This window comes from Pinus tabuliformis, chromosome 6 (genome assembly GCF_031772625.1).
Source record: "Pinus tabuliformis cultivar Carrire ecotype Pingquan chromosome 6, CPIR1, whole genome shotgun sequence".
Taxonomy (NCBI): domain Eukaryota; kingdom Viridiplantae; phylum Streptophyta; class Pinopsida; order Pinales; family Pinaceae; genus Pinus; species Pinus tabuliformis.
Genome location: NC_142292.1, coordinates 2,044,232,627 through 2,044,304,715, shown reverse-complemented (window position 1 = coordinate 2,044,304,715; position 72,089 = coordinate 2,044,232,627).

Here is a 72,089-nt window from a genome sequence, read left to right as displayed (position 1 = left end):
TTTAGCTGGAAAAATGATTCGTTATGGTACAAAGATCGCTTATACCTTTGTAAGAACTCCCAACTCAAGAAAAGAGTCTTAGGGAATTACACACATCTCCCTTAGGAGGGAATTCAGGATTTTTAAAAACTTACCACAGGGTTAAGAAGGAATTTTTTTGCGATAGCCTTAAATCTCATATTCAAAAGTTTGTGGCGGAATGTTTGGTTTTCCAACAAAATAAAGTTGAGGCAATTAAGACCCCATGTCTATTACAACCTGTTGATGCAGCGAATGTTCGCTATGCCAACAAGGGAAACTAACCAGATTGCAGACCCCAATTAGATCTGCTTTCATTTGGAATGGCTAGTTCCAACGAGTTTTAAAGGATCCCATAAACTGTTATAGGTGTTGAAAGATTGCTTATTGGAGGAAGAATTCAATTAAATCAACAGAAGAAACAGCTAACCTATATGTATCAAATCCTATCTACACTAATTATAACTACTTATGCTAGTCCTAACTATTCTAATCTATCCTGCAGGAGCATTGTTGGCTTATTGGGGCCTGACCTAGGTTCAGAAGTGTTTTAGCCAAACAAATCCCGACACTACTGGCCCTTTCAGCAACATTCCGCGGAGCGCAGACTGAGGTCTCACCCGAGGTAGTATGGGAGGGTGATGGAACCAGGTTTCTGCACCCTAGGGATGTCTTGATGAGATCTAGAAGTTCGCAAATCGATCCTAAGCACTGTGTTACTTCCGCACAGCCATCTGTTCAGAGTAACTACCTTAGGCAAGCGCAAATACAATTTACCCTTTTCTGTGCTTAATATTATTATAGATCTTGAATTAATTTACAAACGCACAACACTTTCAGTTACCATTTAACATAAATAGACATGTGCGCAAACATAAACCATTAACAGATGCATAAACCAGAATATAGAAATAGATACACAATATTCCAAAACCAACTTATCTTTATTAATGCCTTTGTCAGTTACAATCCAATTCCTACCCTGCGCACACAACTGAAGGGGTCCGCTCACACAGCTGCAGACTCTACTAGGCCTCCACGCACACAGCTGTGAAGCCTCTATCTCCTATTACAACCCAAAACTTGGACTTACAGACTCAGATCTAATACTGCATTCAGACTCCCATATTACTTCTTACATCACCAAAAGCTACTTTTTACACTTAGAGCCTCACTCTTATTTATACATTCCCATGGTCCGCGGACCATGGGTAGGCTGACACATTCTAGATTAATTTACAATATTTTAGGGCGGACTACCCTTAGACTTGACCCATTACACTTCGCGCTCTGCGCACTTCGTGGAGCCTTTACAATACCAATACCCAAAATTGTGGGCTTTAAGCCCCAAAACCGTTACGCGGGGGATCCGCTGCCCAACAGGCCCCCAACACAATCATCGTGACTCGTCTCGAGTCACTCATCGGTGTGGCAAGATGCGCTGCCAAGGCTTCATGATCCACCATCCATGTGAGTGACACACTATGCTCTGTTGCTCCATCCTTGCCTCCTGCAACACTTCTTCAAGCTCCTGCTCCATTTTCCCTACTAATTCGCGTAAACGATGATGCTCATTCTGCTCTGCTTGATTTACACAAAGCGTCCGCTCATAGGATTTTAGCTCTAGCTGAGATGCCAAAGCCGTGAACTCTTTGTGCAAGGGTAGCAATCTTGCGATCTCTTGTCTAATATACTCAATGTCTATTGAAACTTGTGTTGCATTTTTGCAAGAGATATGTTGCTATCCGCAAGGTCCCAATCTTCAAGTTTCATTGCAGGCACGTGGCCCAGGGATGGAATTATGTCTTTTATCCCAAGATTCACCATCTCGCCCTTATCTTTCATAGATCTCTTTCCAAACCACAGGTTTCGCAGTGATATCCGGACCGGTCCTGCTATCTATCTAGAAATCTGTTGTATATCTCCCACCATTGGTGTTGGGCTTGGCACGGTGACCTCGGTTGTTGGCATTACGTTATCCCGAAGGTCCTGCATCTTTTTTGGCAATGTTGCAACCACTGGGTTTATTCTCAAAGAATCAAAGTTGGACGGGTCCATATCTATCGCATAGCTTGATAACTTAAGTCTCAAGGTGCCATGGTTTGTTCGGTGGATGACCAGCTGGGATTTATAGGCTGGCTGATATTCAAATTTGACCGTTCCCTCCTTTTCTGGCTCATTAATGCGATACTAATGGGAGATCGTTTCAAATCCAGTTTTGACTCCATGTCTTAAATGCCTGTCGTCCGCTCCTCATTGTCTCAAATTGACCATCTTATCATGAACAGTGACCTCACCGGTCACTTTCCCACCTTTCTATGCAGCAGCGCAGCCCTTTATGCACAACCACGATTCCTGCGATAAACCCTCCCTACGTGGAACCCTGTTTCCGCGCAGCTTTCCTGCAGACTTGTTTATAGTCCCACGCTTTCTTTCAACTGATTAGAGCACTGAGACTGTACTTCAGTCAGTTAGTCAGGCAGCTGGCCCACTCTAGAGCTTTAGGCGACTGCCATTTACTCTTCCTGGGAAGGGCTCTCCATTAAGCTTGCCGAGATGGACTGCGCCTCCATCTGTGACCTCTTTGACTACATATGGTCCCAACCAATGCATTTGGAGTTTTCCAGGGAATTTCTTGAACTTGTTGTCATACAGCAATACTAAATCATTTACATTGAACGTGCGCAACTTGATATGGCGATCGTGCCAAGATTTTCTCACGTTGTTTCCGTACCTGTTGATGGAATCCCGCCAGAAACCGTTCCTCCTCAAGTTCTTCCAGTTGCGTGAGCCTCTCTTCCAAGGCTCCATGGTCTACCATGCCTGTCATCGCTACTATCCGCAAACTGGGTACAATGTATTCCATTGGCATGACGGCTTTCATGTTGTAGACTAACCTGAAAGGTGTCTGACCCGTCAATTTCTTGCATGTGGTTCGGTATGCCCATAGCACAGCAGGTATGTGCAAATCCCAATCGTTTCGCTGCACGTTACATACTTTGGTCAATGCAGTCTCTAAAATCTTGTTGAAAGCTTCAACTATCCCATTCGCTTGTGGATGGTAGGCGTACTTTGCTGATGATATACCTGGAATTCCTCAGTGAGTGCACTGATAGTTTCATTTAGGAAGTGTGTTCTACGGTCGCTCATTAGAATTTTCGGGCATCCAAACCGTGTCAACACATTATTGAACAAAAATTTCGCAGCTGTAGCGGTCGTGCAGTCCTTAACTAGTTGTGCTTCCATCCATTGAGTCAAGTATTCTATCATGGTGATGATATAGTGCTCACCCTCTTCCCTTGAGGTGTGATGGGCCCCACAAAGTCGATCGCCCATTTTTCGAATTGTTGCAGCATCATCTGTGGATTGAGCGACATTTCATCCCTCCGCGATGGTTTCCTAGTCCATTGACATACGTCACAGGCCTGACCGTACACTTTTGAGTCTTGATATAGGGATGGCCACCATAGCCCGACGCGAAGAATCTTTTAAGTTGTTGCTTGTCCCACATAATGTCCTCCTGCAGCCCCCCCATGTGCTTCTACAAGGATCTGTCCTCGTTCAAATTCAGGTACATATTTTCATAATATTTCATCGTTTCCCATTTTGTAGAGGTTCCCTGCAATAACAATAAAATCTGCCATGCGTACCACCAATACTTTCTTCTGTTGAACTGAATATCCCTATGGCGCGGTCCCTGTGGTTAAGAAGTGGATTATATCCTCGAAATGGCCATCCGTGACGCGCACTGCATAGAGTTGTGCATCAGGTAGTCCTTCCTCCAAATTTGTTGGCTCCTCACCTTTCTCAATTCGCAATGGATGATCTGGGCCTGCGTTTAGGCGTCCCAGCTTCACGATGACCTCAAAGTCATATTCTTGAAACAGTAACAACCATCTACAAATGCGCCCCCCCAACACAGGCTTGTTCACCAGGTATTTTAACGCAGAATGGTTGGTATACATCTTGAAGTGTCCACCGAGTAGATAGTGGCGGTATTTCTGGAGCACGTATACCAACGCCAACCCCTCGCGCTCAGTAGTAGAGTAGTTCTTTTTGGCTTTATACAATCATTGACTTGAGAATGTAATCGGGTGATCAATGCCTTCCGCTCCTTCCTGCATGAGTACAGCACCCAGCGCGATACACGACGCATCAACATGTACATGAAATTCGATGTCCCATTTTGGGAAAACCAAAATGGGAGTGGATGCCATCTTTTCCTTAAGAATATCCAAACTGTTCTTACAATGATCATTCCAACAATATGTAGCGTCCTTTTTCAACAACTGTTCCATTGGTGTAGTGATTTGTGCATAGCCCTTAATAAACTTTCGATAGTAGCCAGTGTGCCCCAATGTGGTGCGGAGTTTTTTGACACTTCGCGGCACTTGCAAATTGAGTATGACAGCAATCTTCACAAGGTCCACCATCAGGCCTTGTCTGCAGACCACATGGCCGAGAAAATTTCCAAAGGGGACGAGGAAGGTGCACTTTTTAAGATTCAGCACAATCTGGTGTCGTCGGCAAGTATCCAGCATCAATCGTAAGCTCGTTATATGTTTCTTGACTAGCCCAAATATAGTCCAATCGTCAAAATAAACCTCCAAAAACTTATGGATGAATTCCTTGAATGCGGCCACCACTACACACAAAAATATCATTGGCGCATTCTTCAACCCAAAGTGCATAACCGTGTACTGAAAACAACCCCATTCAATCGCAAAGGTTGTCTTGCTCCTATCTTCTGGTGTGATCTTGATCTGATGGTACCTTGAGAACCCATCTGTGAATGAGTACGCTTCCTATCCGCCAACATTCTCCAAAAATTCATCTGTAAATGGTGTCGGGAATGGATCGTGAACACAGGCATCATTAGGTTTTCTGAGGTCCACGTAGATTCAAATTTCGCACTTCTGTTTTTTCTCCTGCACTATCATAGGACTCACCCAGTCGGACTCTTCCACTAGCTCAATAATTCCTGCTGCAAGCATTTTGTCCAATTCTTCACGGACCTTTTCCTTATACTTCGGATTCAAACGATAAGGACGCTACTTAACTACCTTCGCGTCTAGTTTCAAAGTTATCTTCATCATCCCTAGGTCGTCGAGGATCGCCTTTAACTTCATTATTTTGGTTGGAAATAAGTCTTGATATTCGTGAAGTAACTTGATGACCTTATCCACCGTGGCATCATCCCAATAGTCCCCAAGCGTTGCGTACTTCATCTTCTCATCTGTACCAATATTCACTTGTTTCATTTTCAGTGGTGCAGTGATGTTGGGGTCCTCGAACTTCGTGACTCCCTTCTGTTTCCAGAATATTAATATTTTGGGGGTCATCATCATCATCCTCCACTTGCATGTTGTAACATTCTAGGGCATGGCTTAACTGAGGTGACCATACTAGTTGAACTATTTCCCGTGGTTCCTGTGGTATTTTGAAAATGGCGGCTTTCACAACTTGCAGCACATCGTCAACAATGTCCACCCATAGGTCTTCAAATGAGAACGTTAACAAAAATCCCTCGCACAAGATATCCCATTCGCTCGTACCATGTCAGAGTTTTGTCTCGGTATACCAGTTTCTTGGGATGACATCCAGGGTATGATAAAATAAGTGTACCCATTCAGGCTAGGGCTCTTCAACATAGGCTTTGCTCCATTTTGTGAGGTGCATGCATGGGTCATCGCGTCCATCATTTTTCTCTGTTATCCATAGTTCTGGCTTCCCAAACCTTATGCAGTCACGCCAGTTTTCAAAGTTTCCTTCATGTGTTCCCCACCAATGCGCAGGTGTCGCATGCAGCGCCCACTTTAATGCATCGAACCTCTGGTACTCTGGCACTGCACTCTCAAATTTGTTCAAGAATTCATCTACCTCTGTCAATCCATCATATGTTGGTAGATCTCGAGCCTGGGCGGTTATGCAACGTAGTGATTTGGTCATCATATTACAATTTAGCGTCGTTACTTCACTCAACAAGTTGTGCCAGTGTTCATCTTCTTCATCTAAATCTGAAGGGCAGGACTTTGCACGTTCCCACGAGACCCTTCCACCTATGGTCGGATTTAACCAATCCTAGTTTCACATGGTTATCATGTAGATACAATCTAGCTCCTTATCGCCTCCATCGTCGTGCACGGGTTCAGTGTAGCGCTCTCCTTTAGCTGGATCCAGCAACACTACTACATGTAGGGATTTTTTCTCAAATATCATCTTCTGCTTTTTTAGGTTGATGACTCCATTCATATCCGTGGCCCAGTCTATTCCTAGCAACGCGAGGTAAGGATTATTGTCATCTACGATCTCTATTACCTCGAAGTACGTCTACGTGCTCGCACCTTCGATATCCACTGTTACACCTTGCAATCTCTCCATGGGCAAGATCTTTTGTTGGTTCTCAAAAGATCCTTTGACCACCTTATTGTCACGTAGCAGCTTCATGCATGTCTCTAAAAAGGTAGTTAGCATAGAAGGATCTAGTCCTGTCTCTGGGTGATCCTTACTACCTGAAGTAGAGGCCTCTACGAAGCTCTTCTTAGCTTCCATAAACGTTTCCTTGGCACGTTCCAAGTCAAACTCAGGTTCCTTTGTAGGAGCCTTGCATACCCAGGTATCTTCTTCAGGCTGCTTCCCCTTATCTTCCCCTGTGGTCGCGCCACTTCTGAGCATCATGTTCACGTTGGGGTCTTCTTCGCGTGGTTCAGACCTCATCATTTGGATATTTTGCATCGGAGTAGGCTGTAGCACCCCTTTTTCGCGCATTTGTGCGATCAGCGTCAGACAATCTACCATTTCATGATCAAACTGCTCACAGTACGGGCAAGATATTCTCGTTGGGTTGGTACAATCACGAGCGTAGTGCCCAGGCCCTCCACAATTGTAACAGATTAGCTGTCCACAGCCCCTTTCGGGCCCCTTTCCCCCTCGCCCTTGAAATCCACCCCACGCTATTGTTGTAGCTGGATAGAGGCCTCACGTTTCTATCTACATTTGATAAGCTGGGGTCCTATCCATCATTAGCTCATAGCTCCGACATGTCTGCTCATCGTGACCCACTGATCTACCGAAATTACAGTACAATTGTTGTGGACTCTGGGTATATTTCTGCAACAGGTGATAGTTGTATGTTGCGTGCTTTCCTCCCACCTGACAAATCGTGCACTAGAGCATGGGTGTCGCAATCGGCCCTGCCTGTGCCTCCGATCTCAACGGCATCGGTCCCCCTCCCGCCAAATAGTTCGCGAATACAGGACAGTGATCCTTGTTGTGACCCTGGCCTTTACATTTTATACACCACACTTCTTCGGGCGCCCTATCCTTCTTCAAACTTTGCATCTCCAAGGATAGGTTTTGTAGTTGCGCGTGGATTTTTTGGACTCCCAACCTCGGATCCTGTATCAGCATTTCGTGCAACCTCATCACCATTTCCAATGCCTCTGCCTGGGTTGCGAGCTTCTGTTGTGACAGTTTCGTCCTTAGGTGTGGTGTCAAAGACACCACAAACCACACCCGGCGCTGCGCATTTGTCAATGTCATATTAGCCTCGCGGATTGTACTTTCAGCCTTTGATCTAGATCCCAGGGGGTTTCTCCTGGAAGCATCACGATCTCCTTGAATCCAATGATCGACTGTGTCTCTGATTTCGGCCAGCTAAATTCTTTGTTCAATGCAATCTGGATCTCTGCTATTCCAGCATTCAAATGATCATTCGAGTGCTTGATATACCATGTCAGCACGTGATCCTGCAACACACTTACAAATGTGGCCTTCTTAATGTTATCATCTGTAACCCCATGTGCTTCCCACACTGCTCTTTCTACAAACCAAAACTGATCTGGATCTTCGTTCCCTACTCCTTTGAATACAGGCAACTTGATCACGCTCTCCATGCAAAACTGTTGGTTTGGTGGAGGTGGTGTGGGTGAAGTTGGAGGTGAAGAAAGTGACGGGACTGGTGGCATTAGTGGGGATGATAATTGTGGAATATGCTGCCTGATCAAACAAACCGCACTCCTCGAAGAAACCCAAGCGTGCTCTTCCTCGCTTGCTCGCAGGGGTGAAATTGAAGGATTGTTTCCTAACCCTTCGATACCTTTATAGACCTTTCTACTCCGTGTCGTTCCACTCATTAATCTATTCACATCACCCGTTTTTCACATAACAGCATCTTAATCCAAGTATTCAAAGATTTGATGTACTTACCTCGCGGTCCCTTGAGAAACGTCTTTCTACTTTGCTGTAGCTGACAGTCATGTCTATCTCAAATTCAGTGATAAACCCACCTATTATCCTGTCCAGCCAATGGTCTACGGCCCATGTCATCTTATCTTCAAATGCCTCTAGCCTGTGCACCAACTCTGGAGTCCACACAATCAGTTGATCAAGCTTGCACCTTCCCTAGCTGTCTGCTAGCCTCGCGATCCAATCATACAGCGCTGAAGAGAAGGTTGCGAAGAAGATCTCATGGATTTCTATATATATGTAGTGATCCAACCACCTCTTCTTAGATATCTGTGGGATTTTGGTTTCTTGTAATCTCGACACTACTGGCCCTTTCAACAACAGTCCATGGAGCACAGTCTGAGGTCTCACCCGAGGTAGTATGGTAAGGTGTTGGAACCAGGTTTCCGCACCCTAGGGATGTCTTGATGAGATCTGGAAGTTCGCAAATCGATCCTACACGATGTGTTACTTCCGTGCATCCGTCTATTTAGAGTAACTACCTTAGACAAGCGCAAATGCAATTTACCCTTTTATGTGCTTAATATTATTATAGATCTTGAATTAACTTACAAAGGCACAATACTTTCAGTTACCATTTAACATAAACAAACATGCGTGCAAACATAAACAGTGAACATATGCTTAAACCAGAATATAGAAACAGATACGCAATATTCCAAAACCAACTTATCTTTATTAATGCCTTTTTCAGTTACAATCCACTTCCTACCCTAAGCACACAGTCGCGGGGGTCCACGCACATAGCTGCAGACTCTACTAGGCCTCTGCGCACACAATTGCAGAGCCTCCATCTAATACCGCATTCAGACTCCCATATTACTTCTTACATCACGAAAAGCTACTTTTTACACTTAGAGCCTCGCTCTTATTTATACATTCACATGGTCTATAGACCATGGGTAGGCCGACACATTCTAGATTAATTTACAATATTTTAGGGGGGACTACCCTTAGACTTGACCCATTACACTTCGCACTCTGTGCGCTTCGCGGAGCCTTTACAATACCAATACCCAAAATTGCGAGCTTTAAGCCCCAAAATCATTACGTGGGGGATCCGCTGCCCAACAAGCATAACAAAAGGAGATTAAACATCATATATGGATTCCAAGTCCAAATGAATCAATTACTGGTTCACAAATGAACAAGGCTATATTAAATCTTAATTGAAATCTAATCACTCATACAAGAATACACATTCCTTTCCATACAAAGAAAGCTTGCAATTGATGTTTAACAAGGTTTCGAATCAGCAACCACTCATGAATTAATCCATGGTAACAAATTATATTTGAATAACCAAGACTAGTCACAAACTGTCTATTATCAATATGCACAAAACAAAACACATTTATATTTATGCCAGCAACAACATCCTGATTCTAAACACATGAAAGAAGAGGAAAATGAATCTGAAAAGGCTCCTTCTTGACCCAAACAGTCTTCTTTATTAGCACAATAAATCAAAAGTTGTTTTGCCCAAAAAAAAATCCTCCCCTCATCTCCAGAGGTAATACTTATGCAGAAGGAACTGACCCTCGGTCTTCCCCCAACGTTTCACCTCCCTTCTCTTTTCAATATATAAATCAGAATATACATACGTAAAATAGTCGGTGTAACCATTGACATGTCGAGGTTACATTTGTTGGAGCGTTCTACTTCCTGGGGGGGAATGAATGGATGCTGATGGAAAGGAGAATGACTGTGTGTCATCTCTTCATGATGAAACCCGGGACAACTTCACTTTCAGAATACATAGGCAATGCATGGAAAACCCGACCGAGAATGCCTAAGGCCGGATCTTTAAATAGAACACACTCGCATATATGAACTCTTCGGATCCGCTCATGCGTCTTTTAATCCTCGCCTGCAGAGATAATTAACATTAGCTTTATGATTATGAAACATATGATAGAAACGCCTAAGAACAAATCTTGCCCTCATTAAAACTTTATAAAATGATAAGGCGTATTGAAATCAAAAGGAGTGAGTGTGAAAGAATCAGCCCCTGGTTCAGCCAAGGTTGTGATGCGATCGAGTCGCAATCACACATCACAGTGGGCAATCACATGCAACATCACCCCTATCGGATTTTCCTTTGAAAACCTGGACCACAACATTTTATCGGAATACATGGGAAAACCCGCAACCGAACCATAAGGCCGGACTTCAAATCCTATACACCCAGATCTATAGTTATCGTTGGGTCCGCCATATGGTATCACACCTTATGTATAAGCGTTGGACTCTGCCAATTGCGATTTGCGATTGGGGAAGCGGACCCGAAAATATATGCGTTGCGGTTAATAGTTCCGGTGGGTCCGCCATATGGGATTTTCCTTTAAAAACCCGGACCATAACATTTTATCGGAATACACGGGGAAACACGGGAAAACCCGCAGTTGGACCATAAGGCTGGACTTCAAATATTATGCACCCGGATCTATAGTTATCATCAGGTCCGTTAATCGCAACGCATCTTACATATAAGCCTCGGGCTCTGGCAATTGCGATATGCGATAGGCCGGACCTGAAAATATATATGTTTCATATAATAGTTCTGGTGGGTCTGGTATATCGCGGTGCGCCTTATATATAAACCTTGGGTTTCGCCAATTGTGATATGCGATTGGGGAAGCGGACCCGAAAATATATGTATTATGCTTGATAATCTTGGCGAGTCCGCCATTCGCGGAATGTTGAAGCTTGGGCTTTGGGTCTTAGCAAAGTCGATTGCGATTTGCGATTGGAGGCCTGATCGCATCGCATTTATTCATGAGAGTTAGGCCTTGCCCTTTGAACAATGCAACCTGCAATATACAATAAAGGTATGCAACGAGGATGTGTGGAGATGTTAAGTCATGTGTGCTTTGCAAAGCATTTCTATTATAAAAGAGTTATAATAGGAATAAAGATGTGATGGAAGGTTTTGAGGGGTAAAGATTGGGGGTGGTTATATGTGCGGGCATAAGGCAACATGAAGGTTTATGAGGATTGAAAGAGTCCCGATGAAGGATATGAATGAAGGGCTAGACTGGGTTATAAATGAATCATGTTGCAGAGATTTATTCAAGGGGGGTCTTGACCATTAAGAATTGAAGATTTGACTCGACACAGAGTTAAAATCCCTGAGATAAAAACAGATCATTCGGAGAAGTGAAAGATCAAACTTCTAGGGGACCCATTCAGATTTGCTACCAGAGCATGTTTTAATAGGGTGGTGGTTGTGGCCACAAAAAATGGCGAACCGCTGGGTGAACCAGTTATCTCTGTTTCCAAATAAACCTTGGATCAATATAACATCAGGGTGTTAAGATAAACTTGAAATGCACACTGTATAGATGGACAGGCGTGGGTTCCACTTCAACATTAATTGCTTCAGGTAGGATAAAGACAAATAGCTTCTACTTACTGATAGGGTTTTGACAGGCATTCTCCAATGGTAGTATTATGGGATTTATTGACCCTCCTTTAACTATTTTCTGCTTTCAAAAATGCTTTATGGGCCATCATTGGTCTGTCAATACCTGTTTAGGTGTGTACCTCAGCTCTTTATCGCTCATCAAACTTGATGTAGATATGTTTATCTACACTTTATGTAAGAATTTCAGTGCTATATTTTCGTATGATTGAATGGGGCGCAATCATGGATCATGCCATATTTTTAAACCACTTAAACAAGGTTGGGCTTGTTGTGTCAACCAGTACTCTAAGCCCAGCAACAATCCTACTCCAACCGGCTTCCCAAGCAACATGTCCTTCCAGATTGGCACAAGGACTCGACATTTAATTTTCTTTTAAATAAATCCTTCCAGTTTCAGGCACAAGGACTAGAGCACAATTGGATTTGCCACAAGGTATATGACAGTGAGCTTAGCCCATGAAAGGAGGTTTACTTGTAGATGACAGGTATTGGAAAACTTAGTGTGGTGGACGGGACCAATGGAGAATAACTACAAACCTTACAGGCAAGTGTAGGCTAGGTCTAAGTTGGATTTTAAAATTGCAGCGTTCTGCCATGCCAGTCCAACTGTGGTTACACATTTTTTCATTTTATAAAGATGCCCCTACATGCTCCAGGTATCCGGGTTATCAAAATATCTTACCTAGTTCCCAACAAATGCTAATGAGTGGCTTCGATTTGAATTCTACCGCTGATTTTCCAGTTCTCATAGGCTCATTGAAAGTTTGTTTGATTTGCAAGGTAACAATGAATTTAGGATCGACAGACTCATCAGCAGGTTAATGAGGGAGGTAAAAGTTGAAGGTGGAGAATGAGGGAAATCTGAAGAGAGTTATAAAAGGTGAAAATGAGACCGGAGGACTGAAATCAGTTGGCTGAAAAGGACTAAAATTCAAAACATAAGGAAAATAAACTTTGCGAAAAAAACAAGAACGGAAGGGACGAAAATATAACTAAGCTAACAGCAAAATAAAATGAATTCTAACCTACTCAGGAGGTAACCACCATGTGGTGGCTACTGGAAGTATCTCTTAAGATGTTGGCCATTAACAGGTATTTTTTCAGTTTCTCCCTGTAAATTTTTCAATCTGTAAGTTCCCTGACCAATTTTTTCCTCAACTTGGAACGAGCCCAGCCATAAGTGTTGGAATTTTGTGTGTTTACCTTTTGGCTCATTCAGCTTGTCCCATTTCAGGACTAGCTCTCCTAATTGGTAATCTTTATCTCCTACCATATGGCGATCAAACCATCTCTTCACAATCATTTGGTGATTTCTAAATTTATTTTTGGCTTTATCTCTCAATTCCTCCAACCTCACCAGTTGGTTGATCCTTTTTTGAAGTAAGGCTGAAGGGGTCCCTCTTGAAGCTTGGGAGAGCTTTAAAGAGGGAAGGATAACATTTTGAGGCAGGATGGCTTCATGTGCATAGACGAGGAAGTATGGGGAGTTTCCTAATGCTACTTTTGGGGTGACCCTATTGGCCCAAAGGGCGTTTGTTAGAGCATTGTGCCAGTTCCTATGGTTGTCGGCGACAGATTTATGGATTATGCGGATGAGGTTTTTATTTGAGGACTCTACAACTCCATTTCCCTGGGGGTAATAGTTTGATGCATACCTTATGTGAATTGATTTATCAATAGAAAATTCAGTCAATTTCAGTGATGAAAAGTAAGAAGCATTGTCAAATATGAGAGCGTTAGGGATGCCAAACCTGCTGATAATAAATTTCTTCAAAAATGATATTACCTCGTCTTCGTTTACCTTCCGAAGCAGGATGGCTTCGATCCATCTGGTGAAGTAGTTGGTCACCATGAGTATATACTTATGATGTTGTGAAGAGTTTGAAGTGATCTCGCCTATGACATCTAGGCCCCATTGCTGGAACGGGCGATAAATCATAACGGACCTGAGAGGAACGATTGGCTTTCTTTCTCGTCCGGCTGCAGTTTGACATACCTTGCATTTCCGAGTGTAGGCATGCGAGTCTCTGAACACTGTGGGCCAATAATATCCAGCTCTTAATATTTTGTGAGCAATGGTCTCTCAGCCATAGTGACCACCTGCTGGGATGTCGTGCATTTCTTTCAAGATATGATCGGCATCATCCTTTTCCAAACACATCAGCCAGATTCCATCATAATTTTTTTTGTATAATGTGTCATTGGCCAAGTGATATTGATTAGATTTCAATCTAAGCGCTCTCCTTCATGATGCATCCATGTGTTCAGGGCATGATCCTCGTGTTATATAAAAGCGTATGTCGTAATACCACGACTCAGGATCCAAAATGACTTCTGACATTTCGCTCTCACACATTAGCGTCTCATTAATCCATAGGGGCTCCTCCCTGAATTCTACTTGTGCATTTTACATGCTCTGTGCTTCTGGTTCTTTGGACGCCCCTTCTTTATCCGCCAAGGCTTCTACTACTAGCCTACACAATCCCTGCCCTCGAACTATCTTCACCAGCTTAATCTCGAGGTCGAATTCTTGAAGTGCGGTTATCCAATTCCCGCTCTGTCCACCCATTTCTTTCTGCACGAAGAAGGCTCTTACAGCAGGGTGGGGATCAATTACTTTAGTCCTAGTCTTTAATAAATAAGGGTGAAAATGTTTTAATGCTTTAAAAACTGCGAAACCTTGTTTCTCCATGTCTAGGTAGTTCAGTTCTGCTCCCTGAAGATTAGAGCTCATATAAGAAATAGGGACTTCATTGCCATCATCATTTTTTTGGGTGAGGATTGCGGCATATGAAACATCAGAAGAGAAAGTGTACAAGAAGAATTCCTTGTCAAAATTGGGGCTGACCAATGCAGGAGCTTCTGCAATGGCCTCCTTAATCCGCTGAAACGATTTCTTAGATTCATCGCTCCACCTATACACAACGTCTTTCTTCATAATTAGTTGCATGGGACACACTATTTCTGTGAAACCTGAGACAAATTTCCTAACGAAATTAATCTTCCCGAAGAAAGATTGCATTGCCCTTTTATTTGCAGGGGGTTGTATTCTCATGATGGTCTCTATTCTTTTGGGATCAATAACAATCCCTTCTTTAGAGAGGATGTGACCCAGTAGTTTCCCTTCTGTAACTACGAAAATGCTCTTCTTGGGATTCAACAATATTCCATAGCTTCGGCATCTTTTGAAAAATTGTTTCAGGTGATAGATATGATCCCTTTTGTTATATGAATACATAGTAATGTCATCCATGTACACTACTATTGATCTGTTAATCAATCCTCAGAAAGCTATGTCCATAGCTCTCTGGAATGTGGCGCCCGGATTAATAAGTCCAAAAGGCATTTTACGATATGCATAAGTGCCCCATTTTGTGTTGAAGGTTGTCTTGAGTTGATCTCCATTCGCCACCAACACTTGATTATATCCCGAAAAACCATCCAATAGGGACAACATTTCAGACCTAGAAACTGTTGAGGGCCCTGAAATCGGGTCAACAACAAGGGGGATACCCACCCGGTCGGGAACCTGGTTGGCGGCTCCATGCCCGTTTGGTGTAGCGGGTCCGACTGGGGATAATGGGACCAGCTTCCCGTTCTAAGGGGGTGTGTGTGTGTAGAGTTCGGTGATGTGTGTGTGTGTAAGATTTGATAATGAAAATATGGAATTATTTCTAAGCTAATCTAGTTCTAAACTCTGAGACTAAACTTTATACTACTTTAATCTATCAAGAACAACACATCTAATCTACGCTAACCCGGGATAGAACTTTTTCCATTATGCGATCTAGAAAGATTTCACACAATAACTGGTAATGAAGATTATTCAGCTATTATGAGAATATAAATCAATTAAGATGAACCATCCTGCATAAAAAGTTAAACAAAACGGTTGTGAACAACATATCGCATAATCATTTATTCATGTATTAAGCATAAATCAATGACTCCACCGTACAGAAGTGCCAAATGGTAGTCCATTCATTCATACGTTAACATATAAACAACATCAGCTGTATATTACTCTAAGAATGCAAGCAGAAACTCGTCAAGAGATAAAAGTACCATTTATGACTGACTTTATACTCACAGACCTGAAGCAATAATGATCTATTTCTACTTACTTCTAATGCCTACTAAGAGTACAGAAGTGCAACATCAGTAGCAGGTATTAAAATGCAAACATAAATAAATCTTGATCCGTCCATTCATCAAAAACCCCCTCCGAGGGTGCAGAAGTGCATGTTCTGAGGACAAGTTTTTTGACAAATTTCCGGACCCTTCTCCAATGCAACGAGAAGGGTTAAATACTACTAACCGGCTAATTTTAATTACACAAAGTTAGGGAACGGCTTCAAATGACCGCCCTTTTACTAAAACAAATTTATTTCTAAAAACTGAATCTAATTTCTAACCATTTTTGTATCTGCTCCTTAGTGCTGTAAGCGATGCGCTGTTCGCCGTGAAAGAGTCGGTTGCTTGTCCTTTCCTTTTGTTCAAGCTTGAAAATTAGAAATAACAAGAGTTGGCACCTCTTTCTGGCAAACTAGAAGATATTTTTGAAAGTGTTCTTCTGGAGGAGTGTCTTCACGGCGTGTATACTTAGTACAACTCAGATTTCTTTCAAACTGATTGTGCTGTTGCTATTTCGGTTTCCGGCCGTGCGAATGACTCAATGAGTTGGGGATTTTGTTGCCTGAACGATTTTCTCAATTGAAACTTGTTTCCATTCTTTGTTCCATGCTTTTCTGAGACGTCTTTCCCCTTAAGCGTTTTTCTTTTTGCTTTACCCAATTTGGGACTCAGGATCTTTCATAAACGCTTTGCTTTTGTGCGCCTTTGACTCTAAGTCCTGGATAGCCTATTTCCATCAGCATTTGTTGAGCGATACTCTGGGATCCGCGGTCCTGCTGTATGCGGTATCCATCTGCGACGTCATCTCCTCTCTGTTCTTCTAGTTCTGGCGCTTTTCCTTAGATGTTTCCTGCATATAGATTTATATCAGTTGCTGACTTATAGTTCACGTAAATGAAAAGAGACAGAAGAAAAGATTGACATGAAAGCAATTAAGTTCTAATGAATGCATAATCATGTCACCCATTATGATTTGACTCTTCGAAAACGCAACATAATCATCTTTGGATACACAGGCGTACAATCATTAATTTCTCGTAAGGTGCGCGCCTAACTTTAGGCTCCCAGATCATGCCGAGGAATGCCTGTGACGATTGGCTTCTGCGATTTGCATCGCAGCATCGAAGATTGCGAGGTAAATAGGTGGCATCGCAGCGATTGATAGTCTCATTTGTCGCACACCATAGATCGCAGGTCGCAGCTTTGCATGGTCGCAGATCGCATATCGCAATATCGCAAGGTCGCAAGGTTTTTCGCTTTGTCACTTTGTGCTGCTTATGCGACATTGCGATGTGCGACGTCGCATATCGGCCGTCGGCTGTTCTTTAGGTTTTCCCCTTTTGAGCGCCTTTAATGCACGCGATGCGATGAGTTCTCGCGTCGCTCTTCCTTGGTGTGTTTATGCGCTTTGGGAAAGCGCTCCTTTTTCCTTTGCGACGCGATATAGCTCTTAGGGAGTTGATACAAAAGATTTTTCAAACAAAAATATTTTTTGGATTTTTTGGTTAAGGGTCCCCCTTTGCTTGATGTTATTACTAATATCAAACAAAGAGGGGGGTTGTTGGTGACCACAACAATGGCGATTCACTGTGAAGAACCAGTTATCTCTGCATTTCTATTGACCGTTCACTTCCGAAACAGCAAAAATTTTTATATGTCTAAATTTTGTTATGGACAGATAGAGTAGATTGCCCCTCACCTTGTCGACGATATTTTGTCTCAACCCTTTTTATATCCCGATTTCTTGCTTCCTCAGGTTTTTTCTTGCATTCGCATCAGACATTACTTGGTCTTGATAAAAGATAAAATAAGGTCTTCTCTATGTAATGGCTTAAAAGTATGCTCATTTGTCGTAGGTAGAGCCTCTGCTGCCCGCAAGCGTCCATAGCCTCGACAGGGTTACCATGTTATCCAGCAATGATCCTTTTTCCTTTTTGAGGTTACTCGCAACATTCCAGAGAAAAATCTTTTTTAACACACTTTTCCTTTTTTAATTCTCTAAAGAACAATGTCTTGGTTTGGTGGCCAAATTATGACACAGTCATTCACCTGATTTACACTTTTGTTGAACAAGTCGGCTCATGATGAGACCTCTTGTCTTTTGATTGCAACAATCTTAAGTCGTTGCCCTGTTTTGATAGACATTATTGGCAAAGTCAGCAAGTTATAATATCTGTGATCATGATAAGCCGGCTCATGATGAGACCTCTTATTCTTTGAGATATAGTGTTTTGCTTGGATTGTTTCTCTGGATGTTGTAGTTTCCTTTTAGCAGGGAGGAAGTCATTGTTTTTCCTTAAGAAAGCTCTCGACGACAATAATAGAGTTTTTGAAAACAACAGCTTTGCAGAGAATGCTTATTTTATTATTGATGATACCCTTCATGGTGGTGATACAAAACAATTCTTTTACCAGAGGTTGCTTTTGTCAAAGTTTTTTAGAGGTCGAAACGAGTATCGTAATCAAAGTGAAGTTAACTCTATTTTTCAATAATAAAATTCAGCTTTTCAAAAATTTTGCTATTTGTACAAGCGAAATCAAAATCTGATAGAGAATTGGCATGCTCTTTCATGAATCCTTTTTAAATGATCATTTACAACGGGTTTTATTCAAAAAAAAAGAGAAAAACAAAACAAAATAAAAACTAAAAACTAAATCTATCCTACAAAAATTAGAAGATTTCTCTTCTATGGAAAATACAATTTAAGAATCAGTCCGTTGACAGGTAAAGAATCTCTCCTACCTGCCAGATCCTGCAACACGAATGTAGACGGGCCTACGAATTCTACAATCTGAAAAGGGCCAAGCCACAGCTTCTGAAATTTCATATGTTTGCCCTTTTCTTCATGAGCCTTATCCCATTTCAAAACTAAATCACCCATCTGAAAGTTTTTTCTGGTTATGATGGCTGAGTCAAAAGAAGATTTTATTAGCGCTTGGTGATGAGCATGGGTTTTCCTAGCTTGTTCTCTTTGTTCTTCTAGTTTGATTATTTCCATTTGTCTTAATTGTAAAGAGGAAGTAGATACTTCATCGATATATTGCACTAAAGACAAAGAGGGAATGACTAGGTGAGTCGGAAGAACCACTTCTCTCCCATAAACTAAATTAAAGGGAGAAGTGTCGATTGAAGCTTTCTTTGTGATTCTATCAGCCCATAAAGCATTTACCAGCGCTTTGTGCCAATTCCTTTGGTTTTGGTCGACTGTTCTTTTGATAATTCTGATTAGGTTCTTGTTTGTTGATTCAGCCAATCCATTACCTTGCAGATAGTAGTTGGCAGAATATTTCAGTTTGAAACCTCCTTTAAGCGCAAACTCAGTCATAGTATTTCCAGAAAAATATGAAGCGTTATCAAACATTATTGATGTTGGCAATCCAAACCTAGTGATGATAAATTGATCTATGAATTCAATAATATTTTCAGAATGAACTGCCTTGAGAGGAACTGCTTCTACCCATTTGGTAAAATAATCAGTTGCCGTAAGGATATACTTATGCTGCTTAGAAGAGTGAGGAACGATCTCACCTATTATGTCCAAGCCGCATTGACTGAATGGTTGGTCGATGATGACTGGTTGTAGCGGCATGGCAGGTTTCCTTTGTTTTCCTGCAGCAGTCTGGCAGACTTGGCATCTCCTCATGTGATTGTATGAGTCTTTGAACAGCGTGGGCCAATAATATCCTGCACGCAAGATATTATGTGCAGTCGCATCTCCGGCATAGTGTCCGCCCGCTGGTCCATCATGGAGTTCCTGCAAAACCTTTTCGGCTTTAGTTTTCTCAAGACACCTAAGAAGCACAGAATCGTAATTCCTTTTAAACAAGACATCATTTATGAGTTGGTATTGTTTAGCTTTTAATCTCAGAGCTCTTTTCTTGGTATGATCCAGACATGATGGAGCATACCCGTTCTTAAGAAAATAAATGGTGTCAGCATATGATGATTCTGCATCGTTTAGGCTTACCTCGTACGCTTGTACCTCTTCAGATGAGTTCTCCAGGATTTGTGATGCTCCGGCTAACATCTTGCAGAAGCCTTGACCTCTTACGATGTTTGCTGGTTTGATCTCAAGATCATATTCTTGTAAAGCGGTAATCCAATTAGCTCTCTTTTCGCCCACGTCTTTCTGCACCAAAAGGTTTCTTACCGCCGGAAACGGTACTACAACTTTAGTGTGGGCTTTCAGCAAGAAAGGTTTGAAATATTTGATCGCTTTGAAAACAGTGTATGCTTGTTTCTCTACGTCTGAGTAATTAATTTCAGCACCTTGTAAGTTCGAGCTAAAGAATGCGATTGGAGCTTCCGCTTTCTCTTGATTTACTTGGGTCAAAATCGCGGCATAGGATTTCTCTGAGGAAAAAGTGTATAAGGTAAAAGATTCCGAAAAATTTGGGGTGGCCAAAGATGGAGCATTGATGATAGCTTGTTTGATTAAGTTGAACGCTTCGTGCTCATCTAGACCCCATTTGAAATTTGAATTCTTTTTTATCATATTTTGTAAGGGAGAAATAATACGTGAAAAATCCGGGACAAATCTTTTGACAAAATTGATCTGTCCAAGGAAGGATTGCATGGCTTTCTTGTTATGGGGTATGGATATTTCGGAAATTTCCTTGATTCTGTCGGGTTCTATATGAATACCAGATTTCGACACTATGAATTCGAGCAATTTTCCTTCGCTTAACGCAAAGAAAGATTTCTTTGGGTTATGCGAAATCCCATACCTCAAGCATCTTTGAAAGATTTGCTTCAAATCTTTGAGGTGGTTGTTTCGTTTTTTGGAGTACACTGTTATATCATCCAAGTAAATCACTACTGATTTATTGACTAACCCTTTAAACGCGATGTCCATGGCTCTCTGAAAGGTAGCTCCGGCATTGATCAGACCAAATGGCATCTTCCGATATGCATAGGTGCCCCATTTGGTTCGGAACGTAGTCTTTAACTGATCATCGGGATGCACCAGTACTTGATTGTATCTTGAAAATCCATCCAGGAATGACATTAATTTTGAGCCTGCTACCGCCTGTAATATTTGCTCCATAGGTGGGAGGGGAAAGTTATCTTTCTGACAGGCTTTGTTGAGATTTCGGAAATCAATACAGATTCTAATGTCTCCGTTTTTCTTCCTAACGGGCACCATATTGGATACCCATTTAGAATGCCTTACGGGGAAAATTATTCTGGCTCTCAACAACTTATTAAGCTCAGTTTTTATCTGATTTTCTAGGTTAGGGTGTATTTTTCTGAGCTTCTGCTGGACAGGTTTTTCATTGTCAATCATAGGGATAACATGTTGAATGATAGAAGTGTTGTATGTTTTTAGCTCATCATAATTCCAGGCAAAAACGTTTTTGTATTATCTCAGAAGACGGATATATGCTGATTTCTCTTCAGGGGCTAGGCTGTGACCTAGGTTAACGTTTTGTGGCTTCTGATCGGTCCCTAGGTTTACTAATTCATAGTTCAGGGTAGAACTGCAAAGTTTAGCATTGGCGGACCTTTTAAACCGACTTTTCAAATCATATAAATCTTCTAACTTGACCACCGATTTCGGTATAGAATTGTCGGAGCCATTTTGTTGTATTTGATGATCATGATGGTCTTCGTCGATTATCTGATTTGAGTAGGATCCTTCAGAAGTAAGGAAATTTACGATGTCAGGATCGTCGTTGAACACTCTCCAATTGGTGATATTGTCAGGGATGGATGGTCTAAAGATTAATTCTATTGAAAACCTATCAGGACTAAAATCTTCAGAAGGGATAAGTCTAGAGGCTACGTTAGCTAACAGGTCTGCGCTTGCATTTTGAATTCTTGGAATTGACGAGATGTTGAATGCTACGAAATGTGCAGTGAGATCTTGAAATAATGATTGATAATGCTTTAAATGACTTGATAGGAAATGTATGGTGTTACGTACATGTTTTACGACGATCTCCGAATCTCCAAAGACTTGAAGATACTTAACGTTCAATCCGATTGCTTTGTATAGGCCTTGAACCAAGGCTTCGTACTCCACTGTGTTGTTCGTGCAATCGAACTCAAGTCTGCATGTGAGCATAGTCTTATTCCCATCTGGGTTAATCAGAACGCATCCTGCTCCCGCCCCCTCATTGGATTTTGATCCGTCAAAATATAATTTCCAAAATAAAGATGTATTTACAGAATTATCTAAAAAACTAAAACATTTTGAGTCATCAGTTTGGGAGAAATTTTCAACTTGGGATAAAACTGAATTCTCTAAGTATGGTGAAATATGAGCATTGAAATTACCTAGGAAAGAATCTATCGCGTAATTGCCTACAATGTTGCTATTGTACGTTATGGCCTCATTTTCTCCTTCCAGTTCTGTCACTATGTATTTTTGGTGCAATTCTCGTTCAACCTTTATCTGATTTGGTTTACCATTGTATGGTAACCACATGTGCGACCAATCGGTTGAAAAATATCCGTGGAGTGTTTCCGACCAATCCCTGCTAAGAATCAAACCATAGAATTCAGGGATATCAGCTACTAGAATGTTGATAACCTGACACACTTTTGGGTTAGACGACAATCTTATGGTCACCTGATTGAGTTCACCAACCACTTCGACTTGGGATCGATCAAGTTGAACTACACGTACTGCGGATTTTTGAGGTTGCACATTCAATTTGGCACATATTGATTTGGGTAAAATGTTCGTTGAAGCACCAGAATCGACCAAGCAATTGTGCACGTTTTTGTTGAAGATTTCATATGTGAGAAGAAAAGGAGGAGTATGAGATCTTGATCTTCCTCCAATCAAGGCGATGTCATTTGGATCAATTTTATTGATCGTGTTGGTTGGAGGCCTTCCCAGATTGTGGGAAGCTACAGCTGTAGGTAAAGATGTAGTAGGCACAGCATGTAATTCTTTCATCATTATTTTCTGCTGGCGTTTCAATTTACTCAATTCATACAGAGTGATATTAGCCCTAGTCTTCTTCATGTCATCAATGATGTTATACTCCATTTCATCCGACACTATTAGTGTTCTTGATGGAGGCGTTTGATCAGATTGGACTGGGCTAATCTTGGTCGCTTTAGCAGTTGTCTTTTTTGTTGCGACCTTTTCTTTTGTTGCAGGGCTTGCGCCCTTTTGTTTTGGGGTAGTTAGGGGAGGATCAAGTTGATTTCTGCTTCTCGTGCTAACAGGAAATGCTTCTTGATCCTCTTCTTGTGGGAGGATGAAGTCCCACATTCCTTGTAGTTCTACGACCTCTTCCTCGTCGGTCTGCCCTTCAGTGGTATTCTCTTCTTCTTCGTCTTCTTCAGATTCAACGTTTGAGACAACACTAGGTGGTCTTACCTCCATGGGAGGGTTTCTTTTAAAAGTCCTAAAGGGCTTTTTCGAAGAAGTCTCTGCTACTTGTTTCTTAATATCAATCATCTCATTTGACATGGCTTTCAACACTTTTTGTAATCCTTCCAAATCGAAAGGATCTTTCGTTTGCTTCTTCTTGGTGTCTTCTTTGAAAGAGATCTTCTTAGATTTGCGTTCTTCTATAGTGGATCTCTTTTCTAGGGCTACCACGCATTTTTCCACTGCTAACGCTTCTGTAAAGTTGTCAACTAAGGTGGTCTTGTTTGCCCTATCTACGAAGATAGCCAAGTTTGGAGGTAAAGCCGTGATGTACCATTCACATCTTACTTCCTCGCTGGGTTGTGAGGCAGCGGGGATTTTGTTGAGGATCTTATTGAACCTTAAGTTAAAATCTTTAATGGGTTCTCTAGCCTCAGCCTTAAGATTAGATAGGTCATTGATCAATGTTGCCGTGGATCTGTCATCACCAAACTTGGTGAGGAACTGACTTTGAAAAATGTCCCAGCTTGTGATGGATCTGGAAGGTAACGAAAAGTACCATGACCCGGTTGTTCCTTGCATTGTATAAGGGAAAAGCCGGACAACAGCGTCTTCGTTAGTGACTCCGTTGAGATTAACGGAAAGCATGAAATTATTGATATGTTCCTCGGCTAGCATTCCTGCTTCCGGATTGAATTTAGGCAGCCATTTCTCAGGATGGGCCGGTATAGGGCTCAGGGGTGGAGGCATTAAAACCGCCCCAGGATTGTTCCATGGAGACTGGGCCATCGTTGCGCTCCTAGTTAATGGAAGTGCAGAAGATGATCCCTGATGCTGAGAAGATGAAGATATTAAGATCTTTGATGTTTGAAGAGGAAGGTTTGTAGAAGATGGGTGAGTGAGTTGGAATGAAAGAGTGGGTGGTTGACTTCGCGGTGAGGGAGTTGATATGGACGAAGTGGATGAAGGAGTCTGACTGTCAGACTCTGGTGGTGTTTTCCTTGCTCTTTTCCTGGTGGGGAGAGGGAGTTCACTTGGTTGTATGCCAAATTTTTCACTCTTTGATCTGGTAAGGGGATGAGCAGGGTTGTACTGCGAAGTCACGCTGCTTTTAGATTTATCAGACTTCTGGTTAAAAATAGAGAATCCCTGGAGTTTACGAATCAAAGTTCGAATTTCAGGGGGTTCAATGATAGATTGGTCTGATATATTCGAATATGTAGCAGCGGTAGATACTCGAGCGACTTCAAATTCCGGGCTTAACCGTGTTGGAGAAGTCAAGGGAGTTGATGAGGGTGTATTACTCTCAGAATGGTATTCTGATATTTCTTTATGTGCCATTCATAGTTCGTCCCCTCCTTCTAGCGCCAAATATGTTGAGGGCCCTGAAATCGGGTCAACAACAAGGGGGATACCCACCCGGTCGCGAACCTGGTTGGCGGCTCCGTGCCCGTTTGGTGTAGCGGGTCCGACTGGGGATAACGGGACCAGCTTCCCGTTCTAAGGGGGTGTGTGTGTGTAGAGTTCGGTGATGTGTGTGTGTGTAAGATTAGATAATGAAAATATGGAATTATTTCTAAGCTAATCTAGTTCTAAACTCTGAGACTAGACTTTATACTACTTTAATCTATCAAGAACAACACATCTAATCTACGCTAACCCGGGATAGAACTTTTTCCATTATGCGATCTAGAAAGATTTCACACAATAACTGGTAATGAAGATTATTCAGCTATTATGAGAATATAAATCAATTAAGATGAACCATCCTGCATAAAAAGTTAAACAAAACGGTTGTGAACAGCATATCGCATAATCAGTTATTCATGTATTAAGCATAAATCAATGACTCCACCGTACAAAAGTGCCAAATGGTAGTCCATTCATTCATACGTTAACATATAAACAACATCAGCTGTATATTACTCTAAGAATGCAAGCAGAAACTCGTCAAGAGATAAAAGTACCATTTATGACTGACTTTATACTCACAGACCTAAAGAAATAATGATCTATTTCTACTTACTTCTAATGCCTACTAAGAGTACAGAAGTGCAACATCAGTAGCAGGTATTAAAATGCAAACATAAATAAATCTTGATCCGTCCATTCATCAAAAACCCCCTCCGAGGGTGCAGAAGTGCATGTTCTGAGGACAAGTTTTTTGACAAATTTCCGGACCCTTCTCCAATGCAACGAGAAGGGTTAAATACTACTAACCAGCTAATTTTAATTACACAAAGTTAGGGAACGGCTTCAAATGACCGCCCTTTTACTAAAACAAATTTATTTCTAAAAACTGAATCTAATTTCTAACCATTTCTGTATCTGCTCCTTAGTGCTGTAAGCGATGCGCTGTTCGCCGTGAAAGAGTCGGCTGCTTGTCCTTTCCTTTTTTTCAAGCTTGAAAATTAGAAATAACAAGAGCTAGCACCTCTTTCTGGCAAACTAGAAGATATTTTTGAAAGTGTTCTTCTGGAGGAGTGTCTTCACGGCGTGTATACTTAGTACAACTCAGATTTCTTTCAAACTGATTGTGATGTTGCTATTTCGGTTTCTGGCCGTGCGAATGACTCAATGAGCTGGGGATTTTGTTGCCTGAACGATTTTCTCAATTGAAACTTGTTTCCATTCTTTGTTCTAGGCTTTTCTGAGACGTCTTTCCCCTTAAGCGTTTTTCTTTTTGCTTTACCCAATTTGGGACTCAGGATCTTTCATAAACGCTTTGCTTTTGTGCGCCTTTGACTCTGAGTCCTGGATAGCCTATTTCCATCAGCATTTGTTGAGCGATACTCTGGGATCCGCGGTCCTGCTGTATGCGGTATCCATCTGCGACGTCATCTCCTCTCTGTTCTTCTAGTTCTGGCGCTTTTCCTTAGATGTTTCCTGCATATATATTTATATCAGTTGCTGACTTATAGTTCACGTAAATGAAAAGAGACAGAAGAAAAGATTGACATGAAAGCAATTAATTTCTAATGAATGCATAATCATGTCACCCATTATGACTTGACTCTTCGAAAAATGCAACATAATCATCTTTGGATACACAGGCGTACAATCATTAATTTCCCGTAAGGTGCGCGCCTAACTTTAGGCTCCCAAATCATGCCGAGGAATGCCTGCGACGATTGGCTTCTGCGATTTGCATCGCAGCATCGAAGATTGCGAGGTAAATAGGTGGCATCGCAGCGATTGATAGTCTCATTTGTCGCACACCATAGATCGCAGGTCGCAGTCTTTGCATGGTCGCAGATCGCATATCGCAATATCGCAAGGTCGCAAGGTTTTTCGCTTTGTCACTTTGTGCTGCTTATGCGACATTGCGATGTGCGACGTCGCATATCGGCCGTCGGCTGTTCTTTAGGTTTTCCCCTTTTGAGCGCCTTTAATGCATGCGATGCGATGAGTTCTCGCTTCGCTCTTCCTTGGTGTGTTTATACGCTTTGGGAAAGCGCTCCTTTTTCCTTTGCAACGCGATATAGCTCTTAGGGATTTGATACAAAAGATTTTTCAAACAAAAATATTTTTTGGATTTTTTGGTTAAGGGTCCCCCTTTGCTTGATGTTATTACTAATATCAAACAAAGAGGGGGGTTGTTGGTGACCACAACAGAAACACACTGAAGAATGTGTTCCATAGAAGGGACAGGATAGTTATCTTTCTACGATGCTTTGTTCAGGTTTCTGAAATCAATACATAACCTGATGTCTCTATTTTTCTTTCTTACTAGCACAATATTGGCTACCCAACGGGTGTGCCTAATAGGAAAAATGATTTTGGTGTCCAGGATTTTGTTTAATTCTTTCTTCACCAACGATTCTAGGCTTGGATGTATCTTGCGAAGCTTTTGTTGGTATGGCCTAACATCCTTCTCCAACGGAATCACATGTTGCATAACACTAGTATCAAAGGTTTTTAAGTCGCCATATGTCCATGTAAAGACATCCTTGTACTCTTTAGACAGCTTAACAAATGCAACCCTTTCTTGTGGAGAGCATACTAAGCCCAAATTAACAATTTTTGGGTCTTATTTGGTTCCAAGGTTGACCGATTCACACTTCATGGATGAGCTATGCATTTTGCAGTTAGTAGGCTTCTTGAATTTATCATGCAGGTCATACAAGTGCTCCATCTTGACAACTGACTTGGGAATTATATTGGAATGATCTTTTTCCTCATCTTCCCTCTCATTCATAAGCTTGTCATGCTCTTTTTCATCAATGACTGCATTTTTGAATGTCTTCTCGCAGTGCAGGAACTCAAGGATTTGCTCGTCATCTTCGAACACCTACCAATTTGAGATGTTATCAGGCACGGATGGTCTGAAAATCAATTCAACATAATATTTATTCTTGTTTAATCTAAGATCAGGCAAAAGTTTTGAAGCCATACTAGCCATCATATCGGCATCTTAGTTCTGCCCTCGAGGTATGTATGTGATATTAAAAGAATCAAAATTGTCAATTAAGCTCCATACCTCATGTTGGTATCTTACCAGGTGTGGCGAATTGCAATGTATCATTTTCCTTACCTAGTCGACAATTATCTGTGATTCACCAAAAACTTCAAGATTTTTCACCTTCATATCAATGGCTTTCTATAGGCCCTACAGCAAGCCTTTGTATTCTGCCATGTTGTTGGTGCACGCGAACTCCAACCGGCTGGCCATCAGATGTTGGTTCCCTTGCGGGTCAATGAGAATGCTCCCAGCACCTGCACCTTCAAGGAAGTTAGAGCCATCAAAATTGAGTGTCCAAAATATAGAATCTAATGTTACATCAATTGAAATGCTTTCTACGAAATTAGTCCTATCATCTACTATAATACAGGATAACTCACCAGTTGGATTGCAAGGGAGAGCTTCCAACTATGTGTTTGTCACTGTTTCTTCAACTGTCTCTGCATGGAATTCTCTGAAACAAGTTTCGATGGCACAAACGTCGAAACTATAATTCCAAAGGATAGAGTTGGTAAACATTACAGGTTCATTGGGGCCATTTAGTTCTGTCACCACATACTTCATGTATCTTTCTCGATCAACCCTCAGCATATCACCTTTTCCCTTCTGAGGTAGCAAGAGATGGGACCAATCAGTTGAGAAATATCCATTGAGTTTTGCTGACCAGTCCCTACTAAGTAGCATTCCATAAGCCTCGGGTATGTCGACTACCACTATGTCAATGACTTGTGTGTACTGTGGTTTGGTAGCCATCCGAACCAACACATCTTTCAATTCCCCAATTACTTTCACATTCGTTCTGTCCAATTGCATAATTCGAGTTCCAGTTTTCTCGGGTATCGTGCAAAGTCTTTTAGCAACAGCGTAAGGCATAACAGTGGATGAGGCACCAGAATCTACCAAGCAATTGTGTACGTTCATGTTGAAGATCTCAAATGTGATAAGGAAAGGTGGAGTCATGGATTTTGATTTCCTTCCTATCATGGCTGCACTGACATCTTGGGGCATTCGATTTATTTTTGACAAAGTGGCTTCCATGGCTGGTGGCGTTTGGGATGTACTGGAGGTACTAACGGGTCTAGACACCGAAGTTTTGGTTTGACTACTTGGATTGGTGGGAGATTTGCAATTCCATTCATTCATAGCTTTCAAAAGAAAATCTCTTTGCTGCATTAACTTTAACAAATCGAAGTATGTGATATTAGCTCGGGATTTCTTAAGATCATCCACAATATTGTAATCAATGTTATAAACAGGGTATGGAAGAGTAAACATGCCTATTTTTCCATTCTTAGGTGGGAGTTTACCATTTTGAGTCACCTTCATTACAGTCGGAGATGTATTATCTTTCTATGGATAATTCACAACTAGAGTACTCTTGGAATCACCACTAGGTCTACCCTTCTCAACAGGAACTTTAGGAGCGGATGCCTTCAAAGGGTGAACATCTTTCTTTGTCTAGTCTACAGGCTTCATCACGCTCGCAAGTGGCCCCTTACTTCGTGTGTGGATTTCATTAGTGTAGATTTCTACCATACTCTCTCCTTTGTCGTCACCATTCTAATTTGTATAGAAATCCCACAGTACATTGATTTGAGATTCTTCGTCCAAGGGCTCTTCTAATTGGTATTCTTCCTCATTTCCTTTTTTCGGCTCCAGCTCCACTATCGATTCTTCGTTGTTAAGGATCGATCCGATAAGAGCCAGCTCTTCCATATTTAAATTCCCTTCATTGGGTGGAGCAGGAAATGCAAGTTGACCATGACCACCTTCTTTCTTCTTACGATAGAAAGGTTTGAAAGATTTTTTGTTGTTATAATCTCCTCCATTCCCACTTGTACTCTCTCCAGAATTCCTTTTCATATCGATGACTGTGTTTGTCAATTTCTTAATGATCCGATGCAAACCTTCCACATATGTGGTGTCCCTTTCTTTGACCTCAACCACTTTGTTATCACTCCCATTATTCTTCTTGGATGACTGAGAGGCTTTCTTTTCTTTGGTTGTATGATGACATGCTGTGAGACTGGTCATTTCATTCTCGACTTTTACTGCTTCATCGATAGCACCCTGTAAAGTTTGTGCATTACTCCTTTTGACCCACATCGCAATAGGGACAGGGAGAGTAGTGACGTAGAATTCCATGAGCGCCTCCTTAGTAGGTCTAGCGTTAGTCGGGATTCTGCTGAAAAAAGTGTTGAACTGGATGTTAAAATCCTTGACCTTTTCTTTGGCTTCCATTTTCAAACGGGATAGTTCTAAAACTAAGGCCGCAGGTGTTTTGTCATCACCAAACTTGTCTAAAAAGGCCTCTTGAAAGGCGACCCATGAGGTGATCGATCCTATTCTCAAGCTAAAGTACCATGTGGAGGTCGCACCAATCAGAGTAAAAGGGAATAAGCGACATACTACATCTTCATCAGCTACCCCCAACATGTGCACGGCCAGGAAGAAAGAGTGAATATGGTTATCAGCAGTGTCTCCCCACTCAGGGTCGAATTTAGGCAACACTCTTTCTGCATTCTTGGGTAAGGGATGTTGCTGCCCAGGTACCGCTACGGCATCCTAAGCGAGCCAGGGAGGGAGTTCTCTTGAAGGAGGTGGGGGTTGGTTCCCACCCGGTAGAAGTTGATTCCCACCTAGAAGAGGAACGTTAGCCATATTATGGATAGGGAGGTTCTGGTTGAAGGTTTCTTCGAGGCATTCTTTATTGGGATTTCCCAAATTGGGCTAGGGATTAACTTCAGAGAGTGGATCCTTAGGAATTTCTTCCCAAGGAGTGTCTATACTTTGCAAGGAATCTAGCACAATATCTTCAAGAGAAGGGGCTGCATATGTCTCTTCGTTTATGGGGCAGATCCTTGGCTTTCTTTTAATTGTCAGAGGTAAAGAGTGAAAGAAGGGGAGCTGAGAGAGGGAATGAGCGTAAGCCCAAGTAAGTACTCTAACTAGTTGTTCCTGAGTGACAAGATACTCCCACAGTCTCTCTTCCAAACATGGGACTTAGAGGGATCTCTGCTTCTTCGAAATGAGGCTCTTCCAAATGAGTGGAATGATCTTTTTTACCTTTACGATCCATACATTAATCTTTTCAAATCCATGCATGACATTTATAGATGAAATCATGAAAAGTTGTGGACGGTGGTTCAGGCCCTCCTTATAGCGCCAATTTGTTGACACGGCGAATGTTCGCTATGCCAACAAGGGGAACTAACCCGAATGCAGACCTCAATTAGATTTGCTTTCGTTTGGAATGGCTAGTTCCGACGGGTTTTAAAGGATCCCGTAAACTGTTATAGGTGTTGAAAGATTGCTTCTTGGAGGAAGACTTCAATTAAATCAACAAAAGAAACAGCTAACCTATATGTATCAAATCCTATCTACACTAATTCTAACTACTTATGCTAGTCCTAACTATTCTAATCTATCCTGCAGGAGCATAACAAAAGGAGATTAAACATCATATATGGATTCCAAGTCCAAATGAATCAATTACTAGTTCACAGATGAACAAGGCTATATTAAATCTTAATTGCAATCTAATCACTCATACAGGAATACACATTCCTTTCCATACAAATAAAGCTTGCAACTGATGTTTAACAAGGTTTCGAATCAGCAACCACTCATGAATTAACCATGGTAACAAATTATATTTGAATAACCAAGACTAGTCACAAACTGTTTGTTATCAATATGCACAAAACAAAACACATTTATATTTATGCCAGCAACAACATCCTGATTCTAAACACATGAAAGAAGAGGAAAATGAATCTGAAAAAGGCTCCTTCTTGACCCAAATAGTCTTCTTTATTAGCACAATAAATCAAAAGTTGTTCTACCCAAAAAAAGTCCTCCCCTCATCTCTGGAGGTAATACTTATGCAGAAGGAACTGACCCTCGGTCTTCCCCTAACTTTTCACCTCCCTTCTCTTTTCAATATACAAATCAAAATATACAGACGTAGAACAGTCGGTGTAACCGCTGACACGTCAAGGTTACATTTGCTGGAGCGTTCTACTTCCTGGGGGGAATGAACGGATGTTGATGGAAAGGAGAATGACTGTGTGTCATCTCTTCATGATGAAACCCGGGACAACTTCACTTTCGGAATACACAGGCAACGCATGGAAAACCCGACCGAGAACGCCTAAGGCCGAATCTTTAAATAGAACACACCCACATATATGAACTCTTCGGATCCGCTCATGCGTCTTTTAATCCTCGCCTACAGAGATAATTAACATTAGCTTTATGATTATGAAACATATGATAGAAACGCCTAAGAACAAATCTTTCCCTCATTAAAACTTTATAAAATGATAAGGCGTATTGAAATCAAAAGGAGCGAGTGTGAAAGAATCGGCCCCTGGTTCAGCCAAGGTTGTGATGTCATCGAGTCGCAATTGCACATTGCAGCAGCAATCACATGCAACATCACCCCTATCGGATTTTCCTTTAAAAACTCGGACCACAACATTTTATCGGAATACACAGGAAAACCTGCAGCCGAACCATAAGGTCGGACTTCGAATCCTGTACACCAGGATCTATAGTTATCATCAGGTCCGCCATATGGTATCGCACCTTATGTATAAGCGTTGGACTCTGCTGATTGCGATTTGCGATTGGGGAAGCAGACCCAAAAATATATGCGTTGCGGTTAATAGTTCCAGCGGGTCCGCCATATGGGATTTTCCTTTAAAAACCCGGACCATAACATTTTATCAGAATACACGGGGAAACACGGGAAAACCCATAGTTGGACCATAAGGCCGGACTTCAAATATTATGCACCCAGGTCTATAGTTATCGTCGGGTCCGCTAATCGCATCACGCCTTATGTATAAGCCTCGGGCTTCGCCAATTGCGATATGCGATAAGCTGGACCCAAAAATATATATGTTGCATTTAATAGTTCTGGCAGGTCCGGTATATCGCAGTGTGCCTCATATATAAACCTTGGGTTCCGTCGATTGCGATACGTGATTGGGGAAGCGGACCCAAAAATATATGTATTATGCTTGATAATCCTGGCGGGTCCGCCATTCATGGAACGTTGAAGCTTGGGCTTTGGGTCTTAGCAAAGTGCGATTGCGATTTGCGATTGGAGGCCTGATTGCATCACATTTATTCATGAGAGATAGGCCTTTCCCTTTGATCAATGCGACCTGCGATATACAATAAAGGTAAGCAATGAGGATGTGAGGAGATGTTAAGTCATGCATGCTTTGCAAATAATTTCTATTATAAAAGAGTTATAATAGGAATAAAGATGCGATGGAAGGTTTTGAGGGGTAAAGAGTGGGGGTGGTTATATGTGTGGGCATAGGGCACCATGAAAGTTTATGAGGATTGAAAGAGTCCCGATGAAGGATATGAATGAAGGGCTAGACTGGGTTATAAATGAATCATGCTGCAGAGATTTATTCAAGGGGGGTCTTGACCATTAAGAATTGAAGATTTGAATTGGCTCAGAGTTAAAATCCCTGAAATAAAATCAGATCATTCAGAGAAGTGAAAGATCAAACTTCTAGGGGACCCATTCAGATTTGCTACCACAGCATGTTTTAATAGGGTGGTGGTTGTGGCGACAACACAGCGTTTATCCATTCCAAGTCAACGTTGGGAGGAGGTTTCAATGTATTTTATCACAGGTTTACCCAAGTCCGAAGGAAAGAGTATCATCATGGTGGTAGTTGATAGACTTACCAAGTATGCACACTTTTGTGCATTATCTCATCCATTTAAAGCCAGTACAGTTGCTACTGCATTTATGGAAACAATTCAAAAGCTACATGGAAACCCAAAGATTATTGTAAGTGACAGAGATCCTATTTTCACTGGAAATTTTTGGACAAAATTATTTTCTTGTCTGGGTACTTAGTTAGCTCATATCTCATCTTATCATCCTCAATCTGATGGGAAAACTGAGATAGTGAACAAATGTTTGGAAGGATATCTCTGTTGCTTTGTATCTGATAAACAGACACAATGGGTCAAATGGTTGCCTCTCGTTGAATGGTGGTATAACACTTCCTTCCATACTACAGCAAAAATGACCCCATTTATGGTGTGTTGGGCCTTAGTTTTGGTCTTATTTTTGCTCTAAGAAACTTACTAATCCATCTATTTTCCATCCATTTTCCCTTCATTCATCCTATTTTTATGTATATTTGATATCCATTCAGGTATTTAATTTTAATTTTTCAATTTCTAAAGCTTTTATGAAAGTTTGGTTTTTAGTGCAAAATTCGCAGATTCAGAAATTCCCGTAATAGCTCTATGGTTGATGTGGTTGCAGGACACTTGGGTACGAATTGAATGCATGGATGGACAGCTTGGGAACTAGGACTAAGCCAGCTATGCTTAGTTTGAACAGAACAAGCTTTATTAGGCCCATTTGGTGCTAGTCAATCATGACTAATCATTCAGAAATCCCATAGAAATAGGGCAGTTTTGAGATTCTATGGGATTGGTCATATTTCTTGGGATGGGAGTAATGAATTCGACTTAGATAGGTGGATGAGAGTAGATGGGTTTGTTTGAGTGAATATAGATCAGTTTGTTTCATGAGACTTCTTATTTAAGAGCCAAAACTTTGATGGCTTATGTATTGACTTATTATACTTTTATGCTGTGACACTTTTGGATTGAAGAGTTAATTTGAAGACTTGTGCTATTATTATTTTGCTGTTCAATGCTATGGATGTGTGACTGAATTTGAGCTTCTGATATCACTTCTCAAGTGTGCAAGGCAAGGGTGGAGGGCCCCCATTCCAAGCTAAGTACACTTCCTTGTTAACTAGTTTTATTTCTTGTAATCTGGTTATTGTAGAACTGGTTTTTCAAAGCTTTATTTCAGATTGCTTTATGGTTCATGCATGGTGATTGATTTCATTAGTTCTTAGATTATTCATCACTTTATTAAGTTGGAAAAACAAGTGTTCAAGTTGAGCATCCCTTCTACTAAAATGATGAATTAAAACTAGTTTCCTTTGATTGCATGCAAGTAGTTTCTTATTGTGATTTTGGTATTGAGATGAATGAATTATAATGAAATACCTTATGTGTCTCTTAAGTTAAGAGCTTCTTTCATTAATAATTTATCCATCTTAAGTTCTTGGTTTTAACCTCTGATTCATTAAGTGGTAATTGAGGCAAAAGTGGACTTCTTGAGTCAAGAACCATTTCAATATTTTTCCTCTTTTTAAACTAATTGAATTAGAATTGTAGGATGTATCGCTTTAAGCTTTTGAATAACTTATCTTTCAAGGTTTGATTACATTTGATCTTCACATATAGTGAACTTGCCTCAAAGCATAAACAACCCGGATTGATAAGAAATAATTGTGTTAATTTTGGTAAACGAATTAGCTCAACATTTTGGCGCCGTTGCCGGGGAGGCAAATATCGGCATAGTCAATAGAAGGATAAATTTCAAAACAAACAAAAACATTAGTTACATCCCTTTTTAGTTATGTTTCTTTATGCCTAGATATAGAGATCCTCAAGGTAGATTTATTAAAAACCCCCCACAAATAGAGATAGGATCATCAAACACCTCAGTTACTGGTAATCCAATAATTGAGGAATTGGCAGAAAAACAAAGAACTGGACAAAGATTAACTTTGATTGAGAGGAAAACTTTGTTAGCTTGGGAAGCAAAACAAAAACAATCTTCAATTTCTGGAAAACAAAAAGAAATTATCAAAGGAAAACAACCTATCTTTCCATACATAAATCCACCTATCTTTCAACAACCTGAATCTCCACTCAAAATCGAAACAAATCAACCAATGGCAGAAGAGGGACATGGATCTGTTATTTTCACTCCTGAACAACGAGCTGAATATGAAAGACAGCAAAGAGAATGGAGAAGAAAGAGAGAGGAGGAGGCAAAACAAGAAAATGATAGAAAGATAGAAAATGATCGGAAAAGACAAGAAGATGGTAATGATCAAGAGGCTACATTTGGCTTTCCAATAGTAGACACAAGTGCAATATTAGGAGAAGAAGTGAAAATGAAAAATTTTCCACTTTATGTATTGCCAAATTTTTATGGAATGTCCATGGAAGATCCTGATGCTTTTATGTTTGAATTTGATATTCTATGTATAACATATGGATACACTGATGACATTCATAAACTTCGTCTTTTCCCTGCAACATTAAAAGCAACAGCTTTAAAATGGTTCATGGGTTTAGGAGAACAAACAATAGCTTCTTGGGATGATATGAGATCGGTCTTCCTTAAGAAATATCAAGCTTATTGTAGATCTAAAGATTCAAAGGAAGATGTTTTCAGAATGACACAACAAGAAGATGAAAGTTTAGAAGAATATTTGGAAAGATTTGCATATAATCTACAAAAATCTAAACAACACTCTCTAAATCAAGAAACCATTCGAACAATCTTTCTCAAGGGTGTAAGGGATGAATACCTTGACATTTTGAATGTGATGGGTAAAGGAGACATTTCAAACCTACCATTCAAAGAAATTGTTGAGTTATGTCAAAAATATTCTAGAGGAAGATCAAAAACAGGAAAGAGAGAAGTAAGTTCAAAAGTAGCAAAGTCAGCTGCAGGAGGGATAACAAGAGCTGAAATAGGAAGCTTATTGGAAAACTTCAAAACAGACCTCTTAAGTACATTAGGGACACAAGTAGATGTTCTAAAGGCAAACAAGAAGAAAGAAGAACAAGAACAAGCTCTAGCAATCTTTTGTTCCAAATGTAGAAAGAAACATCCATTGAGAGAATGTCCTTTGGATAGTATTCAGGTTTGTGGTCTTTGTACAGAAAATCATTCCACAGAAAGTTGTCTAAGATTGAAAGAATTACAAATGAACTCAATGGAAGAAGTGCCAGGAATAGAAGGTTTTTATTATGTAGCACCATGAAGACCATGGCAACCTAGGATGCCTCAACAAAATCAACAACAATTCCCTCAACAAAATTACCTCTATCCACCTCAAAATCCTTGGACCCCTCCAATGCCATGGCAAGCTTGGCCTCCACAACAACCTGCACAAGGTTGGAGAGGATATGGTTATGGAAACCAGCCACCTAAACAGTATCAACAACAATACCAGCAACAATACCAACAGCCATTTGCATATCCAAAATCCATGCCATTTCCACAGGAGAATCCACCACCGTTGTTGACCCAACCACAATAGTTACAGCTACCCACAAATCAACCCAGACCAACTCAATTACCAGCCCAACCAATGGCAAATCCGAATAATAAGGTGGACAAATCTGTATACATTGTAGAGGAAGCAGCATGTTTTCCCACATATTCGATTCTTCCTCTTAATGATGTCCATCTAAGGTCTGGAAAAGTGCTTAAAAAGGATTCTCCTCCAATCATAGAAGAACCAACTGAACAGGGAGAATCACCTGAAACATCACAAACTGAGATACAAATTTAAAGGAAAAACCATTACAACTCAAACACCACCTTATCCTGAAAGGTTAGTGGAACAACAAAAAGAAATAACCCTTCCTGAATTTGATATTTTAGATGAGTTAAAAAATGCTTATGTAAAAATTCCTTTGTTGAAGGCAATTAAAGAAATACCAATATATGCTAAAACAATAAAGGAATTGTGCATTAAGAAATCAGGGAAAAAGAAGAAGGATCCTACTACAATCCAAGTCATTGGTAAACTAGCAAGCCTCATGTCTACACAAACCATTGTAGAGAAATATATTGATCCTGGTATCCCTATGGTTACTATATCAATAAATAATTTCTCAGTACCAAACACATTAATAGACTTGGGAGCAGCTATAAATGTAATGACAATGGAGACAATGAAAACTCTGCATTTAAACAACATTAGATCAACTTCTACAATTTTAGAACTAGCAGACAGATCTAAAGTTGTTCCGGAAGGAATATTAGAAGATATCATAGTCTCTTTGGATTCATGGGAGTATCCTGTTGACTTCCTTATCTTGCAACCAAAAACAAATTTGGGAGGACATCCTCTAATCTTAGGCAGACCATGGTTAGCTACCGCTGATGCCTTTATAGGATGCAGATCAGGAAGCATGATTATTTCACATGGAGATGAAAGGAAACACATTGCTCTTTATTCACCTGCACAATCAACTTCTTTAGAATCAGTACTTGAAACTCAAGAAAAACAGCAAACTAAATCAGTTTTAAGTATAAATCAATTCTTTGACTTTAGAGAAGAAGAAGAGAATGAAGACTTAATGGATCTTTTCATTTCAGAACCAAGTATTTCAGAGCAGCTTAGAGAAGTCCAATATGAAGCTGCAAGTAACCTTTTGAATCAATGCTTTCAGGAAACTTGTACTGTTCAAACTTTGCGGAATTCTTTTATAGACATATTTCCTGTAAACATAATCTCCAATCCAACAATAAAAACAATTGAGGTATATCCTGGAAAACATTTAAACATTGGAAACCAGTTGCAATCAGCACAAGAGCAAGAGGTAATTGCATTATTACAGAAATATTCAAAAGCTTTTGCCTGGGATTATACTGACATGCAAGGAATCCATCCCAGCACATGTATCCACCACATCTATATAGATGATCAACTCAAACTTGTAAGGCAACCTCAAAGACGAATGAATCCCATGATGAAAGAAATAGTAAAAGAGGAACTGCAAAAATTGTTAAATGTTGGATTCATCTATCTTATTCCAGATAGTCAATGGGTTTCTCCATTGGTTATAGTACCAAAGAAAAATGGAAAGTGGAGGGTATGTGTGGACTATCGGGAACTAAACAAAGCTACATTAAAAGATCATTTTCCTCTACCATTCATTGACCAGGTGTTAGACTTATTAGCTGGAAAGAAATTTTTCTCCTTCTTGGAGGGGTTTAGCGGATACAACCAGATTAGAATAGCAACAGAAGACCAAGACAAGACAACATTCACTTGCCCATGGGGAACCTATGCATATAATGTTTTTCCATTTGGTTTATGCAATGCACCTGCAACTTTTCAACGGGCAGTGCTTGCAATATTTGCTGATCTAATTCACGAATGTGTAGAGGTTTATATGGATGACTTCACAGTTTATAGAAACACATATAATGATTGCCTAAATAACCTTGAGAAAGTCTTGAAACGATGCATTAAAACAAATTTGTCATTGAGCAATGAGAAATGCTATATGATGTTGACAGAAGGAATAGTTCTGGGACACCATATTTCCGCTTCAGAAATTAAGGTGGATCCAGCAAAAATCCAAGTTCTAGTTAACTTAATGCCTCCTACAACACAAAAAGAGGTAAGAAGTTTCTTAGGCTATGCAGGCTATTATAGGTTATTCATTGAAAACTTCAGTAAAATAGCCCAACCTCTGTTCAAACTATTAGCAAAAGATATTGAATTTCACTGGACAAATGACTGTCAAAATGCATTTCAAATTCTGAAAGAAAAATTATCAGTTGCACCCATTCTCCGTGGGCCAAACTGGTCTTTGCCATTTCATATTTCAACTGATGCATCTGATACCGCGATAGGTGCCTCTCTTGGGCAGAAAGAGAACTTGTTCAATTATGCAATATACTTTATAAGCAAGAATCTAACACCTGCAGAATTGAACTACACAGTCACAGAGAAAGAAATGTTAGCCGTTATACATGCAGTAAACAAATTCAGGCACTATATAACAGGATATCAAGTTTTCATTCATACAGATCATTCAGCAACCAAATACTTGATGAATAAACCCATCACCAATGGAAGAATAACAAGATGGTTACTGTTATTGCAAGAATTTAATATCACAATACAAGACCGGATAGGCAAGGAAAATCAAGTGACTGACTTTCTATCTCGCATACATTCACCCAACGATCCAAATTTGGTTGTAGACAACTTTCCACACGAACACTTGTTTGCCATAACAGTAAAAACACCATGGTTTGCAGACATTGCAAATTATTTATCTTCCGGAAAGTTTCCAACTCAATTCTCTAAAAAGCAAAAACGAAAAATTGTTAGATAAAGTTCTAGGTATAGTTGGGTAAATGGTGATTTATATTATACTGGTTCAGATCTGATGATTAGAAAATGTGTGCGAGAAGATGAAATATTAGACATTCTGAGAGCATGTCATGATGAACCATGTGGTGGTCATTTTGCAGACAAACGAACAGCATATAAGGTGCTGCAATTGGGCTATTACTGGCCATCCATCTTCAGAGACTCTAAGGCATATGTCAAGCAATGTGACAGTTGCCAAAGAACAGGGAGACCAATCACATCAGATGAGATGCCGCTCAAGCCACAGGTCCTCATAGAACCATTTGAGCAATGGGCACTTGACTTTGTTGGACCTATTAATCCACCATCAAATGGAAAGAGGTACATCCTAGTATGTACAGATTATGTAACCAAATGGGCGGAGGCCAAAGCAGTGAACAGAGCAACAGAAGATACAGTGGTCACCTTTCTCTTTGAAGAAATCTTTGTAAGATACAGAGTACCTAGACAAATTGTAACAGATCAAGGGGCACAGTTTACATCAAAGCTGGTACGAGATCTAACAGAGAAATACAAGATCAAACACAGGAAGTCTACACCATATCACCCTCAAGCAAATGGGCAGGTTGAATCAACAAATAAAGTCCTAGAAAATATCATGACTAAAACAGTACAGCTGAACAGAAGAGATTGGTCTGAAAAATTAAAAGATGCACTATGGGCCTACAGAATCACATGGAAGAATACAACTGGTTTTAGTCCATACCAGTTGGTATATGGAAAAGAGGCCTTATTGCCTATAGAGTTTCAGATACAAACATACAGACTAGCAGCTGAACTAGGACTAGACCTGACTGAAGCACAACAGCAGCGGATCATGGAACTGAATCAATTAGATGAGCATCGTCAGCAAGCCATAGAACATACCACATTGGTGCAACAACAAAGAATGAAGTGGCACGACAGATATATCAAAACAAAGACATTTCACAAGGGAGACTGGGCATTACTTTTTGACTCCAAACTCAAAGACCTCAAAGCAAAGTTCACAACACACTGGCTAGGCCCATATGAAATTGACGAAATCTTTGGCAATGGAGCAGTAAAGATCAGGACAATCGACCAGGACTCCACCTCATTTGTAGTGAATGGACATAGGCTCAAAGTTTATAATAGGCCTATCAGTAAGGAAGCATTTATGAAACAACTGGTAGAGGATACAGAACTGGAAATCATGGCACACCAGGCTCAGCCATCTTCCAGTCTTGTAGATGAATAATAAAATAAAATAAAATAAAAAATAAAAAAACAAAAACAAAATAAAAATAAAAAAATATATAAAAAAACATATAAAAAATAAATAACTTGTTTGCTAGTGAAAACCAGGAAACTGGCACCAAGCAAACACGAATTCATAGGGGAAAACCAGGGCAACTTGGACTCTATGAATTCTATATTCTTGTTCTATTGTTCTCAGAAAACTCTCCACAGAGAACTGACTTGAGGACAAGTCAAATCTTAAGCAAGAGGGAGAATTGCATAAGAATTGCATAAGACCTTTAGCTGGAAAGCTGAAGTATAGATGGAACTTGTATTGTCAACAGAGGGACCTGAAACAAGAAATCATTGCAGAGGGACCTAAAAGACCTGCCAATGTCAAAACAACAAGTACATATTCCATAAGCATTGCAGAGGGACCTGAGTCAAGAAATCATTACAGAGGGACCTAAACAACAATTCAAGAACCAGAGCATGAAGAATAAGGAGCAGCAATAAAGTTCACTTTTCAATCCATCTACAATATTTGATCAACTGATTACATCCCACTTGTATAGACATCATCCAGGGGAGTATATGTATAGTCATTTTGTGCTTGAAAATTCAAATTTTTCTTAGAAATTTTTAGTCTTTGTTAAGTTGAAATTAGTACCTGAGGATATTCATTATCATTTCATATCCTATATTCCCTATACATACCCTATAACCCTTATACGTCATATTCCATTTCATATCCATACATATCCCATATTTATTTCATGATCATTAACCCCTAAGTATTTTTCTTTAGAAGCATAAAAAGACCAAACTGGGACAACTTTTCAACCTGCACATACAATTCAAGAATTAGTAATGGTGATAATTTTAAATATGACCCAAGATGATCATTTTAAAATTATAAAGATGTGCATATAATCAAAGAAGTCATGCGCTATATGAAAATCCATATATGCCGTATGCAAATATATGTGCTATAGTCCAAATGGTTATAATATGCATGCGCTATAGTCAAAATGGTGAAGTAAGACTATATACATATATCATAAACCAAAGCGCATATGTATATGATATAAACTAAAGCGCATATATATATGATATAAACTAAAGGCATGTATATGATATAAGGAAGGGTGCATATGATATAAGGTAAGGTGTATAAAGGGAAGGCCGCGTGCAAACCATATGGCACAACTGCGTACAAAGACAAAACTGTGATTCCATATGTGGCAGCGGGGTATTGTATATGGCTTAAATGATAATTGCACATCACTCAAACTCATTGCAATACGAACACATTGTTTAAAATCATTGCATATGAGAATGAGTGAGGAGCACGGTTATAAACACACGGCGGTGGCAATCATATTGTATGTAGCCAAGGGTAAGCAACTAAATTAAACGACATTAACAAAATGACAATCCACGTCAATACCGGCCAGCACACAGGTAGGGGTGAACACTGTTGTTGGAGAGGTAAATCCCCTCTACGGATAGAGGCGATCCCTACTAGCCCAGAACGGGTCTAACAACAATCAATCAATGCTAGTGTGCAAGTTCCTAATTTCAAATAAAAGATAGGCAATGAACACCTACTTGGATTCCAACGCTATTGTTTGATGAAGAGATGTCGTTCTCGCTCCTTCGCTTTGGCTGGTCACGATCTTCCACGATCCCCGTAGATAGATACCTGCACACACGAAGAGAAACACAAACACAAGCATGAAATCTAATAAATGCAATTATACATCAGTCAGAAAGGATGTAATTCACATTAACCATTACAAAGACAAATGAGAATGGAACCATAACAGTAGTCATCTATTATTAATCATTAACAGAGAAAGGTACAACCAAAGTTCTGACGTTGAGTCCTTCTTAAGAGGGTCCAGCCAACAAGTCTCTTAAGCATTCACCCTTGGAGGTAGATCTCCCAAGACAAAAACTCTCTCTCACACAAGAAATACTCACAACCTTCCTTAAGCTCTCTAGCAAATCCACACTTGTCACACCAACTACCTACTAGCAGCAGCACTCTAAGCACTATGAATTCCACACTATCCAAACTAGTTGTTCATGGCAATGGTAGAGGCTTAAATAGGAGAAGGAGTCTCCATGAATGGTGGGAGGATGAGCTTATCTCCAAGGAAGGTGGCTCAAATGACGAACAGACATGCCATATAAGGGAGGGCGACATTCACAAGGCCAACAACCAGGTCTGGAGTCATCTGGAAGGCTGGCTGTTAGAACAAACTCGCCCAAACTGGATCAGCGCGGGTGTATAACTGAACTGGAGTGCTAACATCGCATCTGAATAACGGAGGAGGTTGTGTCAGCGCGACTCAATACAAACATAGGATGCGTTGGCTCATGAAATTCAACCAGCGCGGAAAACCCGTGTGCTTCCGCGCTGGCAGCGCATTCGTTGCACTATGAGGTGCCAGTCAGCGCGGTTATTTTAATAACAGTCGCGATGATGGAATAAACTTTGGCAAAGAGGGTCATTTGGCCAGTTTAGAGAGCATGAGCATGATGGATTTTATTTCATGACACAGTAGGGAGACTGGCAGAGAGACAGTGACAAATTACTGTGTAACAGATGCCCCCTAAAGCAAGAAGCCCGAGAGAGTGGGAGGGGTGAAATTCTTTACAAAACTCGTTGAACTGGAACACCACCAGGAAGAACCTGCATATATATACAACTAATATCTCTATTACACGTAGTCTAGGCATGGGCGCAGCCATCCAAAAGACATACGAAAAGGTCTGTGGTATGGACGCAGCCACCCAGCTGAAGAGACCATGATGATAAGAAGGTATGGTCGCAGCCATCCCAAAAGACTCAGGTATGGGCGCAGCCATCCATCAATGAGTCATGTAATAACAATCCACAAAATCGCAGCCTGGTTCGCAACAGACAAAAACCAGGGTCTTGCGCTCCATCCCAACCCGAAAAAAGTACAAGTCCAAGCATGTGAATACATGAGCTGAAGTCGAACATGCATGAACATCGTCTGATTACTAGCCAATAATGAAAACTGTTAACAGACGCGAGAGGTACCACCAATAATGACAATGGTCCTCAAGGTACTTATAGGTATGATCCGCGGCGTGTGAAGCAATGAGCTGGTGTTGAACACCCGCAGAATCATTCGATCGGAGGCCAATGATGAAAACCTCACGTCGAACACGAAGAACCTGCCATTGAGGCATGCAGGCTCTAAGGCACCTGAAGGGAGTCTCTAGGTCACTTTCCTGGATAATGAGCTGAAGTCGACAGGAAGTAACCTTGATCGAAGGTGGGCCATAATGTTTCCCACATCATCGACACGAGACAAAGAAGGACAAAATATTTTGTGTGAGACATCAGAGGGAGGTGGTAAGTTCGCAGAGGTCAACTTCTCTTGAACATATCGGCGGCACGACAGCGGGTTTGGCAGTATCTGGCATCAAATGAGCAGAGGTCATGGTGACAAGGCAATGGGCAGATGAGAGGTCAAATAGGATAACCCAAACCCACGGAGGCTAGTGTAAACAAGATGAGAAATCCCCACCCAGACACGAATGCAGACTAGTGCCATGTTCAAGAGCGACATACTGCCGACACGACCATTATTACAGTTCCATTTTCCCCACCATTTCTGGCAGGTACCCTGATTATTTTTGGACGACAAGCTTGACGGGGATAGCATATGCTTGGAAAGCGTCATTTCGACGGTGTCCGATGTCATTAAGTTTTAACGAGTCTGACAAAGGAAGAACTCGGCGTCTTTTCCTGTTTAGAGAGTCTGAAAAGACAGCAGAAAAGAAAACTCCAGGGGGGTCCTTTTTCGTAAAGTTGTGTCTCTCGAGCCCGAAAAAGTATAAAACAATGCTCGAAAGAACCGCCCGACCAGTATGATCGAGGAGTACTTTTCGTAAGTAGTGACTTCGACCTGAAAAAGTAGAAAAGCGGTCAGAAGCACGTCGTTTTGGAGCCAATAACGAGTGCGAAACGACAAACACCCGGCAATCTTTTTAGTTTAAACGGTCGAAAAAAGAGCTTTAAAGGCGACCGCCTCTCATTCCTTTTAACAAGCCGAGAGGGGGACTCGGCAATCTTTTCGTCTTTAAACGGTCAGAAAAGAGCTGAAAGCAGACCTCCATTTTTATTCTTTTTAACGAGTCAAAAAGGGAAAAATACTCGGCAATCTTTTCACATTTTACGAGTCAAAAAAGAGCTGAAAGGTGACTTGTCCTAGAGGAACGAGTGGTATAAAAGGTAGCAACTGGTTCCGGCAATGGTGGAACTGCTCAAAACATGTAATGGTCAAGAGGCTGGCTAATAAAACCACTCATCGCTGCGGTTCCTCAGGAAAGGATAAACAATCAAGTGAGAGCATATGATCGGCCAAAGAGATGGTAGCAATGGAATGAAACAACCAAGGCTCATCTAGCAGAATTTAGTGGATAAAAATGGCAATCACGAGATGTAAATCGGGTATGGGTTCATTTTTACACAAGCTTGAACCATGGAGAACTCTGCTTGGATTCTGTTTCATGTTTACACAAGCTTAAAACGAAAAACTATGCTTGGTATGAGCTCGCATGCCCCCAGCATAATAACGCAAATCGAGGTACATGTCCCCCAAGCTTCATTGCATTCAACAAAGTGGATGGAATGAAGGTTCACTCTTGAGATCGATGAAAGACTCGTCTTGTATTTTACGAGATCTTAATCAAAAGACTCGATTTGGAAAGGGAGGTGTTTCATTTTTTAATGAGGTTGACACAGTAAAAGAACTATCCTCATAACCCTTGTTTCATTTTTTAAATGAGCTTGACACAAGATCAGGAACTATGCTTGGGACACTTTGTTTCATTTTTTAACGAGCTTGACACAAGACAAGGAACTGTGCTCCACCCGAACTTCATCATAATGAATAGAAAGTCGAGGCTTCCAAGATTGCCACTCCCGGTGGAAGGGAAACATCTTGGAAGTTGGGGCCCAATGCCCCCAGGACACTATGCACGATGGCGGCATCACTGGATCCAGGCATGGGATAGGTGGCCACGTAGTTAATCTATGGTGGGGCAGATACAACTGGTGGATAAAAACTAGGAGGGGACGACAACTGCGCAGGAGGCATTGGGGGACTAACGAACGACAATTGATCGATAGTCACAATTCTTCCATCGTGTGGAAAGCAAACCACACGGAAAAGCGAAGAAATGAGGGCCCCCATGGCGTAAACGTAGTCGCGACCAAGGAGAAGACTAAAGTCTAAAACACCTTGGGTAACCAAGACTTCTATATAGACGGTTTTGCCTCCCAAAGTAATAGGGAACTTTGGGAGAACTCCTAGAGATGGACAAGCTCCTCCGTCGAAGGCCAACAGATTTTGAGTGACTGGCCCAAGCTGCGGGGAACCTAAGGCTTGCCAAGTAGTGTACGGCATAAGACTGACAGACGCCCCTTCATCCAAAACAGTGTCAGGTACTGTCGTAGCACAGGCATGTACTGTGATCTGGAAAGGCATATGGGATGGAAGGCGACCGGTGATCAGGCGATTCCAATCAAAGGAAGTGACCAGACTACTTGGTGGGGGAATCGTATGATTGCCCCCACGTGCTAAAGGAACCGAAGGAGAACCTTCGGGAGCAGCTGGGTTAGGAGAGTCATTTCGGGACTCAGGAGAATCTGAAGAGACGAGAAGAACATGGGCGTGATTCTCTTCCGAAACAGAGTGAGCGAGCGGCGGACTCGAGTCAACACTCTTTCCGACCAATGGTTGGTCTCGAACAGGCTGGGGACAGCCGGGTTCGAGAAGAGGAGGCTGGACAAGAGAAGAATATGAATCAATCTCTTTGTCAGCAGGGGAACGATCTGCAGCCGCAGAGAGACATCGATAACTAGCGGGAAGTTGGGGTGAAGGAGCTGTAAGACTTTCCAAGACAACGGAGGCTTTATCCATGAGTGGACAAAGGTGAAGGGGATGATTGCCTTCACAAAGTCTACAAGGGATTCGAATCTTCCCTTTTCCCTTACCATTCCCAACTGATAAGGTAGCATCGCCGTGAGCTTTAGAGGACAATGAGGGGCGGGCCGGATCACGAGACCATACTTCTAGTACCCTGGGAATGCCAGGACAATCATGAAGAAGATGGTCCTCCTTGCATAATCGACAAGGAAACTTGACCTTCCGCGGAGGAGCAGAAGGTGGCCCAACTTCAGGTGTACTCGAAGTAAGAGCTGTACTTCTAGCCTCTCCCTTAGGAGACTTCTCCTTCTTGGTCTTCTTCTTCTTCTTCTTAGCCACCTGGTTATTCGAATCGAGACTTTCACCAGGCGAAGTACAAGAGGAAGACATAGAAGTAGGCGTCGAAGGGGAGAGATCCACCTTAGGATCAACATGATGTTGTTCAGGTGGAGGGACTGATGGATTAGCAGCCGATATGGCAGGGACCAAAGAGGTTGAAAACAACCAAACAGGCAACCCGACAGTTAACCCCGGAAGGGATAACGTTGCCATATAAGGAGCACCAACATTCCCGAGAGGAGGGAAATGACCAGGATTCCCGTCAGGAGGGGAACTTGGGTTGGTGAACCCCGGAAAAGTTGCCATGGCAAACAAAAAGAAGCCTACTCAAGCTAACGCACACAAGATCTAACCAGGTAACGTTAATCGTGGCCAAATAAATTTTAAGACGCAAAGACACAACTTGACCTTTTCATGTTTTAAGAGTCGAGAAAAGGACGAAAAGATGACTCTAGTCTCCTTCGAATGTTTAATGAGCATGAAGTGACAAGACGCTCACTGGCACCTTTTCTTTTAAGGAGTCTGAAAAGGATCAAAAGTGACTACTCTGGAGACTCTAGGCAAAGGGTTTACCAGGCAATCCGTAAAACTGCTTATACACCTTGGAAATCATATGAGAACCAAGGACTTTCCGTACTGCAGTTAATCTTCCCGAATGTTGTGTTCGGTGCGTTACGGTTCGCAAGGCGGCAGACTCGGCTTCCTATGGATCAAGGATAAAAGCCTAGTGGGGTCTCCCTATATACGCGACGGTACACGGGAGCACAATCCGTGTTAGACCACTATCGAGTCACAGAAGGAGGAATCACCCAACCATAATGTGAAACAATAGTGACTATGTTTAAAGACGCCGGAACACGTCTCTAGCCTAGACCTCTAGATGTTTGCGTTAAGTTCCAATGCGTTTTTAGGTTTATTCAGTTTATTTTATTGTTGATCTTGAATTAAGTTTCGGTTTCAGGCCCTATCGTGTGATCTCTCACAATTACCTAGATGCAAACTACATGCCAAAGAATACCATTTCGTTCGATGAATTCTAACTATGAGAGGGTTGAGAGTTTTCAATCAAACAAAATGAACTCAATCAATCAAACAATCTAATGCAGCTAATGGCTAAGAAATGAGACTTTTCTTTTGAGAACACAAATCAATAAAATTCTCTTTTTCTCATTAACTATTGAATGCAAAAGACATTAGTTTGATTTCTTTTTCCAATGGCACAATGCACTTAAAATTAATTTTGAGACAGCAACACCGAGTAAAGAGAAATCAAATCACTCAATGAAAAACACAACAAGCGTGAAAAGAGCTGATTGAACCCAAGCAACTGTGATCCGTGTCTGGGTAGTGATAAGTAATCGAAACAATCCGAGGACTGGTTCAACGACAATCACCTAAACAACCAAGCAAGGAAAGCAAAAGAGGAAGGTTTTCGCAAAAGCAAAGGCAAGTAGCAACGAATCTTTGTGAACGAGTGATAAAACAAAGTCAATCCAGCGAAAACAGGATGATAACACCAGGTCACAGGACACAAAACAAGATTCGTCCGACAAGACTTCGCAAGCAAGTGCTTCACAATTCAAATAATAAAAATCAAGTCATAAACCAGGTAGAAAGAGTAGGAGATAGTCAAACCAACAGGCTCAGGAGGTAAAATTGAAACAAATTCAATTCTACAGGATCAGCGCGGGTAACCCGCAGCAACAATGCGCTGACCAGAAAACACGCGTAGCAACAAAGCGCTGTCAGCGCGGAAGTACACGACTTAAGCGCGCTGGTTCGATTTCAGAACCGTCGCGACTGTTTAACGTACAAGCGCGATGACCACGAAGTCAAAGAAACAGCTATGCGCTGTCAGCGCGACTGTTTTGATATAAACCGCGCTGAGGCTAAAAAACAGGCAGAATCAAGCCAAAAGCTCCCAAACCAAGGCAATAACTCTTTAAACAATTAAGACACCTCCCAGACTGAACCAGGAAGTCTAAAAGCAGAGAACTAATCCCCAATCTTTGAAAAGAGAGTAACAATCAAACTCAAAAACAAGAATGAACAAAAAGAGACAAAGGCCAGCTCCCCAGCGGAGTCGCCAAATTGTTGGAGAGGTAAATCCCCTCTACGGATAGAGGCGATCCCTACTAGCCCAGAACGGGTCTAGCAACAATCAATCAATGCTATTGTGCAAGTTCCTAATTGCAAATAAAAGATAGGCAATGAACACCTACTTGGATTCCAACGCTATTGTTTGATGAAGAGATGTCGTTCTTGCTCCTTCGCTTTGGCTGGTCACGATCTTCCACGATCCCCGTAGATAGATACCTTGTTGGGGGGAAAAGTATCTAATGCAGAATGCCTCTATCCCTACTCTGAAGGTGATAGTACTCCAGCAACAACTGAATGTAAAGCTATTCAAAGTTTCTTCTTTATGAGATGAGAGAGGGAAGAAAAGGATGATCTACTAACCGTTATCTTGCGCTTAATAGTCGATCCAGTCTTCACTCCTTGCCACTTGCTCCTAGCTCCTTGCCCTTTCACCGGCCCAGCTACACACAGATCCTGTAAAAGCACAAGAAAAGGAAACTACAAGCAGCATACATTCATAATCGATTATAGGATTAGCATAAATCAAATGTACAAACATCTATTCATCATGAAGACATATGCACATAGGAGAATCTCGAATACTTTATTGATAATAGAAGTAAAGTTCTGAGAGAGTTACAACCACAATGGGCCCAATCCAGCAACACCTCCCAGCTGAAAGAAATCTCCTCTTCACCTCCTTCAAGCAAACACCCAATAGCTCTAATCACAAACCAACAGCACTTCCTTACTTGCACAAAATTCCAGCCTCCCTAGACCTCATGAGAGAGCTCTATATATAGGGTTTTGGAGAAAGGATGAGTCATCTTGAGACTGGCCTGAAGCTGACCTGTGTCCTCTCCCTCTTTAGTTAATCTTCAGTTCTTGAGTCCACTTGGAGAATCTTGCTTCCATTTGGAGATCAAGACCCTCTTACTCATCACTAGGCGAATTCCTTGAACCAAGTGTCAGTTTGGAAGCTTCCTGGGCAGTTGACACCTTGCAGAATGATTGTGCCACTTGGCCAATCTCGCCCAGCGCAGGTAGCCTTCATTGATTTTGACCTTCAGCGCAGGTACAAGGAGGAGCAGTTGACATTCAGCGCAGATGCTCAGTGGAGCAGCTGACATGATCCAGAAATAGCTTGTTTTTGAGTGGAGAACTGATTCTTAGTGCTGTGGTTTGCAGACCTTGTTCCTCTAAGGGTAAGAACAACATGTTTAGGGACTTTGGATCCCTCAGATTATTGACATTTCATGCTTCATGCTGTTAGGCACAAAAATGTCTATAACAGTTGCCCCCTAAAGTATGAGGTCGTTTATCGGGTGAAATGCTTTATTAGGAGGATCCGAAGTTCATTTAATCGGCTGAGAGGTGCCCTGCAATAAAATACAATACAATACATTATTTTTCATTCTGCTTTCATGATCTAGCTGAGGCGGGCATTCCCATGCTCAGCTTTATAAATTCATTTTGGTACATATAACATACGACCGTTTGATGATAGACTGATAATTCTCTGCTGAAATTATCATCCTTTGAGTAGGATGATCATCTGCTGTAATGATGTACATATCAAATGTCTTTATATCCTGAATATATATCGCAGCCCGGATGGATGAAACTAGATCCGGGGTCTTCAATCTCGTTCGATCTTCACTCTAAGTACAAGTCGATCCATGTGAGAATTGCGTTGAAGTCGAACATGGAAAGACATCGCTTGATTACCGGTCAATAATGTAAACCGTTAACAAGCGCGAGAGGAATCACCAATAATGACAATGATCCTCAAGGTACTACAGTACAATTCACGTGGTGTGAATAAAGGACTTGGCGTCGAACACCACGCAAAATCTTCTGGTCAAAGGTCATTGATGTATACCTGTCGCCGGAAGTGAGAAACTTGCCATTGAGGCATGCAAGCTTCAAAGTACTGGGGGGGGGGGGGGGGGGTGTTCCTAGATCAACTTCTTGGATAATGAGCTGAAGTCGACAAGAAGCGATCTGTCAAAGGAGGGCCTTAATGAATCCCACATCAGTGACACGGAACGGAGCTAATGACTTTAGTGGAGGCGAAAACAAACTGTGAGATATGATTCAGGGTGACGATCATGGGTGGATGAAGGATAATGTATGGCAGTGGATGGGACACGGTTGACTCTTTTCTGAACACATCTCTTGAACATATAACGACACTAATGTGATGGATCGGTAGCATTACCCCAAATACGGATGGTTTGGCGAGGACCATGGTGATGAGACCGGTGAATGAAACAACCCAACCCGATGTGGTACAGAGGACAAAGTGTCATGTTCAAGAGCGACTTGCTACCATCAAAGCTTCGAGGTTCTCCCAATTTTTCCCCAGTCATTTCTGACCAGTACCTCTTTATTTTTGTCAAGCTTGAGGAGGATAACATATGCTTGTTCTATAACTTGCCCTTCGGGCAAGCCCATCGCTATGTTTTAACGAGCCTAGCGATAGGGAAACTCGTTCTCGTCTAAAGACAAGTTTGTCGCTATTTAATCATTTTAACGAGTCTAGCGACAAAGACAACTCGGTCCTTTTCATTTTTAGAGAGTCTGAAAAGGTACAGAAAGTTAACTCCAAAATTCCTTTTTCGTCATCTAATCCCTTAAGTCCGAAAAAGTATAAAACAATACAAAAGGGATGAATTTTCGATAACTTTAACGAGCCGAATAAAACAAGCGCTCGACCTTTTTGTGCAATAATCCCTCAGGTCCAAAAAGATTAAAATCTAGAGGAGGGATAGCTCTTCCGGTCCTTTTAACGAGCTAGAAGGCCAAAACTCGGCAAACTTTTCATATTTTACGAGTCAGATGAAAAGAGCTCAAAGAAGACTCGTCTTTTTAGGAACGAGTGATAAACAGGGATAGCAGCAGATTCCAGGTACAGGTTGGAACTTTCCAATCACGGCAGTGTCACAAGGATGGCTAAGTGAAATCACTCTTCGCAGCTGTTCCTCAAAAGGGGTAAACAATCATATGGAGGTGAACGACTGGCCAAATGAAATGGAGGTGGCGGGTGCAAACACGACCAAGGCTTTTATGGCTGATTAAATTTACGATCACAACGGTTATTTACCGGAATAGGTTCATTTTTTATTTAAAAATGAGCTTAAACTCTGGGGGAAACATTGCTCACTGCTTATATTTATATTTTAACGAGCATGAAGACCGCGTCACAACTGCTCGGATCTTGCGTTTATTTTTTAACGAGCATGAACTTTATGCTAAAACTGCTCGATATACCAGTCATAAGATAAGAAATGTCTTCCTGAAAGATTCCAATTTTTATAGAGTTTGCACCTCACATAAGCTATGCTCTTTGGCAATTTTTGACCTTTGCCCCTCATCCTTTCTTTATGCAAGTTCGGAAATGACTAATCCAAAAAGCAGATAAATAACCGCTCTTTGCTTGCACTCCAAAAGGTTTGCATGCCCCCAGGTATAAAGTAAAATTTCAAGGCTGCCCCTACTTATCCGATAAAACATTTGTTTTAAAGGGTGAGGCTTGCCTCTTTCTGGTTACCCAAAGCATGGTTTCATTTGCTGCCGCAAACGAAACTCTTTCTTCGGCGATGTCTATCATTAGGTTACTCAAAGATGGTTACTACTTGTTGCAGCCAAGGGTTCCCCTTCTTTGGAGGCTGCCCCTACTTATCCTCTAAAACATAAGTTTTAATGGGTGAGGCTTGCCTTTTACCCAAAGACGGTTACCCTTTGCTGCCGCAATAGAATCTCTTTCCTTGGTAGCCTACCTGTTTAGACAAAGGTGAATGACTAAAAATCATCAAACACATAACCTTGACAAAAGACTCCTGTTCTAGAACAACCCCTCTTCCATCCACGGACGGGGTATGGACTAGTCATACTTTTTCGCGGAAATCCTACCTTATACCCAAGGTTTCCTCTGCCCGAAGCAGACCAAGATGCATGCCCCCTGGGTTCCAGTTCTATCTTCCCGAATCACTCGCATCCATCGGGAAGGAGGACTGGGGGTGGAGACATTTCTTGGGTGAATAGACCATTGAGGATTGGTATTTGACTATTTGCGATGCGTGATCCCGGAAATGAAAGTTGGTCTACGAACTTGACCATCCTTCCTTCGTGTGGAAAACACATTACTCTAAAGAGTGAGGAGACTATCGCTCCCATGCAATATATATAGTCACGTCCAAGGAGTAGGTTATAATCCAAGGGTCCTTGAACAACCATCACGTTCATATTAACGGTCTTCCCTTTCAATGTAACAGGCACATTGGGGAGGATCCCTAATGGTCGACTGGTTCCTTTATCAAAGCCCGAGAGATTTCTCATCTCAGGCAAAAGCGTCGGGGAACCCAGTGCTTTCCAAGCAACAGAGGAAAGGATACTCACAGATGCCCCTTCATCAATGATAGTTCCAGCCATCACCATTCTATAAATTTGGACTATGATTCTGAATGGTATACTGGCTGGTAACCGGGGTCTGCCCAGTTGGTTCCAATCAAAGGACACAACCAGGTTGCTTGGTGGTGGGACCGAATACACGGCCGGATACGATCTTGACGATGTTCCTTCCTGCGATAAAGGAATGGGCGCATTGCCCTGATGCTCATCAGAATCTGTGTTGACGAAAAGAATCTGGATGGTGTCATCCTTATTCTCTTCCGTGATGGTGTCATTTGAAGATGAATCTTCAGTGACGGTGTCATTTGAGGATGAAACCTCTGAAGGAAGAACCGGGTCAACTGCCGTATCGACCTTTAGACTTTCGTCTGGTCTGGATTCAGTAGGTTCATTTTCAATGACTGACGCTTCAGCTGACCACTTGAGCGGGCCAGCTGTATTTTCAACCAACGAAGGACTTGGCACGAGTTTTTTGTATCCAGGAGGAAGTATTACCGGAGAAACCGGACGATCTTCCAAAACTCTCTTCGCTTCGTCTAAGAAGGGACAGCGGTGGATGGCGTGACCGCCTTCACACAGCCTACAGGGGGATCTTGCTCCCCCTCTTTGTCTTGAACCTTCACTTTCGCTGGTTGACGGTAAGCAATCAACATGGCTATCAGAGGTTGATGCTCCCGAATTGTGCAAACGAGGTGACCAATCCCTCAGTATCTGGGGAATACAGGGACAATCTCTATGGAAGTGGTCTCCTCTGCATATGACACATGGCGATTTAGGCCCGGTCTGTGCTGTGTGTGGGTTTTTGTTAGATGTCTTTTGCTTGCCCCCAGTCGCCTTAGGCTCCTTCTTCTTCTTCTCTTTCTTCTTCTTTTCCTTCTTCTCCGTGGGAGCTTGGCTTTTGCCAGCTTTACCTTTTGAAGATGAAGGATTGGAGGAAGGGTTAGAGGAAGTAGAAGGCTGGTGGGATGCTCTAGACTCATCTAACTGTTGACTCGACTGCTCAGGAACCATGGTGTTCTGAACTACACTAGTTGAGAATAGCCAAATAGGCAGGCCAATTGTCAGTCCTGGAAGCGACAATGTGGCCATGTGGGGCGCACCAACTTCTCCCCAAGAGGAGAATGGACTAGGACTTCCATCATGTGGAGTTCCTTGGTTGGGGCGTTCCATGTTCTCAACTTAAGATCAACGCGGGAATAGGAGGTGATTATGTTCCGTTTAAAATAAATTTTATAACGACGCTTAGACACAACTTGCTTTTTCACTTTTTAAGAGTCGAGAAAAAGATGACTCTAGTCTCCTTCGATGTTTTAACGAGCCCGAAGTGACAAATGCTCGGATGGACTTTTTCAGTTATAGAGTTTGAAAAAGGCCAAAAGAAACTGCTCTGGAGTTCTAGGCAGAGGGTGTGCCAAACTTTTCGCAAAACCACAGAATACGTTTTACGGTACGAGTGGTCGATCTTCGTGAATGCTGTGTTCACTTCATTGCGATCAGTAGGGCGGCCGACACGGTTTCCTATTGGATAAAGGCTTTGATCCTATAGGGGTCTCCCAATATATACGCGACGGTACGTGGGAGCACAAGTCCGTATTGATACTTATCGCTTCACCGTGGAGGAATCACCCAACCACTCAACGCTAAGATATCACGTTTAACGACGCCGGAACACGTCTCTAGCTTAGACCTCTAGATGTTTGCGTTATGTTTCAATGCGTTGTTATGTAAATTCAATTTATTTTAAGGTTGATCTTGTTTAGCAGTTTGCCTTTATGGATCACCACGAGATGTATAGAAACACTCCTGAATGCAATCTAAGATGATAAGCAAGCTTTTCAATCTTTCAACTTTGAAAACCTTAACTACTGAGGGAGAAGGAAGATAACACCTTTTCACATAGATCATAGAGCACACACTAATGCACTTTCCCAAATCAACATGCAAACTGTCATAATGTACATGCACAATGCAAGTATTTCTTTTCTCTTCCTTAATGTTTGATGAAGTACAAAAAGAAAGCTGTTGTATAATTTTGAATTCAATTTCAAGCGAAAACAAACAAGTTTGTCCAAAATCGAATGACACCTTACGATTTACTTGTTTCGACACTTAGAAATATGTAAATTCAAACCATATAACGAAAGCGACAAACTCAATCAGCTATGAACAGCAAATAAGCTAACTCTTAAGATCAGAAACGACACTTAACCACAGGTCTAGATCTAAGAGGTCAATGCAAGACTGGTTCACTTTCGTTATGGGAAACTGTAAATGACATAAGAAATACAAAAGAACAAATACAGTTTCTTTATACAACTGAGGTGGAATAATGACGAAGGAAGATGGTTTCAGATAGGCCTACTGACTGGCAGCAAACAGCAAAAACAACAGTGAAAACAAATCAAGACACAGCAAGAAACCACAGGAACTCAAGCCAAGACTGGTCCAACGCAGGTGTAACACTGCCTGTTTGACCTTCAGCGCAGGTAGCCCCTTCGGGAACTGCGCTAAAATGCAGACTGCTAGTGTACAGCCTGCAATGAAGAACGAGACTTTCGTCCGTCTTGGTTTCCGGGTCACAGATTACTCAAAAATTCATAGTTTTTGCTCAAATCAGAAGCTATCAGTCAAGGACACACTAAGGGATGTAAAGGAGGATGAAAAGCTATCACTAAGAGCTTATTAGAGTCCTTGTGGATCAGCTCTTCAAATCATAAACTTGCTCAGAAACTGAGCCAGAGTAGCTGCCCTCTACTTTGTGTTTGATAGATTCAAACACAGTTCGATTCGGTACTCTCCTTGTTTATGAAATAAATAGCAAGAAACACAACAAACTACCAAGACACGTTCCCCAGCGGAGTCGCCATTTTGTTGGGGGGAAAAGTATCTAATGCAGAATGCCTCTATCCCTACTCTGAAGGTGATAGTACTCCAGCAACAACTGAATGTAAAGCTATTCAAAGTTTCTTCTTTATGAGATGAGAGAGGGAAGAAAAGGATGATCTACTAACCGTTATCTTGCGCTTAATAGTCGATCCAGTCTTCACTCCTTGCCACTTGCTCCTAGCTCCTTGCCCTTTCACCGGCCCAGCTACACACAGATCCTGTAAAAGCACAAGAAAAGGAAACTACAAGCAGCATACATTCATAATCGATTATAGGATTATCATAAATCAAATGTACAAACATCTATTCATCATGAAGACATATGCACATAGGAGAATCTCGAATACTTTATTGATAATAGAAGTAAAGTTTTGAGAGAGTTACAACCACAATGGGCCCAATCCAGCAACACCTCCCAGCTGAAAGAAATCTCCTCTTCACCTCCTTCAAGCAAACACCCAATAGCTCTAATCACAAACCAACAGCACTTCCTTACTTGCACAAAATTCCAGCCTCCCTAGACCTCATGAGAGAGCTCTATATATAGGGTTTTGGAGAAAGGATGAGTCATCTTGAGACTGGCCTGAAGCTGACTTGTGTCCTCTCCCTCTTTAGTTAATCTTCAGTTCTTGAGTCCACTTGGAGAATCTTGCTTCCACTTGGAGATCAAGACCCTCTTACTCATCACTAGGCGAATTCCTTGAACCAAGTGTCAGTTTGGAAGCTTCCTGGGCAGTTGACACCTTGCAGAATGATTGTGCCACTTGGCCAATCTCGCCCAGCGCAGGTAGCCTTCATTGATTTTGACCTTCAGCGCGGGTACAAGGAGGAGCAGTTGACATTCAGCGCAGATGCTCAGTGGAGCAGCTGACATGATCCAGAAATAGCCTGTTTTTGAGTGGAGAACTGATTCTTAGTGCTGTGGTTTGCAGACCTTGTTCCTCTAAGGGTAAGAACAACATGTTTAGGGACTTTGGATCCCTCAGATTATTGACATTTCATGCTTCATGCTATTAGGCACAAAAATGTCTATAACATACCTGCACACACGAAGAGAAACACAAACACAAGCATGAAATCTAATAAATGCAATTATACATCAGTCAGAAAGGATGTAATTCACATTAACCATTACAAAGACAAATGAGAATGGAACCATAACAGTAGTCATCTATTATTAATCAATAACAGAGAAAGGTACAACCAAAGTTCTGACGTTGAGTCCTTCTCAAGAGGGTCCAGCCAGCAAGTCTCTTAAGCATTCACCCTTGGAGGTAGATCTCCCAAGACAAAAACTCTCTCTCACACAAGCAATACTCACAACCTTCCTTAAGCTCTCTAGCAAATCCACACTTGTCACACCAACTACCTACTAGTAGCAGCACTCTAAGCACTATGAATTCCACACTATCCAAACTAGCTGCTCATGGCAATGGTAGAGGCTTAAATAGGAGAAGGAGTCTCCATGAATGGTGGGAGGATGAGCTTATCTCCAAGGAAGGTGGCTCAAATGACGAACAGACATGCCATAGAAGGGAGGGCGACATTCACAAGGCCAACAACCAGGTCTGGAGTCATCTGGAAGGCTGGCTGTTAGAACAAACTCGCCCAAACTGGATCAGCGCGGGTGTATAATTGAACTGGAGCGCTGACATCACATCTGAATAACGGAGAAGGTTGTGTCAGCGCGACTCAATACAAACATAGGATGCGCTGGCTCATGAAATTCGACCAGCGCGGAAAACCCGTGTGCTTCCGCGCTGGCAGCGCATTCGTTGCACTATGAGGCGCCAGTCAGCGCGGTTATTTTAATAACAGTCATGATGATGGAATAAACTTTGGCAAATAGGGTCATTTGGCCAGTTTAGAGAGCATGAGCATGATGGATTTGATTTCATGACACAGTAGGGAGACTGGCAGAGAGACAGTGACAAATTACTGTGTAACAACTGTGGTATGGCGACTATTTTTCATTGGATTGTGCGTTGTGCAGGAGTTATGCGCATACGTTCAAATTAAAACTATGATTCGGCCATCCTCATGACACAGTCGCGTGACTAGTCAACAGGACACCTATACCAACCATACACTGTAGCACCAATAAATAGAGTGCACAGTACACCCATGAAACGGTCATGAACTGACCGACGGTTCTTGCACTGTTCAAACTCATTCTTCATTGCCGAATAGCTCAGAACGATGGTGTTTGGAGTTGCAAGATAGTGAAAAGGAAACTGAAGCGGGTTTGAGAGGATTTAAGAAGGAAAATTGCCCTGAACTTAACGCTGAGTGATCACTGATTTTCGATATCCATTCAGGTAACGGAGTAGTTTGTTTAATCTCGGAAACTGTGGAATATAGTTGTAAACTGCCTGTAATTAATGGTTAATGATTCTACCCTTGCCACCAGTCAGTTGAACGAAGCAACAGGGATTTGGAGCGCCGTTTAACACTCCTCAACGCTCGTTGACAACCAGGTAACGCCGAAACCACGCATTAACTCTAGCAGTAAGTCGGTTGACAGCAGTTAATAAATATGGCGATAAGATTCACTGCGTAAATCATGGCATAGAACACTAGTAAATAGCGCAAAATTTAAGTTTAAACTTGTTGCATGGATAACACGTTAGGGTATGGGTATCGCATGTGAAGTTTTGTGAACCAAAACAGAGTGCACTTTCCCAAGCTTTAGATCTACCAATGATAGGTGAGAAATATTACAAAGGCCTGCACTTCAAGGAGAAAGCATGGACTTTATTTCTTGAGAAGAACCGGAAAGGAACTTTTGATAGAACAAAGGGGATACCAAGGGAATGGTTCAATGAACCATGGGGTGAGTTGGTTTTGGTCATCCAGAAGTTTTTGACTTGTGATAGAGGATATAGTGTTGCCCACTTGTATCATGTTAGGCTTCTACAGCATATTAAGGGAGAGGATAGGATTAACTTGCCATATTTCCTATATAGGAGCCTCTTGAGAATGATTGAAACAGTGAGACATGAACACAGGCCTAAAGCAGGATAGATTTACCACCAAGGATTGATCAAAATCCTAGTTGAGTATCAGGTGAGGTCACAAGGCATATTATGGAGAGAGTTCATGTCTAAAAATCAGTTCATTGAACAGATTAATGAAGTACAGGATAAAATAGAGCAGGAAAACAGAGGATTGGTGAATTCACCCTTGTATCCCATAACAAGAGCTAAACAGCAAAATAACATGGCCATGCAGGAAAATGAAAACATCTCTTATGTCTATTCCTAGAAGATTTAGGAATAAAAGTCCCATTGATTTAGACAAGGAAGTAGAAACATATTCTCCAAGAAAACAAGAAGAAAATGACATTGCACAAGAAGTATTTGAGAGGGATTCTTCATATGATGATGCAGCAGCAGCATCATTAATGAAAACAACACAAGATTTTAAAAAAGAAATCAATTTGGGAAGAATCGGGGACTTAACTGACCAGTTGGAAATTAGCAAAATCCTGGAAAAACAATTAAAAGAGGAAAACAAGGCAAATAAAAAGGATAATGCTAAGTTTGTCAAGGCAAATGAAAAGTTAAATGAAGAGTTAGGGAGACTAAAACGGAAAAATGATCTACTTTCTAAGCAAGCATTTAAATGGCTAAAGGAAAAGAATATGTGGCAGGCAAAGTATGAAAAACAGAAGGTAAAATCAGCTTTGTTCAGGGAAAGACATGACTCAGGTTTGGATTGTTTGGTCAGGGCAGCACAACAGGAAGCATCTATAGGTACAGCATCTACTACAGAGAGAAGAAGATCAAAGAGGAGTAAGCAAGCATGGGGACATGCTTTATGATAAGCAAGGGAGAGATGTTGGGCCTTAGTTTTGGCCTTATTTTTGCTCTAAGAAACTTACTAATCCATCTATTTGCCATCCATTTTCCCTTCATTCATCCCATTTTGATGTATATTTGATATCCATTCAGGTATTTAATTTTAATTTTTCAATTTCTAAAGTTTTTATTAAAGTTTGGTTTTTAGTGCAAAATTGGAAAATTCAGAAATTCCCGTAATATCTCTATGGTTGATGTGGTTGCAGGACACTTGGGCACGAATTGAATGCATGGATGGACAGCTTGGGAACTAGGACTAAGCCAGCTATGCTTAGTTCGAACAGAACAAGCTTTATTAGGCCCATTTGGTGCTAGTCAATCATGACTAGTCATTCAGAAATCCCATAGAAATAGGGCAGTTTTGAGATTCTATGGGATTGGTCATATTTCTTAGGATGGGAGTAATGAATTCGACTTAGATAGGTGGATGAGAGTAGATGGGTTTGTTTGAGTGAATATAGATCAGTTTGTTTCATGAGACTTCTTATTTAAGAGCCAAAACTTTGATGCCTTATGTATTGACTTATTATACTTTTATGCTGTGACACTTTTGGATTGAAGAGTTAATTTGAAGACTTGTGCTATTATTATTTTACTGTTCAATGCTATGGATGTGTGACTGAATTTGAGCTTCTGATATCACTTCTCAAGTGTGCAAGGCAAGGGTGGAGGGCCCCCATTCCAAGCTAAGTACACTTCCTTGTTAACTAGTTTTATTTCTTGTAATCTGGTTATTGTAGAACTGGTTTTTCAAAGCTTTATTTCAAATAGCTTTATGGTTCATGCATGGTGATTGATTTCATTAGTTCTTAGATTATTCATCACTTTATTAAGTTGGAAAAACAAGTATTCAAGTTGAGCATCCCTTCTACTAAAATGATGAATTAAAACTAGTTTCCTTTGATTGCATGCAAGTAGATTCTTATTGTGATTTTGGTATTGAGATGAATGAATTATGATGAAATACCTTATGTGTCTCTTAAGTTAAGAGCTTATTTCATTAATAATTTATCCATCTTAAGTTCTTGGTTTTAACCTCTGATTCATTAAGTGGTAATTGAGGCAAAAGTGGACTTCTTGAGTCAATAACCATTTCAATATTTTTCCTCTTTTTAAACTAATTGAATTAGAATTGTAGGATGTATTGCTTTAAGCTTTTGAATAACTTATCATTCAAGGTTTGATTACATCTAATCTTCACATATAGTGAACTTGCCTCAAAGCATAAACAACCCGGATTGATAAGAAATAATTGTGTTAATTTTGGTAAACAAATTAGCTCAAGATGGTGCTTTCTGGATATCATCCACCATCCATCACATCATATCTAAGAGAAAATTATAAGGTTCAAGCAGTGGAAGATCACATCGAGCATCAACAAAAAGTTCTCTAACTCTTAAAGGATAACGCAGAATAAAATGAAACAACAAGAAGATCAACATCACCACGAAAGAAGTTTTGATGTAGGTGACTGGGTATTTCTACGGCTACAATCATACAAACAAATTTCCCTCAAGCAAGCTAAGAAGGATAATAAATTATCACCAAAGTATTATGGTCTATACAAGGTGTTGCAAAAGATTGGTACTATGGCATACAAATTGGAACTTCCTGCATCTTCCCGAGTGCACCCATTTTCCATGTTTCATTAGTAAAAGAAGGTTATATGTGACAAGCTCCTAATTCAAACAATATTGCCAAAGCTTGACGAGGAAGGAAAAATCATATTGGAACCTGAAGCAGTCACAAAAACAAGAACTCGACAACTGCGAAATCGATCAATTTCAAAGTATCTCATCAAGTGGAAGAACTTACCCACTGAAGATTCTACATGGGAGGATTAGAATTTTATATAGAAGCATCCATAACTACTCAAGCGTTGAGGACAACACTTTTTTGAAGGAGAGGGGAATGTAAGGTCCCTATAATACTAGTGTATTCCCTTATTATTATTGTCATTGTACCCCTTATTGTTATTGTTGTGCCCATGTTATCCCTGTATTGTTATTATTGTGCCCCATAGAAACCCACTATTGTTATTGTTGTGCCCTTACATTATTATTGTTATTTCGACTCTGATTATATTGTGACCCCTTAGACTCCTATATATAGAAAGGGGGTCTTGTCATTTGTATCATCCAAGTTCATTTTTGTAATGTATAGGAGGTTTCCCCCTCGAAGAGGCTACGTTTAAAGTCATTGATCTATCTCTTTCTTCTATTTTGTGAGTTGGTTGCATAACATGATCTCGTAAATGAACCTTCATTCCATCCACTTGTTAGTAACCAGTAGTCTACTTAGGTGAATGATATGAAGCTTGGGGAGCATGTACCTTGAATTGAGTCATTATGCTAGGGGCATGCAAAATTATTTCAATCATAGATTTTCTTTGTTTCAAGATTGGGTAAAAATGAAACCAATTTCAAGCATAGTTTCCCATGTTTCAAGCTTGTGTAAAAATGAAACCATTCTAGTCCTATCCCTCGTTATTACCATTTTTATCAGCCTTTTTCTGTCATATGAGCCTTGGTTTTCGCATTCCATCGTTACCATCTACTTGGCTGATCATATGCTTTCACTTGGTTGTTTTACCATTTCCTAAGGCACCGATGCGATGAGTGGTCTTATTAGCCAGCCTCTTTACCTCTACGTGTTTTGAGCAGTTCTGTCATGATCGGAACCAGTTTCTCTCCCTTTATACTACTCGTTCCTCCAGGAGGAGTCCTCTTTTAGCTCTTTTCAAACCCCAAAATATGAAAATATTATTGAGCACTTGGATTTTCGAACTCATTAAAGTAAATGACAAGATGTCTACTCAGTATAAGTTTAATCCTTTTCCGGACTGAAATGGACTATTTACGAAAAAGGAATACCTTTGCTGAGCATGGCTAAGAGCTTCTCTTAAGTATTATTTTTTTCCTTTTCAGACCTAAGGGACTATCTATGAAAAGGAACATCTGGAGTTTTCATTTTCGCCTCTTTTTAAAACTCTCTAAACATGAAAAAGATGATGAGTTTTCACCTTCGCTAGACTCGTAAACACATTAAACAACAATGGACTCGTCGTTCATGACGGGACCGAACCAATCCTTCTCTAGGTTCATTAAATATTTTCAAAGGGATTCATCTGAAGGATGAACTTACAGATCAAGCATATGTTATCCTCCTCAAGCTTGTTAAAAAATAAAGAGGTACTAACCGGTATGGTTGGGGAAATTGGGAAAACAGGGTACTCCATTTGTTAATGGCAACGACTCGCTCTTGAACATGACACTCTTCCACTTCATCTTCCTGGTTGTTGGGTGTGGAAATCTACCTGTCTTTTGGATTATCATACCTTTTCAAAGCCTCTGTTTCGGTTTTGTGTCAATGTTTCCAACTCTATTTAGTGTCGCCATTATGTTCAAGAGAATTCATTCAGTCAATATCTGCTACAATACTCTTAAGCCTTCATTCCATGTATGTCTTTCCTGATCCAGTTTCGTATTAACATCATTCTGATCATTCTGTCTCAAATCATGATACTCATTTCGTGTCGTTGATGGGGGATACATCAAGGCCCTCCTGCGATGGGTTGCTTCTTGTCGACATCAGCTCATTATCCAGGAAGTTGACTTAGAAACACTCCTTCGGTACCTTGGTGCTTGCATACATCAATGGCAAGTTTCCTCACTCTCGGCGATAGGTTTTCATCACTGGCCTTCGACCCAAAGATTATGTGTGGTGTTCGACATCAACTCATTTGTTCACAGAATACAGATGTACTACAGTACCTTGAGATCCATTAACATAATTAGTGGTTTCTCTCACATTTGTTAACAACTAATATCATTAGCCGGTAATTAGATGGTGTCTAACATGTTCGACTTCAGCTCATTAATTCACATGGTTAGACTCATACGTTGGTCGGTCGTGTGAACGAGAAAGAAGACCGCAGATCTAGTTTCATCCATCCGGGCTACGATTTCAAAAGTAATACAAGATCACAATTTATGATGGCTATGATCGTACATACAGTCATCCAGTCATGGGTCCACCATCAGTCATTTGTGGACGTTTCTTTTGATCACTGTACATGTAATGTTAGCTTATGTGTTGAGTATGAGTATGCCTCCCTCAGCAAAGATGTCATGATGTAAATGTATTGTGACAAATGATGATCTCGCTAGTTTTTCTTGATCATGACTTGTCATTAGGTAAAGCACTTCAATCATCTCCTACCATTTCTGACTTTGTGCTTTAGGGAGAAATTTGTTATAGGCCATTTTGTCACATCTGGTCAATAGGCCTTCAAATAAGGTCATTCAAATCCTTTGAACACTTTGACATCCTCCCTACACAAATCCCTAAGTATGCCTCTCATATCCTTGAGTTTATGCCTGAAACTGCCTCATTTCAGTCATTTTTAGGACCAATACACCCTGGCCCCTCATTGGCTAGTGTTGACTATCAGCTTGTCCTACTATGTGCCTGCGTTGATCACCTACAAGTTGCCCTATGTTTGGGGTGTGTTGATTCTAGAAATTCGAGAAAACAAAAAAGAATCTTGAAGCTTCCAGGATTTGTTGTAACTATTTACCTTGGATAAAAGTCTTGAATCCTATCCTATCCTACCTTGGATTTTTCATCCCTTATCCCTTGAGCTCATCCTCCCATCAAGAGTGGATCTCAATCAAAGATTTTTAAAAGGACAAGAATTCATGAACTACCTCCCTTTCCTATATATTTACCTCATTCCACAAGCACCTCATGGGTTGTTGTTGGTTTTTGCATATTGATTCTACCCTTATGCTATTGTTGCGAGAGACATTATTCCATACATTAGGGTGACTAGAAGTGCACTTTGTGGTAAGTGTTGTAGGGAAAAGTATCCGACTCGGATGACCCTATCCCACTCTAAGGGTGATAGTACCTTAGCAACAACTGTAAAACAAACTACTTAAGGTTTACTTCTTTATGAAAGCAAAAGAGAATGGAGAAATGCACTAACCGTTGCCTTGCGCTTAATGTCGAATCCAAACTCTTCTCTTTGGCTGCTTGCTCCCAGCTCCTTGTTCTTTTGCTGGCCCAGCTACAATGAGATCCTGCAAAATAACAAAGAAGGAAACTACAAGAAGCATGCAATCATAACTGGTTCAAGGATTAGTGTAAACCAAACATGCAATTATCACAATATATTATTGAAACAAGAGCACATAGAAGAACCTCAATAGCTTTTATTAATGAAGAAGTAAAGGTTCTGAGAGTATTAAAACCATTGAAGGCTCCAATCCAGCAACACCTCCCAGCAGAAAGAATTTCTCCTCTTCACCTCTCTCAAACAATCACCCAATAGCTCTATAGTGAAACCAACAGCATATCATTACTTTGCACCAAATTCCAGCCTCCTGAGCTCATAGGAGAGAGCTCAATATATAGATGAATTGAGAAAGGATGAGTCAGCTTGCAACTGATGTGTAGCTGCCTTGTGTCCTCTCTCTCTTCAGTTAATCTTTAGTTGATCTTCAGTTCTTGAGTCCACTTGGAGAACCTTGCTTCCACTTGGAGAAACAGAGCCTCTGACTCATCACAAGGTGAAATCCCTGATCCAAGTGTCATTTTTGGAAGATTCCAGAGCAATGACTCACTGTGCCACTTGTCCCATCTCGCTCAGCGCAGGTGGCCTTTGTTCCACTTGCTTTGCAACGCAGGTACACCATGGAGCAACTGAGTTTCAGCGCAGAAACCTAGTGGAGCACCTGCTTTGATTTCAGGATTGCTTGTTTTTGAGTATTTTCAGGTGGAGAACTGATCTGAGAGCTGTTGGTTTGCTGACCTTGTTCCTCTAGGGGTAGGAACATCATGTTTAGGGAACTTTGGATCCCTTGGATTATTGACAATTCATGCTTGTTGTTGTAAGGCACAAAATTGTCTATAACAGATGCCCCCTAAAGTATGAGGTCGTTTATCGGGTGAAATGCTTTATTGAGAGGATCCGAAGTTCATTCAATCTGCTGAGAAGTGTCCTGTAATAAGATACAATACAATACATTATTTTTCATACATTTTCATGATCTAGCTGAGGCGGGCATTCCCATGCTCAGCTTTTATAAATACATTTTGGTACATAGAACAGACGATCGTCTGATTGTAGACTGATAATTCTCTGCTGAAATTATCATCCTTTGAGAAGGATGATCATCTGCTGTAATGATGTACATATCAAATGTCTTTATGTCCTGAATATATATCGCAGCCCGGATGGATGAAACTAGATCCGGGGTCTTCAATCTCTTCCGATCTTCACTCGATGTACAAGTCGATCCATGTGAGAATTTTTTGAAGTCGAACATGGAAAGACATCGCTTGATTACCGGTCAATGATGTAAACCGTTAACAAGCGCGAGAGGAATCACCAATAAGGATGATGACCCTCAAGGTACGGCAGTACAATTCACATGGCGGGAATAAAGGACTTGGCGTCGACCACCATGCAAATTCTTCTGGTCGAAGGTCATTGATGTATACCTGTCGCCGGAAGTGAGAAACTTGCCATTGAGGCATGCAAGCTTCAAAGTACTGAAGGGGGTGTTCCTAGATCAACTCCTTGGATAATGAGCTGATGTCGACAAGGAGCGATCCGTCAAAGGAGGGCCTTAATGAATCCCACATCAGTGACACGGAACGGAGCTAGTGATTGTGATGAGGTGAAAACAAACTGTGATGTATGATTCAGGGTGGCGGTCATGAAGTGGATGAAGGATAATGTATGGCAGTGGATGGGACACGGTTGACTCTTTGCAGAACCACATCTCTTGAACATATAACAACACTGATGTGATGGATTGGTAGCATTACCCCAATTGTGGATGGTGTGGCGAGGACCATGGTTATGAGACCGGTGAATGAAACAACCCAACCCGATGTGATACAGAGGACAAAGTGTCATGTTCAAGAGCGACTTGCTACCATTAATGCTGTGAGGTTCTCCCAATTTTTCCCCAGTCATTGCTGACCAGTACCTCTTTATTTTTGTCAAGCTTGAGGAGGATAACATATGCTTGTTCTATAACCTGCCCTTCGGGCAAGCCCATCGCTATGTTTTAACAAGCCTAGCGATAGGGAAACTCGTTCTCGTCTAAAGACAAGTTTGTCGCTATTTAATCATTTTAACGAGTCTAACGACAAGGAAAACTCGGTCCTTTTCATTTTTAGAGAGTCTGAAAAGGTACGAAAAGTTAACTCCAAAATTCCTTTTTCCTCTTCTAATCCCTTAAGTCCGAAAAAGTATAAAACCATACAGAAGGGATGAATTTTCGATTTCTTTAACGAGCCGAACAAAACAAGCGCTCGATCTTTTTGTGCAATAATCCCTCAGGTCCAAAAAGATTAAAATCTAGAGGAGGGATAGCTCTTCCAGTCCTTTTAACGAGCTGGAAGGCCAAAACTCGGCAAACTTTTCATATTTTACGAGTCAGTGAAAAGAGCTCAAAGAAGACTCGTCTTTTGAGGAACGAGTGATAAACGGGGATAGCAGCAAATTCCAGGTACAGGTTGGAATTTTCCAATCACGGCAGTGTCACAAGGACGGCTAAGTGAAATCACTCTTCGCAGCTGTTCCTCAAAATGGGTAAACACACATATGGAGATGAACGATTGGCCAAATGAACGGATGGAGGTGATGGCATATAAACACGACCAAGGGCTTTTAATATGGCTTTCAAAGGTTACTTTTCTCAATGGTTATTTACCGGTTCATTTTTTCTGAGTGAGCTTGAACTACTAGGGAAAGATTGCTCACAATTTATGTTTATTTTTTAACGAGCATGAACTCTGCTAAAACTGCTCAATTCTTGCGTTTATTTTTTAACGAGCATGAACATTGCTAAAACTGCTCAATTCTTGCGTTTATTTTTTAACGAGCATGAACATTGCTAAAACTGCTCAATTTATACCAGTCTTAATACAAGGAATGCCTTAGGTGAGGTAATCTTATTTAAGGAGCGATACCTCACTAATTACTCCAATTTGGTAGGTTTTAACTTTTGCCTTTCATTCTTTCTTTATGCAAGCTGGAAACGGCTAATCCTACGAGTTTAACGGGTTAGACCTACAGGTTTAAAGGGAGGACCTAAAAATTTAAAAAAATAAATAGTCGTCCCGTGCTTGCACTCCAAAAGGTTTGCATGCCCCCAGGTATAAAGTATAATTTCGAGATTCTGTCCTCTTACTTATTATCCGAAAAATGGTTTCGTTCGTTGCCGCAAACTAAACTCTCTTTTCGGCGATGTCTATCATTAGGTTGCTAAGGATGGTGACTACTTGTTTCAGCAATTTCATCTCTTTCTTTGGAGACTGCCCCTACTCTCTTTCAAAACATATTGTTTTAATGGATGAGGCTTGACATTCAAAGATGGTGGCTACTTGCTGCCACAAGTGGATCTCCTCCTTAGGAGAGCCTACTTTTTTAGACAAAGGGAGCGATTCTTCCGCTTCACATAACTTTGACAAAAGAATTTTATCCTAGAACAACCCTCTCTTCCTTTTTCGGATGGGGTACGGACTAGTCCATTCTTCTGCGGAAATTAACTTTATACCCAAGGTTTTCTCTGCCCAAGGCAGGCCAGGGTGCATGCCCCCTGGGTCCTAGTTCTTTCTTTCCGAATTACTCGCATTCATCGGGAAGTAGAACCGGGGGTGGTGGCATTCCTTGAGTGAATAAACCGTTAAGGGATGGTATTTGACTATTTGCGATGCGTGATCCTGGAAATGAAAGTTGGTCTACGAGCTTGACCATTCTTCCTTCGTGCGGAAAACACATGACTCTAAAGAGCGAGGACACTATTGCCTCCATGCAATATATATAGTCTCGTCCAAGGAGTAAGTTATAAACCAAGGGTCCCTGGACGACCATGATGTTCATATGAACTGTTTTCCCTTTCAATGTAACTGGAACATTGGGGAGAATCCCTAACGGGTGACTGGTTCCTTTATCAAAACCTGATAGATTTCTCATCTCAGGTAAAAGCGTCGGGCAACAGATGCCCCTTCATCAATGATAGTTCCAGCCATCACCATTCTGTAGGTTTGGACTATGATTCTGAATGGGATACTGGCTGGTAACCGGGGTCTGCCTAGTTGATTCCAATCAAAGGATACGACTAGGTTGCTTGGTGGTGGGACCGAATATACGGCCGGATACGACTCTGACGATGTTCCTTCCTGCGATAAAGGAATGGGCGCATTGCCCTGATGCTCATCAGAGTCTGTGTTGATGAAAAGAATATGGACGGTGTCATCCTTATCCTCTTCAGTGAGGGTGTCATTTGAAGATGGGTCTTCAATGACGGAGTCATTGGAGGATGAAACCTCTGAAGGAAGAACCGGGTCAACTGCCGTTTCGACCTTTAGACTTTCGTCTGGTCTGGATTCAGTAGGTTCATTCTCAATGACCGACATTTCAGCTGACCACTTGAACGGGTCAGCTGGATTTTCAACTATCGAGGGATTAGGCGCGAGTTTTTGGTATCCAGGAGGAAGTCGTAACGGTGAAACCGGACGATCTTCCAAAACTCTCTTTGCCTCATCTAAGAATGGACATCGGTGGATGGCATGATTGCCTTCACACAACATACAGGGTGATCTTGGTCTCCCTCTTCGTCCTTCACTCTCGCTAGTTGATGGACTGCAATCAACATGACTACCAGAGGTTGATGCTACCGGATTGTGCAACCTTGGGGACCAGTCCCTTAGTATCCGGGGAATACAAGGACAATCACGATGGAAGTGGGCCCCTTTGCAAATGACACATGGCGATTTAGGCCCGGTCGGTGCAGTGTGTGGGTTTTTGTCAGCTGTCTTTTGCTTGCCCCCAGTCGCCTTCGCCATAGGCCCCTTCTGCTTCTTTTCTCTTTTCTTCTTTTCCTTCTTCTCCATGGGAGGCTGACTTTTTCCGGCTCTACCTTGCGAAGATGAAGGATCAGAGGAAGAATTATAAGAAGTGGAAGGCTGGTGGGTAACTCTAGACTGTTCTGACTGTTGATTCGACTACTCAGGATTAGTGGCGATCTGGACTACATTAGTTGAAAAGAGCCATACAGGTAGGCCAATTGTCAATCCTGGAAGTGACAATGTGGCCATATGAGGCGCACCAACATCTCCCCAAGAGGAGAAGGGATTAGGACTTCCGCCAAGGTTACTTCCTTGGTTGGTGGGCTCCATACTTTTCAACTGAAAGATCAACGTGGGAATAACAGGTGATTATGTTCCGTTTAAAATAAATTTTATTAACGACGCTTTTAGACACAAACTTGCTTTTTCATGTTTTAAGAGTCGAGAAAAAGCTAAAGATGACTCTAGTCGCCTTCGATGTTTTAACGAGCCCGAAGTGACAAATGCTCGGATGGACTTTTTCAGTTATAGAGTTTGAAAAAGGCCAAAAGAAACTTCTCTGGAGTTCTAGGCAGAGGGTGTGCCAAACTTTTCGCGAAACCACAGAATACGTTTTACGGTACGGGTGGTCGATCTTCGTGAATGCTGTGTTGACTGCATCGCGATCAGTAGGGCGGCCGACACGGTTTCCTATGGATAAAGGATAATTGCCTATAGGGGTCTCCCAATATATACTCGACGGTACGTGGGAGCACAAGTCCGTATTAGTGCCACCGACTCTCAGGAGGAATCACCCACCTTCGTAGAGATCGACAGTCACTATGTTTAACGACGCCAGAACACGTCTCTACCTAGACCTCTATGTGTTTGCGTTATGTTACAAAGCGTTGTTATGTAAATTGGATTTATTTTAATGTTGATCTTGCTTAGCAGTTTGCCTTTAAGGATCACCACGAGATGTATATAACAAATTCCTGAATGCAGTCTAAGATGAGAAGCAAACTTTTCAATCTTTCAACTTTGAAAACCTTAACTACTGAGGGAAGAGAAAGGCAAATCTTTTCTCACAGATCATAGAGCACACACTAAATGCAAATTTTTCTAAATCGTCAAGCAAACAGTCAAATGCAAAATGCACAATGCATGTATTTTCTTTTCCCTTTCTTAATGTGGATGGGTTACAAAAAGAAAGTCGTTATATAACTTTGATTTCGATTTAAAGCGAAAGTAAACAAGCTTGTCCAAAATCAAAAGACACCTTAAGATTTACTTGCTTAATCACTGGAAATGCATGAAATCAAACCATAATGATGAAAGTAAAATGACTAATCAGCTATGGACAGCAAACAAGCTAACTCTTTAGACCAGCAAAATGCCTAACACAGGTTCAGATCTAAGAGGCCAAAAGCAAGACCAGTTTACTCTTCGTTATGGGAAATTGTAAATGAGTAAGAAATACAAAGAACAAGTACAATTTCGTTATATAACAGAGGCAGAATGATGGCAAGTAATATTGGTTTCAGAACAGGTACAAGACTGACACCTAGCAGCAAAATCTAAGTGAAAACAGGCAAGAGAAAGTGAGGAAACCCCAAACGCACTAGGCAAATTTGGGCCAATGCAGGTGCTGCACAGCCAATCTGGCTCTCATCGCAGGTAGCCCCTTCGGGACCTGCGTTGCAAAGCAGGTAGCCTGTGTACTACCTGCTTTGGAAAACGAGAATTGCGTTTTCACAGTTTCCGGGTCATAATTTTCTCAAAAATGCACAGTTTTTGCTCAAATCAGAGACAATCAGTCAAGCAC